We start from the raw sequence: 58,148 nt of genomic DNA, 5'->3' as shown, positions 1-58,148 counted from the left end.
GATTTGATTAGTCTTAATTTACTGTTTTGGTAATTGAGACCCCGTCCGTAATCTATGAAAACCCATAATTTGCATCCCATGGGTTCTATAACACAAGGTCTGAGATATTTTGCTTATTTCCGTGAAAAGCTTGTATATATGTATTTATTGTCATGTCTTCATGTACCCATGTTCATGTCAAGAATCAGAAATCATGACTTCAGTTATTTCATGTTCGGGAGTTGTATTAACACCGAGTAGGCTCAGATAGCCTGAAACTACATATGCCAACGTAGGATAAGGATCGCTCCGCCCAGTTAGGACGATTCCTTAATGTTTTCCCCATTAAGGGATTTTGGATACATTCATGTCATGTTCATGTCTCGTGCCCCGGCAAGGTACGAGATAGATTAGCTGATCGGGCAGAGATCAGACTCCACGTTTCCCCCGTGGTGGATCATGTCGGTATTACAGATTATTTCATGCTTACAGTACTCATGTTTATGTTCAGTTTCAGTATTTTGTTTCAGTTTCAATTTCATGTTTATGTATCATGTGTCTACTATTTCTCTCATGTGTTTACATACCAGTACATTCAATGTGCTGACGTCCCCTTTTTATTGCCCGGGGGCCTGCATTTCATGAGGCAGGTACTGATATACAGGACGACACATCTGCTCAGTAGGACAGCATTCGTATCAGCTTATTGGTGAGCCCCATCTCATTCGGGGTTTAGTCAACTTTTGTTTTATGGTTAGTTATGCATTTAAGGTATGCTGGGGGCCCTATCCCAGCAAGTATGTTTTCCAGATAGACTCATGATAGAGGTTTCATAGACTAGACAAGGCAGTTGGGTCATGTCAGACTTTCAAAATTGGTTAGCCATTTTGGCTCAGTGATTGTATTATCCGCGCTCTTGTTTTTAAACAAGTATTTTATAATTATCATGACTTCATATGTTTTCTTAAATCCCATCATGTTTCATAATATATTTCCGCTCATGTATGCCTCATGATGATTCAGCAAGCCATGTGGTTCGCTCGGTCACATGCAGTGAGGCACCGAGTGTCGTGTTACGCCCAGACCATGGTTCGGGGTGTGACATTGGGCGTTGCCCAAGGCGGAGCACTAGGCCTATATTATAGGCCCTGATAAAAATTATGCTTTCTGCAAATTTGGCTTGAGGCGGCGCCCTAGGCCATTCTGACAACGCTCGATAGAATGGGCATAACTCCTAGGACAAAACTCTGTTTTGGCTCCATAATATACCGTTAGAAAGATATTTCAAAGGGCTGCAATTTCATGTTTTACTTCTTCTCAAATTCCTAACATATTTTCACGAAATTGGGCTGGAAGGCAGACGTATCAAAAACTTGGCCGATTCTATCGAATCTGAGCACCCTTCTATTAGCCATTTGAGATGATCATATCTCCTTGATTCGGTCCCTAATTGGCCTGATCCTTATATTCTTGGAAAGGTATTTCTATGTACTACAACTTTAATTAAGAAATCTTTTCCAAATTCCCAATGAATCAACGTGTTATAGTTTCCCAAAGTAGGCCCCTCAGCCACTTTCGCAAAATGTTCAAACCTTCAAATTTCCTCTGAAACTCTAATGATACGAGTCTAACCTTTATTTTAAGATACGGGGTGTAACAATATCTCCCCCTTGGGATCATTTGTCCTCGAATGATGTGTTCTGGTTAACTAGGCTGACGGAAACACGTGTTCACTACTGTAATGAACACCTGAATAATAATAACTGCAAAGGATTGCTAAACTGAATAACTTACTAAACGGAATAGCTATTGAACTGGCTGAATGAGACTGACTGTGTGAATAATAAGCTAAGTAAATACTGGAAACATGGAACTATAGAGTGAAATCTAAATAGGAATATAAATTACCTTTGACCTTTTCTACTGGCTCTTCAAAGAGATAGGGATATCTGGAGTTCATGTCTTCTTCGGCTTCCCATGTGGCCTCTTTAACTTTCTAACTTCTCCACAAAACGTTTACTGAGGCTACCTTCTTATTCCTCGACTTGCAAACCTGACGATCAAGGATTTTCATTAGGACTTCTTCGTAAGTCAAATTATCATTGACTGTTATACTATCAGTCAGGATAACTAACGAGGGGTCTCCCATACACTTTTTTAACATGGACACATAAAACACTGGGTGTACGACAACCAAGTCTTGTGCCAATTCGAGCTCATAAGCTACTAGACCAATCTTTCGCAGAATTCTGTATGACCCAATATAGAGGGCCTATGCTTCCCCTTCTTACAAAACCCATAACCCCCTTCATAGGAAAAACTTTAAGAAACACTCAATCATCAACTTGAAACTCTAAGTCCCTCCGCCTCACATCTGTGTAAGACTTCTGGCGACTCTAAGCCGTCTTCAAACACTTTTGAATTAACTTGACTTTCTCTTCTCCATATCTTGATAGGCCAAGTTTGGTCCTAAAATTCTGCTTCACCAACTTTGAACCAACCAATCAGTGATCTACATCTGCGCCTATACAAAGCTTCATACGGTGCCATTCCAATACTAGCAATGGTAACTATTATTGTAAGTAGACTCGATAAGAGACAGGTGATTATCCAAATTACCATTGAAATCAAGGACACATGCTTACTAAACTAAATGAATACATGATTACTAAACTACTAAGATACTGAACTGAATATCTACTGAACTAACTGAATACTAAGCTGACTGAATACTGGATTAATTGAATACTAGACTAGCATGAATACATGAGTACTGGACTAATATCTGAGTACTAAGATGACATGAATACTATAACATGAGATCTGAAAAGCGTATTTGTCTGATCATCGGCCTGCGAATGAAAAGTTGTGTTGAGTTTAACCCTCGTACCCAATCCTTTCTAAAATGATCTCTAGAAGTTTGTTGTAAACTGGGCACCACGATATGAAATGATGGATGTTGGGTCCCATGAAGTCAAAAAAATTCTCGAATAACAACTTGGCATAGTCTGATGCTGAATCTATCGTCTTAACAAGCAAAAGGTGTACCGACTTCATAAGTTTGTCCATAATCACCAAAATTGGGATATGCCTCCTAACTGAATGAGGAAACCTGTTATAAAGTCCATATTTATCATCTCCCATTCTCAAACAGGAATATTTATATTTTGAGACAAGCTGCCGAGCCTCTAGTGTTTGGCTTTCACTTGCAAATAATTTGGACCACTTAGCCACAAACCTTGTCACATTCTTTTTCATATCGTTCCACAATAAATCTTCTTAAGATCATGATACATCTTCATGGAATCTGAGTGGATGAAATACCTAAAATTGTGAGCTTCTAACATAATCCGCTCTCTGAGCCCATCTACATCTAGAACGTATAATCTGCCTCGGTATCTCATGGTACCGCCATCTCCCCCTTGTTCAAAAGCTGACGCTTTATGTTTTTGAATCTCCTCTTTCATCTGCAACAAGTAGGAATCACCAAACTGCTTCTCTCTAATTTCAATGACTAAGGAGAAATAAGCCATGTTCTGGGCAACAACTCCACCCACTCCGGAGTCCGAAAGTCGAATTCCTAGCTTGAATAAGCGGTGAACTTCTTTCACCATATTTCTCTTATCCGCCTCAATCATAAGTTGTACTTCCCATACTTAATTTCTTTCTGAGATACTTCCTAAAATACTCATAGTACTGTTGTGCGCTAAGTCTTTTACTAGCGCCCTAAAGATCAGAGTGTTATGCAATGGCACTACCCTTATGAACATAACTAGGCATGATATTATAGCTTTTCTATGATCGCCTAATCGATAGTAATTGAACTTGACACAATTCGTTCGACGATCATTCTACTCACTTCGGGTTTCCTCTAAGTTGAGGCATATTCCTTATGGAGACTATCTTATTATGCCAACCTAACTGAACTGAGGTTCTTCATATCTTATACTAATCCTTCAGGTCTTCAATTATCTCACTGGACTTATTGGCGATTTATGCATCTCCCCCTTAGACCAAGGCTAATGTCTTATACTTATAAATTCTTCCCTTTTGATGGGATCCAATTAACGTTCCTTATCTTCTGTAATTCCTTTGTACTCTACAACACTGATGACTTTTTTTTTTACTTACTTCTGAGCAATTTCTTACTGGGAAAAAACTAAATTACTTGCATGAATGGGTTGCTATTGTATTCATAACTGGCATACTCTATCTTAACGACTTAACTCTGCTCACACTATAAATCTTAGGAACACCCCTTTTTGACAACTCTTAAAGGCTATTCTTCTGTAGTTTGCTCTTTTACGGCTTAGCTGATTTCTTCTTCCACTAATCACTCTACTCCGAATTTAACTTAAGCCCTTGGTTTCTAACACACATTCGGAAGTATCCGACCTGTCATCCATTTAAGGTGTTCATCTGACTATGGAAATCAAATCATACTTCTACTAGTTCTGCTGAAATTGCTAATGCATTGTATCTACCCAAAACTTACTTACTATTTTTCTGTTAATCACCTGTTAGCTTTATATTTTCTTATTCTGCTCTGAATAACCTAAGTTATTTCTAACTCTCCCTTATCATCTAACGCTATTCTATGGTTGTATACTATCTTTTCTGAACTATGGATCACACTTAAGAAACTTTCATCCATCTTATACGAAAGATTGGAACAACTAAACCCAAAATTTTCATACACTTCAAAATCGTATTAGACTATACATATCTGGGATAAACACTTACGCACATAACTTAAGCGAGAACTGTTACATCTTCTTATCTCATAATAATAATTACTTCTTATAGTAACTTACAACCATTGTACTCTCTAACTCTGATCTGACTAAACTTAAACAAACTAAAATCATTCTTGAAAACTTAATATCGTCTGCTCATGGTTCTTATTTCATACATATCTCTGTTATTAACAGGCATAGTTCATACGAAAATTTCATCTGTGGTGATAACTAGGGATGCCTCTTTGTCCTGATGACCTGCTGAAGCATCCAAGCAATCTTCACTGAGAACTGAAATACCAGGCTTAGTTGTATTACAACCTGACTAGGCTTGAGAATTAAAAGAAGCCACCGAAACACCCATCAAGGCGCAAACGGTACACCCCTTGGTGTCTCATATAACACTTGAAAACTTCTGTGGCTCACACTGGTATGTCACTGAGAGGCTGGTGCTCTTAAACTCTGTTTCTAGCTGAACTGACCTTTTTGATCATATCTAGAACTCGATACTAGTGTATTAGCTGCAGATGGAGTGGCTCCTGATGGTTTCCGGTAGAAAACTGTCTACCCCCACCTCCTTGAGATCCTCCATGATTTATGTTTCCTACAGACTTAGCTCCTTTTCTAATTTCTTTGATATCCTCTCCCTGTTGTATTCCATTTTCCTTTCTCAAAAACATCATTATTATTCAACTTCACATTCATTATCAGGAAACTTACACTTTATTCACCTTTTAATAGTACCTAGAGTCTTATTCGTTATCAGCAAGTAGTTCACAATCGTACCTGTCACACCCTAATCCCGATAGGGCGTGACGGGCACCCGACCCTTACTTAGAGCCGAGCGAACCCGCTGGATCTCATTGTACTCATAATCCTTAAGTCATGAACTAAAATGCATAGGGAGAACTTTTAACAAAAACATTCTTTTTATCTTTCTCGAATCAAATAAAATTTATAATCATATAAATCTGTAAAGTGATGCATAATGAATACATCGGCTTATATAGCCGCATACAAGACTGGCAGGCTAAATACGTGACTATGTCTGCAAAGTCTCTAACATAAATCATCATACCATGACATGGATACTATGACTCGGCAACACTCCGGAAAGAAATGGAGCTCGCCAATCCCGCTGGAACATCTTCTAGCAGTGTCTTCTACTCATCCGTATGCACCTGCGCGGCATGAAACGCAGCGCCTACAAGAAGGGGCGTCAGTACGAATAATGTACTGAGTATGTAAGGCATGAGTAACAATATAACATAGATATGAAAAGTAACAAGGAATAAAAGATATAACATGTACATCTGAATGCCTCGTAGGGCGGATGTCGTGCATGCTTAGCCTTTTTAAAAAAACATTTCAATACATATACTTAGTAACATGCCCGGCCATTAAGGCGCGGTGTGATATATAAATAGTAACATGCCCGGCCATTAAGGCTCGGTGTTATCATCATTAGCCTGCGTCTAGGCCTCCCGCGTTCGGGGCAATATCATAACATGCCCACTGCAGTGGTGTGCACATCTACGTGCCTGCCCGGACGACTATAGCGCGGCGCGGTGTGAGAAAATACATAATTATATATATAGCATGCATAAGAGCCCAATCAAAAGCCACAACTGTATCGGAGTGACGTAAGGTCGGTAGCCTCCGATTATATTATGGAATACTCATCGTCGCTTTGTCTCACCTTGAAGGAACAATTATTTTAAGGTGAGACTATCGATGAAGAATAGAATTAAGAGAAAACATAGAATAGGATCGTAAATCTCATAAGGCATCAAGTCATGTATTTTTGAAAGATTTAGAAATAAAGTCACCATCTATGAATAAGTTGAGAAATCAATAAATAGCTCGACATTCTTATATCGTCATTGAAATCATAAAATTGGAACCTTTGAACATAAAGTCGTTCTTATCATAGTCAACATAATAATGTAAAGCTCATGTACATGGAAATCTCTATGAATGAAAAATTATCTCATAATAGCATGAAATCCGTATGCCTTGGAGTTTGGATAGATAAATCTCTCATAATCATCATCATGGTTATCATAAGGAATTATTCATCTTTGCCATCATAAGGACTTTGAGAATCATGAATTTCTAACGTTCTTGTAAATGAAAATTTTTATGGGACTCATACATAGTTTGGTAGGAAAAGAATCATGCTTTTATAAATTCAAGAACCTCATAAGGATCACGAGATTCGCAGGCTTCTATAATTTGCGGGAACAACGATATTATGGATACGACACAGAGATTTATAACGGAAAGGTCATGCCTTTAGAAAGAAGGGGAGTAGCCTTAACATACCTGGAAGAAAATTCTCGACTTCTAACTTACTTCCCGTCTTGCACCACTCTTAAGAATTATTCGTAACCTCGTAATCTACATATATAACCATTCATAATATCATTAGAATCATCATCATACGCTCGACTCGAAACTTTAATTAAAATCCTTTTAAGGTTCTAGCGAAATTCGGGCAGCACCTCCCCTGTATATATGCCTAGCCCGAAATCATTATATCAACAACCAATCAACAACAACAATACCAGCATCATCAATACCATTATCCATGCCAATATATCCCCTAAAACGTCCCGCACGATGTTTTCTAAATTTCTCAATTAACCAACTTGGGGTACGACTAATTAATAACTTTATTTCCGTAAAGAAGCCGAAATTAATACTAACAACATCAATAATAACATCCTCAACATCCTACAAGATAAATATAGGTATTTCCATCCAAATTTCTCTTCAACCCTCAATCCATAAATTAGCAACATTAACACAACAACTATAACTTAATTCTTGCAATTATTCCTTAATTCATATTGATAGAGAAAGAGATTCAACAATTCATACCTTGTATTTCTCAAATTTTCATCGAGCTTATTTTCTTCAATTTGCTCGATCTCAAAATATTCCAAAACTCTCCATACATGATATTTATCACTTATTTTACTAATAATGGCCATGTTCTCGTGTTTCAAAACACTCTTTCCCGATTACGTCTTACGAGATCGTAATTCGTCTTTTTATTTCGTTGTTACATACTTCGCATGGCTTGTATCTTCCAAAACATCATGGGACATCTCCGATACTTCATTGCAACGGTGTTGTACATGTCATGCTCATGCTCTGAAAGTGCAGGGTGTAACAGTACCCCTATGGATAATCAACCCCAGTTGGGCCTTGAATTAACTGTTCGTCACCTGCGCATTCGAAACATACATATTCGATAGGAAGAGAAGGTTACTTATTGCTCTAAGCTTCATGGCACGATCTAGAGTAGAAACAAATGAGACAAATCTTGAATGTCTTGTTGGTCAATTGTTTATATGTTTGGGGCCCTCGCACATATAAAAGAGACCCTACTGGACACGGCTTCATAGACTCCCTAAGACACTTAAACCTAGTGCTCTGATACCAAAAACTGTCACGCCTCGAACCTGGGCCTGGACGTAACACGGCACCCGGTGCCTGACTGCATGTGACCGAGCGAACCAACTGGCTGGCTGAATCAACATGTGATACCAAAACATAACTAATTTATAAAATAAAACTAACACATGCTGATTAACTAAAAGTTTGACTGAAATATCATAATGCGGAAAATACTTAGACAATCTTAACATATCTGAAAGTAGCCAACATGGCTAAACCAAAACAACTGAACGACTGAGTATAACTGTCTACAAGGCTAACATACAAATATCTGACTGTCTGGACTGTGTCTATGAAGCCTCTAATGAATACTGAAAGGTAACTATCTAGAAAGTTGTAAGAACTGCATGACTGATATCGCCCCGAAGGAAACTGGGCTCACCACAGTAGTTGATACGAACACTCCTAAGTAGCTCGATCATCAACATGTATGTCGTTACCTGCATCGCGAGATGCAGGCCCCTAAGAAATAAAAAGGGACATCAACACATTTGAATTGTACTGGTATGTAAAGCAACTGAAGCAATAAAATACTGGAACTGAAAATGAAACTGAACTAAACAGGAAAGCAAGAAGCTGAAGTACTCCCTGTTCTGGATGAAGAACCACCTGTAAAACTGCAAATATAACTGTGGCCTAGGGCCTAAATAATGTGCACAAAAACTGTGGCCTCAGGACCAAGCAATACGTATGCATAAATTGTGGCCTAGGGCCCAAAAATACAGATACAAGTGTTCAACATTAACAATTTACAAGACTGAGACTGGCTATAGCTGATAGCATGATAACTGTTTTTTATTATGGGACTCATGATTGAGGCGGATAACTGTTTCTGATAGCATGATAACTTTTCCCACTTTCCATTCTATTACTTTTAAGTGATTCTATAATCTCAATTCGATAAAAGTAACCTCATTCTTCATCATTCATATGACAACAACAATCCTAAGTTAATAATCCAAAACCCTAGCATAGCTCATATGATACTCTTTATCAAAACCATTTACGATTCTCCTAAGAACTCATCAATTCACAACTATAAGTGAGTAGAGAGTAGAAGTATTACCTTTTGAAGTTCAATCCTCTTGAATTCGACTTCTAGGGTTCCTTTTTCCAAGACGAAGATTCAATCCATAATCTATGGAATAGATTAGGATTCTAGCATTAATCTTTGTTAGATTTATGTAATAATCAATGGGGTTTGAGTAAGAACTCACCTTGTATGCTTTGTGGAAGCCCTATAGTGTTTTCTCTCCAAAAAGATGGTTTAGAAAGAAGTGGGAAAAGTTTTTCGGAGTTGGATACATATAAAATTTAAAAGAGGACGTTTTAGGCATAATTTGGCATGGTGCGTTGCCCAAGACGGAGCACTAGGACTATATTACAGGCCCTGAAAAAAATTATGCTTTTTGCAAATTTGGCTTGGGGCGACGGCCTAGGCCATTCTAACAGCGTTCGGTAGAATGGCCATAACTCCTAGCACAAAACTCCGTTTTGGCTCCATAATATACCGTTGGAAAGATATTTCAAATGGCTACAACTTTAATGTTTTATGGTTTCTCAAATTCCTAACAGATTTTCATGAATTGGGCTGGAAGGCAGACATATCAAAAACTTAGCCGATTCTATCAAATCTGAGCACCCCTCTATTAGCCATTTTGAGATGATCATATCTCCTTGATCCGGACCCCAATTGGCCTGATATTTATATGCTTGGAAAGGTATTTCTATGTACTACAACTTTCATTACGAAACCTTTTCCAAATTCCCAATGAAGTAACGTGTTATAGTTTCCCAAAGTAGGCCCCTCAGCCACTCTCGCAAAACGTTCAAACCTTCAAATTTCCTCTGAAACTATAATGATACGAGTCTAACCTTTATTTTAAGATACGAGGTGTTACACAAACAATGCTGATATTGTGCCTTACGGTAGTGCTATGATTCAGAATATGGTAAAGGAGAATCTAGATACCTAGCAAACATTGGCTGAGCTTGCAACAAATATTTTCTTGCTAACAAAGAAGTTTGATGAGACCCAGATTCAGAAGGTGAATGCTTGTGAGGATGATACAGGTATGCCAAAAGGGATGTATCAAACCTAAGAAGGTTCGTTTCATGAGGGACCTCCTATGCAGGTTGAAGAAGCTAACTACGTGAATAACTCTCAAGGGGGTTATCAAAGACAGAACTACCATGGTGGTTACCAGAATCAGAATCAATGGAGACCTCAGCAAGGTCAAGGTGCTTATAACAACTCAGGGAACTACAATAATAATTATAGTGGTGCGAACTAAGGAAGCTATAACAACAACAACAATTTTTGGAACAAGAGTTCTAATCCTTATATACCACTGAAAAGGCAATCAATAGAGCAATGTAGTTTGAAGGTTAAGGCAATGCTTGAGAAGATTCTGGCAAATCAATCTAAGTCTGAGAGAACTTTATCTGGGCTGACAGAGATAGTGGTTTCCCATACAGCTTCTATTCAGACGCTCGAGTCACAGATGCGAGATATTTCTAGAGAGCAGTACCCTCCAAAAAAAGGAGGACTTCCGAGTGACACTGTTCTGAATCTGAAGAATGGGGGAGGCGGTGTAAACTATGTGTTTGCCATCACTACTAGGAGTGGTAAACACTTCAAGGGGCTGATAAGAAGGTTGTTGATCTTGAGCTGATAGATGAAGAGGAAGAGGTGCAATCTGAAGCACCAATGATTGTTGATGAGAATCTTACTGACACGAAGGTTGCTGATATTCCAGAGACTTTGAAGGAAGCTGATGACAAGAGCAATCAATTTGTAAAGGGGGCACTTCGCCCTTTGACTCAGCTTTTCAATCTAAACTGCCCTTTCCTCAGAGGTTGGTGAAGAAGAAGGAAGATGCAAAGTTTGAAAATTTTTATGATCAGCTGAAGCAGTTGTCTTTGAATTTTCCCTTCTTGGAAGCTGCCAAGGAGATGCCGGGTTTTGCTAAATATTTGAAGGACCTGCTAACCAAGAATAAAACAGTACAACATGAAATCGTTAATTTGACTCACACTGTGAGTTCCATCATCGCAACTACTACTGTTCAGAAAAAAGGAGATCCTGGGGCGTTCACCATTCCTTGTTCTATTAGGTACCATAATTTTGCTCGCGCTTTGTGTGATAACAGGGCGAGTATTAATTTGATACCACTCGCTATATACAAACAATCAGGTAGGGGCCGAACCTACAAACAATTAGGTTTGGGGACGCTAAGGCAGACTACTATGAGGTTACAGATGGCTGATAGGTCTATTAAAAGGCTTGTTGGCGTGGTAGATAATGTGCTTGGGTGGGTTGGTGAATTTATGTTGCCCATTAATTTTGTGATTCTAGACAGTGCAGTTGATCAGGACATTCCAATTATCCTGGGAAGATCTTTCCTTGCTACAGGGAGAGCTTTGATGGATTCGGAGAGAAATGAAACCAAGTTCTGAGTCAATGATGAAGAAGTTACTTTTTAGGCTAGCAAGGGGATGAAGTTACCAAGTGCTTATGAGAGCATTTAGGTAATTGATTCGTTTGATGTTGTTGATGAAGCGGTGGAGTTCAAGATGGAAGAAGAAAGTTTGGGTAAAGCTCTAGCCGGTATTCTTGTGAACTTTGATGCTGAGGACATAGAGGGTTATGTAGAGATAGCTAATTCTCTTGTTGGGTTGGGTTCATATTCTTACCACCTAAAGAAGCTAAATCTTGATCTGGAAAATAAAATAACTCCTCCAGCAAAGCCTTCGATCATTGAGCCACCTAAGTTAACTTAAGCAGCTCCCATCACATCTAAAGTACGAGTTCCTTGGTCTGAACAATACATTGACAGTGATTGTTTTAGCCCTACTGACCGAAAATAAAATTCTGCAGCTTTTGGAGGTGTTGCGTGACTATAGGCGTGCGATTGGTTGGACCATAGCAGACATTCGAGGAATTCCTTCTGGGATCTGCGAATATAAAATCCAGTTGGAGGAGGATAGCAAGCCGAGTGTAGAGCATCAAAGGAGATTGAACGAGAACATGTAATAGGTAGTCAAGAAAGAGATCATCAAATGGTTAAATGCTCTAGTGGTTTACCCAATTGCTGATAGTAAATGGGTAAGCCTAGTCCAATGTGTTCCTAAAAAGGGCGGCATCACAGTTGTGCCCAATGCAAAGAATGAGCTGATTCCGACAAGAACTGTCACCGGATAGAGAGTTTGCATGGACTATCGCAAGCTCAACACTGCCACATGAAAGGATCACTTCCCTATGCCTTTTATGGATCAAATGCTGGATCGGCTAGTGGGGCGTTCTTATTATTGCTTCCTTGATGGTTATTCGGCCTACAATTAGATCAACATTGCGTTGAAGGATCAAGAGAAGATGGCATTTACTTATCCTTATAAGACGTTTGCATTCAGCCGAATGCCTTTTCGGTTGTCCAATGCTCTAGCCACTTTTCAGAGGTGCATGATGTCGATCTTTTCTGACATGGAAGAGAACTACTTGGAAGTGTTCATGGATGACTTTTTTGTTATGGGTGATTCATTTGACGATTGTCTTGGCCATCTGGGTCAAGTGCTGAAAAGATGTGAGGAGACAAATCTCGTGCTAAATTGGGAGAAGTGCCATTTTATGGTGAAGGAAAGGATCATCCTTGGTCACAAAATCTCTGAAAAAGGAATTGAGGTCGATCAAGAAAAGATAGATGTAATTGGAAAACTTCCTCCACCTATCTCAGTCAAAGGTGTCCGAAGTTTCTTGAGACATGATAGGTTCTATAGGTGCTTCATCAAATATTTCTCCAAAATTGCTAACCTGTGCAAGCTTCTTGAAAAAGAAGCTAAGTTCGTGTTTGATGACAAGTGCTGGAAGGCATTTGATGAATTAAAGGAGCGCCTCACTACTGCTCCTATTATTGTTGCTCCAGATTGGTCCTTACCCTTTGAATTGATGTGTGATGCTAATGGTTTCGCGAAAGGTGTTTTGCTTGGCCAGAGGCACAATAAAATTATGCACCTGATCTATTATGCAAGCAGAACACTGAATGTTGCCCATATGAATTACACAATGACAGAGCAAGAGTTGCTTTCCATAGTTTTTGCTTTTGAGAACTTTCGGGCCTATGTGTTGGGGTCTAAAGTCATAGTATACATTGATCATGCAGCATTGAGATACCTTATGGCGAAGAAGGAAGCAAAGCCGCGACTGATCCGATGGGTGCTATTGCTGCAAGAGTTTGATTTTGAGGTAAAAGACCGCAAGGGTACTAAGAATTAGGTTGCTTACCATATCTCTCGGCTTGAAGAAGCTAGTAGACCTTCTGATGAGCTAGACATAGATGATACGTTTCCAGATGAGAGTGTGTTGGCTATGTCAATGGAAGTGGCGTCGTGGTATGCTGACATTGCTAATTATTTGGTGACAGGCATAGTTCCAGAAGATATCAAAACTTCCAAAAGAATAGGTTACTACGGGAGTCTCGTCAATACTATTGGGACGAGCCTTATTTGTTCCGAACATTTGCTGACAACATCATTCGGCATTGTGTTCCCGAAAGTGAAGTGATGGCGATTCTAAAGGCGTGCCATGACTCTTCTGTTGGGGGTTATAATAGTGGTAATTGGACTGCGGCTAAGGATCTTGAATGCGGTTATTACTAGCCGACTATCTTTCATGATGCAAATCTTTTGGTGAAGTCTTGTGATCAATGTCAGAGGCAAGGAAATATAGGCAGAAGATAAGAGATGCCTATGAATTTTGTGATGGAGGTAGAAGTGTTCGATGTCTGGAGGATTAACTTTATGGGACCCTTTGTGAGTTCCGGTGGCATGAAATATATCTTGGTTGTTATGGACTACGTATCAAAATGGGTAGAAGTTGTGGCTTTACCTAACAATGAGGCCAAGAGTGACATGGGGTTCCTCGAGAAGAACATATTTACTCGATTCGGCACTCCGAGGGCTATAATCAGCGATGGTGCTTCCCACTTTTACAATAGAGCCTTTGCGGGATTGATGGAGAAGTATGGCGTAAAACATAGGGTGGAAACACCTTATCATCCTCAGACAAGTGGAAAAGTTGAAGTATCCAATCGGTAGATCAAGAGTATTCTAGCTAAAACGGTGAATGCAAATAGAACTAATTGCCCCCGCAAGCTCGATGATGCTCTATGGGCATACTGGACTGCTTTCAAAACTCCGGTTGGGACTTCGCCCTTCAAGCTCGTTTTCTGAAAAGCTTGCCACTTGCCAGTTGAACTTAAACACAAGGCTATATGGGCTTTGTAGAAATTGAATATGGATTAGGAAGAAGCTACCAAGCTAAGATTGTTTCAACTCAATGAGATGGATGAGTTTCGGTACCAGGCATATGAGAGTGCAACACATTATAAAGAGAGGATGAAGCAATATCATGACAAGAAAATCTTGAAAAGAAAATTCTACAAGGGCGATCCGGTCTTGCTGTTTAACTCTCAGTTGAAGTTGCTACCGGGCAAGCAAAAATCAAGGTGGTCTGGTCCGTTTGAGGTGGTAGGTATTTCACCCCATGGGGCAATTGAGCTGAAGTCCAGAGATAGAACTCGTACATTTAAGGTGAATGGCCATAGGGTAAAGCACTACCACGGGATGGTTTCGAGAGATAGAATTGTTGACCGATACCGGTTGAAGCACCTCGGGATGAACACTGACCTGTTGTTCACCGATAAGGAGTGAATGGATACCATCGTCGTGCCGCGACGTTAACTCAAGCGCTTCTTGGGAGGCAACCCAAGTGTAATGTTTATTTTCTTTTGCTTGTTTTTTATTGCATAGAGGGTAATGGTTATTTTGGTGCAGGAATATATTGCAGAAAATATTGCTGAATAGCAGGTAAGTTAAGTAATAAGAGAGACTATTTTGTAACATGAAAAATTACGACCAAGGAATACCGATCGTATTCCAAAATACGGCCCGTAAACCTGGTTGTAATCCTTCATGACACAATACAGTGCACTGTCCAAAGAAACAACTCTAAATACGGGCCATAAATCACTTTACGGACCGTATTTAGAAGAGAAAAAAAAAAGGACAGTCAGTTAAATCGCGGGTAGAGAGAGAAAAAAGAATATATACCGCCTTTTCCATTATTTTGCACCACTTCAAACATAACCACCCACTCTAACTTCACAAAGCCACAACCATCTATTACCAAACTCATCATCTTCCACCTCTCATCTCCATAAATACACCATTGCACCATCTCAAATTCATCATCTTCACAAAAACATAACCCTAATCTCTCTGCCCTTGGTTTAACTGCTCTTGTTGATTTTAATCCCAAAGTTCTTCAAGGTTATCATCTAGTATTCATCATTATAAGTATGATTGACACTCTCCACTCTTAACTTACGCAATTAAGGTTTGCAATAGTTGATGGGTGTTGATTAAACTAGGGTTTTTGTGCAAATTTGTCTTGGTTAATGATCATGTGTTGGGATAATGATGTTGTGAGCTTTGAAATCTCTTGGGAAGTATGTTAATAGGACCCAAATGGGTCGGAGGGCATTCCACACCTTGAATTTCAAATTTGAAGTTTTGGTATGCTCACCAATAGCATGACTCATGAGTAATTGATGCGAATTCGGTAAAAAATTAGGTGAAGTCTGAGTAACCCGATCCCCAAAACAATGTGAAACCAAGATTTTCAATATACTTGAACAACCAAAGAATTCTCTGTTTTTGTGACTGTGTGATGCGAAATGCGACTCAGTTTACGGATCGTATTTCAGTTTGTGGTCCGTACTTAATCATAAGTTGACAAACAGTGAGGTCAATCAAAGAAATGGCACAATACGATCTCAGTTTATGGATCGTACTTCAGTTTACGGTCTGTCTTTCACCTTTACGGTCACAGACAGAACACAGTTTTTGTGTACAGTTATTTTATTTTTTTGTTTTGTTTGGTTGTTCCATTGAAGCTAATAAGATGTGTCTTTTGCAGGAATGGGTCAGAAAAAGAATGCAAGGAAAGTGGGAGCCCAACGCAAAGGCACAAGAAAGAAAGCGGCCCCGGAAAGTAAGTTGAGAGATGAGCCCACAAGTTCCGAAAAGGAAAATTACGGGTCCGAGCACCAAGAAGTTATACCTCCACCCAAAGTCAGAAGGGCCCTGACAAAAGGAAGATCCATGCCTCCAACCATGACACCATCAAAGTCCACGTCTGATGCCTCCCAGTCTGAAGAGGGGGATCCTGACGTGGAAGTATCAAGCAGGGGGGCAACCCAATGAATGGAGCAGTAGAGGGGCTCAGAGGAGCCAAGTGCTAGTAATGCTCCAGATGATAGTACACCACCAGAGGGCTGTAAATTAGCCGTCTGGACCAAACGGCTGGAGGAAGAAAAACTCTGATTCTCGGTCAAAGGGTTAAAGGAATTGTATGATCATGGATGGCAGGGACAGAAAATGAGGGAAATCTGTAGAGGAGCATATTTAAGGAGTGGCGGTTGGTTTTCGAGGATTATTCAGCACATCCACAGCTTGACGAGACCGTCAGGAGGTATCACTTGGATGCCTTCACTTATGAGCCAAGGGAGTATTGTCCGTATGTCGTGAGGGAATTCTATGCGGCATATGGGGCTGTGTTGATGTCTATGAAGAAGCCGAGTCGCTCTTGGCATCAAATACCTATATTGGAGAACGTGACAGTCCGAAACTCCCGTGTTGATATTTCCTCCAAGGACACCAATAGAGCTCTATTTGGAAATGATTATGTAAGACCTACCAATCTGAGCCTGTAGTTAAACAAGAGGGATAGGAAAGACAACAAATCTGTGAGGGAATGGACTACAACCATTATTGCATCCCAGCCACAGAAGCAGAAGTGGGTCACTGATGGGAAGGTGAGGATTATGAAAAGATGTTTAACGACGGAAGCCAAGTTTTGGTAGACGTTGCTTAGGTACAGGATCACTCCAACCCAGGCTGACAACACCCCTACAACCAGTCAGACAGTCACTATTGCCTTATTTATGTCGAAATACCCGATGGATATTGGAGAACTGATTGTTGATGAGCTGCACTTGAGGGCGCACAAACCTAAGAAAACTATGGTATTTCTGTGTCTTATCACGGAATTGTGTAGACAGGCAAGGATATTTCAGCTTTCGGACTGGGACGGCACCATCACAGCTGTCCATGTGGGAGATTAGAGGAAGAATAATGTGTCGAGCAAGAATGACCAGAAGGCAGATCAGTCTGATGATGACGACGACACTCAGTTAGAGTTGAGTCCGAGCCATGCTTATGGGACAGATCCAGTGGATCCCGTTATTGGTGTTGATGCTACTAAGACTATTGCCCCCACTACAGGTGTCCCAGATACTGTAGATACACTGGCCTCTGCAACCGAGATAGGTGTTTCTGAGGCAAGGCCTCCACCACCACCTCCGACCACATGCAAGGCCTTTTTACGAGAAGTTTTACTTGTTTTTAAGCAAGTCAGTGGCAATTTAATGTGTTTTTAGTGTTTTCAGGTAATGGAACAATTTTGAATTAAAACAGTTAAAGTGCATAAGTTGGTCGTAAACTCAATATATGGACCGTAATCTCAAACACGGGCCGTATTCCATGGGCGTATTTAAAGATAAGCAGAACCAGAAAGGCATGCTGAGAAGATGGTGAAATACGAACAACTTTTACGAACCATATTCCACTTTACGGTCCGTATTTCAAAGCATATTTAATCATTGAGATAGTTGACAGAAAGTTGAAATTTTGCAAGTTGAAAGACGATCATGTAGAAGACGGACCGTAAATCAAAATACGGTCCATATTTCAGGAGGCTGCAAGTGCTCATGTCTTGAAGGAAACCCTGGGCGTAAATTGGTTTACGGTCCGTATTGTGATTTATGGATCGTATTTTGTATCGACGGGGACCAAAGCATAATTCTGTAACTTTGATGTTTTCAGAACCTATAAATAGCCATTGTAGGGTTTTATTTGTTATCAGTTATTATATTTTGAATTTTGGCTTAGAACATCATATACTACCTTGGTTTTGAAGATTCATTACATCAATTCAAGTGTTACTAATTCCATTTTCCTTCCAAAGTAAGCAATTATGAATTCTTCAATTTCTTATTCTTTGTTCTTTGTCATGAGTAGCTAAATTCCCTTACTAGGATTGTGAACCCAATGATGGGTGTTTTATGATTGGGTTTGTGATTGATATATTCATAATGGATTGTTAGAGTTTATTTATTCTTCATTCTTCATATAATTAAGGGTTGCAAACATTGATTAAAGCCATAAACCCTAATTAGTTTGGAAAAATAATTAGGGTTGGTAAGAATAGATAACAAGAACTCAAAACTTTAAACTTTGTTTAATAAATTCACTTAGGAATAAGAAGAATTTACTTGGCATAGTTAACCGTTCTTTATATCACTTTCTTATATTTGGGAAAATCATAGAAAGAAATAATCTTTATTTATTGGGAAATAGTAGAGATTCGCATAGAGGTTAAGTGCATTCATATAGCAATCCATTAGAAGTATATCGAGATCAATACATATGATCATACACCTCATCTAAAAGGGACACAGCCTTGGTTTCTTTTATCCTAAATTACACATTCAAAGCAATTAGTTCACCATTAATTAGTCCTAAACAACCAACTTTTACCAAAATCATCGGATTAAGACATTAGACCTAAATTAAGCATCCTACGACTTTAGTAACATTTTCACACCATATTCCCTGTGGGATACGACCCCAACCTCGTTGGGTTACTATATTTGACAACATCTGCGTTATACCATTAATAGGTGTAATTTGAGCGTACCAGATTGCCCAAGTCCATATAAACATATCACTCACCCCTTTTTCAGCTAATGTGGGACTCTTCAACACCCATCTCATGTCCAGGGCTGAACATTTGGTGCGTGGCCAATTTAATATAGAGTCTCAACATAGGTACACAATAATTGTGATTAGTCCTGCTCTTATACCATGTCAAGAAATGGATCATGAGCCTAACTCGACTCAAAAGCTAATTCATGAAAGGAGGATTGCTCAAGTCCATATCAAAATATCACCCATCCCTTTTTTCATCCGATGTGGGACTCTTCAACACCCCACCACATGCCCAGCACTGACATGCATGACCAATTTAATAACGGGCCCAACATAGGTGCACAATAATTGGATGAGTCCTGCTTTGATACCATGAAAAGAAATGGATCGTGAGCCTAAATCAACGTAAAAGCTAGTTCATGAAAGGAGGATTGCCCAAGTCCGTATAAGAGGATCACCCATCCCTTTTTCATCCGATGTGGGACTCTTCAACACCACACCTTACGCCTAGGGCTGAATATTTGGTGCATGGACAATTTAATATGGGGGGCCAATATTAGTACAAAATAATTAGGATGGGTTTTTCTCTGACACAATTAAGTTTTTAGATGAGATGGTCACATACCTCAACATGGTATCAGAGCAGGCAAGGTCCTAGGACCGAATCGCATCAACCTGTTATCAAGAAAAACTTCCACGTGCTTGGTCCATGGAAAAAACTTAGGCCCACATGTAAAGAGACGTGTTGAGAATATAATTAAGCATTAAAAATGTGTTTTCGCTAACAACTTAAGCTTTTAAATAAGATGGTCACACACTTCGACCGTTAATTGCATAACCTACTTTTTTTCTACCCTCCCTTTTTACCCACGTTTAAGAGAGGCAAACAGATTACAACATCATTGCCTCTTTCTCATGTTATCATGGATATTCTTGGTCCATTATCCATTTCAAGAATTTCTAGGTTTACATTTTGCGAAGTGATGCCAATTAAACAACCTATATCACCGTATTTCTTTTATGTAGTAAAATCCATTCATAAACAAAAAATGAGCATTGCCCAAAAACAAGTTTAAAACATAATACTCATCAAAATGGTTCAAGTGAGTACTGACATATGAACTATGTACAAAGAGTAAGAGTGAGTCTAGAACTTGAAAATAACCACTTTTGACCATCGAACTGGGAATAATACAAGCAAGAGACGCATAAGCCAAGTAAGAGACCCAAAAATTCATATCCTTGTTTGACTTTGTCAACTAATTAAGATATTATTCCATCAACGAACTGCTTGACTTTGTCAAGCTCACTCAACATAAGGTATGACACATGTTGAAACTGCTGGGATTAGATGATAAAGGATAGCTATATAGTTATTCTCAAATTGTGTTTGCATTTTTAAATTGAGTCTCATAGTTGAGATAGGCTTCATAGTCAATGGCCGACCCACAATTTTAAAGTAATGAATGCTCGCTATATTTAGAATGGCATATTGTATCAAAGTATAGATATATAGGTAAAAAAATCACTATAACTTCAAAAATATAAATTTTGAATCATCATTTTAAAGCTTATATTTGACTAATAACATAATCACTGCCACTACAAAGTATAAGTGCAGAATTGTTTTTTAAACTGATAATAGAAATATTTTAATGTAAACTATAGTAATATTATTTATTAACAAAAAAAAAGATATAGATATTATTTTCATTTTTATTAACAAACAAAAAAAGATATCATTCAATACGCAATGATTCTCGATGTCTTATATTTTGGAAATGAATAAATACCAGAATCATTGCTTACACTAATTTTATTTGCAAAACAACTACATATTTAAAAGACATAAATTGTATAATGTTATTTATCTTCAAAAAGTAATAAACATTTTTTAAAAGAAAACAATGTTAAACTGTAGTTTACATGAGAAAGCGAAAAGGAAAGGGAAAGTTGCCTCAAAAGTCATACAAGCAGCAGATTCCAGTATTAAGAATGAAATTTAAATTAAAAAAAAAAAAAAAAAAAAAAAACTACAAAAGTAATCAAATAAAGAGGAGAAAAAAAGAAGGAAAGGGAAAGGAAAATCGCTGAAAATAGTACTATAATGCAAGTTATAGGAATTGATCTCCCATCAACTAGGCTAAACAGACTCATCTACTACCGTTCCAATCAAAGAACTCGGCACCTGTTTGTGCTTTTTGGATGCTTAACTCTTTATTTGTTACATTTTCTTTTATCAATTTGCTATATACATTTATGGGGTCTCACGTTGGAAGTATTAATGGGTGTTCAAGCGCCAACACACATGGGCCTACGTGGGTCAGTCAATGTTCATAGCTCATATACACTCCTGTACTTTTTAGGACTTAACCTCATCTCTTATGTACTAGCCTATTTAAACTACACAAGTGACAAGTGTATATCAAATGCATCATAGATCAATAGAGAACCAAATTACTCTAAATTCTTTGATGGTAGCCGAGCGCAGTAATGATTCGCTTCCTCTATCAACGGCAAACTTCAATCACCGCCCTTTTGTGTTCCTTCTCAGAACAGATCTACTAATTAACCATGATCCTTGTTGCATCCTCTTTTTCACTAGTTAAAACAGTACATAATTTATGGAACCAGACAAGGTTAATTAGAGTGGAGGATTCGCCGCCTCTCATTTAAGGTATATTAAGGTATCTATATATATGATCTGAAGCAATGTTTTGACACACTCCATGTGTGGCTTATAGAGCTGGTGCAGTTCTAGATAAAGCTTCAAATTATTCTAAAGGGAATGTATTAGCACCCTTCAATAACCACAAATACGGTTCCTGGTTGAACCTGATTTAATTACATGAAGGACTGTGCAACAAATTACTTGATTGTTATATACAAATGATATGAAGAAAAGAAACTCGGAAAAAAGTTAAAAAGAGTATCAAGAAAGTGAACGAGTCAAACAAGAATCAGATGTTGAGTTAAAAAGAATTTTGAATATTTTAGAATGCATGAGGATGTGACCATCACCAAGTATTCTGATAGAATTTGTTTGATTATTAATAAAATCAGGTGATTTTGTGAGGTTCTTTATACATACCTTATATCAACTCCTCTCGTAAGCGCCCAGGCTTAGCTTCCTCTTAAGCAAAATCTACAATCACAAGTATGATACTAACGTCACTATACTCTCAATGCCAACTAATGAACGTTAGACATATTCTAAACGAATTTGGACTGCATCTTCCCATAGTTTTCCCTACTTCCATGACTTCCAATCAACCAACAACACAAGAACAACATTCAACACAATATATACAAGCTAAACTAAACATTTCCAGCCACAAAATCCCATCAACACAACTTCAACCCAAGTCAGTACACAAAGACAATCTAACGTATGGTTTTCACCTTCTCCCTTGTGATTCTTCAACCAACTAGCTTATTCATGACTTCTAACACTCCAAATACATAGAGGAGAGGTTAAATCTTACCTTTGCTGAGCTTTCTTCACCTATAAAAATCCTCAAACTCAGCAACAACAACAAGAACTTAGACTTTAACTTGCACCCAAAACCTTTACTATGATCTTTCACCTTTGGAGAGTTGGATTTGGGCTTGGACCACTTAACTTATGTTCCTTAGGCTTGAGAGAGGGTTTGGGGGTCTCTAGGGAGTATTTTGGATTAGAGAGATATAGAAAAAATGATGTTAAATGAGGCTTTCAACGAAAATATATCAACCAAAGTAGGCCACCGACTTTGATCTGTGCTGGCATCTACGTCGCAAATACTCATCTGCGGCCGCAGATGACCTAGCAGATCATTTTCAGAAACTTCCTCTGCCTTGACCCCCATATGCGACCATGATCTGCGACGCAGATCACATCAAATGCTGTATCAACCAGCAAGTTGTTGAAGGCCAACGCGAACAATTCTCCCAAGATGGCAGCTAAGAGACGCCATTAAGAAGTAAGACAGGGACCCTTATTTTTCTCTTTACAACGTCTTACTACTACAGCTATTCCACTCTGGTAGATACGAATAGTCCAAACACGTATCTTCAGGCGAATAGCCTTTAATGCCTTACGCTTCCCGAACTTCGTCGAAACGTATCTTCTTTGATTCATTTATCCTCTAATCCTTCCAACACATGCCACTCTGGTAGATACGAATAGTCCAAACACGTATCTTCGGGCGAATAGCCTTTAATGCCTTACGCTTCCCGAACTTCGTCGAAACGTATCTTCTTTGATTCATTTATCCTCTAATCCTTCCAACACATGCCAAACGTGAACTTAAACCCTCGTATACTCAAGATGAACACGTCTAATCTTATATAACCTTGAAGATAATTCCACTCTCCAAAACTATAACAACAAATTCATGAAGATGCTTAACGTACAAAGGTACAGGGTGTAACAAAACTATTGTACTATTCATGTTGAAAATAAATTAGTTCTAAAATCTTGAGTTGTAAGCCACTTGGTATTTCAGCAATATTGAGTAACGAGCCACAAGGTATTATATATCTTTCCTATAGTAAATATCTTATCAGCTAATTAATCTGAGTATAATATCTTTTCACTCGTGTCGTTTAAGTTTTTTTGTCTTTGGTTAAAAAATAAATGCAGTATTGTGTAACAGTGATATGGATCTCTATTACTGTCATCTTTCGTGGTCGATTAATCATCTTTCAAATAGTACAAATGTCTATTGACTCTAACATGAAGATTTGAAAAAAAAAATGAAAATGGCGAAGAGAAATCGACATGATTGAAATGGTTTTGAAAAGTCTAATTTTAATTATACAAAATAAAATAATAAAAAAGTTGATATGGTATAAATTTTATAAAATAACCGGTCGTCCGAACCATTGACACTCTTACGTGAGACTCGAAGTTAAAACTAAAAAAGGGAGAAAAGAAAAAGAATAAAGAGAGTGATTGTAGTCGACAATTATAAATGAAAACAAAAAATAAGCTGAATTTTTTCCATGTTACGTTGATAATACGTGGTAGGATCCCTTTACCTTTGGTTACGTAAAGTGCGCTCTTTCTCTCATTTTGCCCCATTGAGTTTCAAGAAGATGACAAACTGTTGAACCAAACCAGAACAATCAAAAAGCAAATGCAAATGAACATATAAGTTTGAGGACCAAAGAGTGGGGTCTCTCAACTTCACTTCTTCTCTGAGACCCCCACGTTGGGGTTACATCCCTCTTCGGTAATTCAAAAATTTTATCTTTATTTTCTGATTCAGATTGTAATTTACCTCTTTTCTTTTGTTCTTTTTTTGCATGTTGTTTTGAATAGGGTTGTTTTTAGTTTTGTAAGAATTGTGAATTGTTTGCTTGTTGGCATGGATGTTTGGTTAATGTATAGAATTCAAAAGTATACCATGTGAAGAATTGATTGTGAAATTTCCTCCTTTTTGATCACTTGATTTATAAATGGTCGGTTTAGAAGAGGAGCCTTGACATAATCGGTAAAGTTACTGTCATGTGACCGAGAGGTCACGGATTCGAGTCATGGAAATAGGTTAAGACTGCACACAATAGACCCTTGTGGTCCGGCACTTTCTCGGACCCCCCTCAGCGGGAGCTTAGTGCATCAGGCTCTACCCATTTTTTGATTTGTAAATGGTTGCTTTGAATTCTCTCAAGCATTGTCCTTTCATCCTAAAGGTGAGGAAAAGTTGTGAGTTGAAGAGTGTATTTTTGAATTGCATTTTTTATTCAACCTATACTTTTTATTCACACACACTCACACACATATAGGGTTCGATACCAAAACTCTAGGTTGTACCGAATTTGCCAACATGCATTTGGATTTGCCGCTGCACAATTCTGTCTATATCAGCTTGTTTATCTTTTTTCTTTGATTGCCGATCTCTACTTTTTGGTATTCTACTTGTATACGGGGATCTCCACTGCATTAATAAAATTGTTTACCTTATAAATAAATTTTCCATGATGGAAAGAACCATGACCCTGACGTTGTTTGCTTTAGATTTAATCTTATTTTGGCTTCAAATTAGGATTGTTATTTAATTTTCTTTCAGCATCTCAAGATTTGCCTAGAGCAAAATTAATGTGCATGTAAAATAAAGGAAGATTTCGAGGCTAGTAGTTGTTATGCCAAAGGCATCTTTTTCTTTTCCCTATCCATGTAGCAAACAAATTGTTATATCTTATTATCATTTAGAAGGTATTCATAGCAAACCTTTTGTTTTCAATTAATCACTTCAAAACATTGATCCCTTTGCAGATTTTCCTTTGAAATGGAGAGTTTAAATGGTTCATCAAGCTTGAAAAAATTCTCCTTTTCGAACAAGCAGTCGATAATGGACTCGACTTCTCCCTTTCTCCAGTCCTATGCAGATCAAAATATGGACGGATCAAAGGGAAAAGCAAAGCCTAACGAGGGATTGAGTAGCCACCATCATCGGTGTAACTCGGAGAGCTTTCTTATAGAGGAGCAACCTTCTTGGCTTGATGACCTTTTGAATGAACCTCCAGAGACGACGACAGTTGTACACAAAGGTCATCATCGACGTTCAGCAAGTGACACTTTTGCATACTTAGGTGCAGCTGCAGAGAGGTTAAACACGAGGGAAGAAGCAAAAAATAAGAATGTAAATGTAGGAGCTTCCTGGGGTTCAGTTAACTATGTGAGTTACAAAGATTTGAGTGCAGTTTCCTATGATACAAAGCCAAGTTCTTCCCATGAGCAGAAATTTAATAAGGTAAATTAGCTACATTATTTAATGGTATAACTACATTTTTGGACCACTCAAAAGGACAATAGCCAACAAATGTTTAGGTTTTGTATATTAAGTATAAATACACATATAATATACATGTTGTATACACAAAATATATGCATATTAATATAAATATACATAATCAGTATATAGGTTTTGTATATTTTGACTAGCGCCCATAGTTAATTTCGGCCGACTGGACAAAAATGAAACAAGCCCTTAATACTATGTGAATACTCGATCAAGACATTTCGGAAATTAATCAGGGCCTTCTTCATAGGCTGCTCAGGAAGTGAATGGTGCGGCATCTGTATCCCATGAGAAGCATAACAGAGAGATGAATAATTCACAAAACCAAGAGGGCTCTAGTGAAAGATCAAACAATGTACAAGCCAAACATTCCATGTCCAAGGCAGATGCAAAACGTTCTAAACAGTAAGGTTTCCTTTGAATATTGACAAGTTTGTTGCAATAAAGGAAAAGATAAGTTATTTTCTTGAAAACCTTTCTTTAAAAGAAAAAGAAGAGTTTAAAATAAGAAGAGATCATTTTTCTTTCAGATTTCCTACAATATCTGCAAGTTTTAATTTATCAGGAAGGCCTTATGGAAATTTTTTTTAGTAACTATTTTTGTTACAATTTTTGTGTTAACCAATCATAGGAGAAGTGCAAAAAATAAAAAAATAAAAAATATAAAAAAATCTTTCTTTTCTTTTTCTTTTCTTTCAAGGTAACCAAACAGTGAGCATTTTGTTCAACTTTGTCTTCTTTTTTCCTTTAATGATCTCTGTATATCATACTTTCGGTGTAATACAGTGCTTCAACGTAATTCCAAGAAGTATTATTTCTTCCCTTCATGTACTACATGCATAACATACATCTTCTTCCAATTTCTTTTTCTAACTCAGAACAAAAAGTATAGTATTTGAATAGTTTAGACTTCTTTGTTTTCAAGGTAGTAACTTAGTTGATAGTGGAACAATGTAACGTCGTTAAATAACATGATTCTATATAAATCATAATCCATGCAGGCAATCTGCTCACCGATCGCGTGTCAGGAAACTTCAGCACATAGCTGAACTTGAAAGAACAGTTCAAGCTTTGCAGGTAATGCACTACTCCACTATTTGTGAAACATTGATATTGACAATCACAATAAAACTAGTGCTCCCATTATGGAATGAATACAAGACATCATTATTTCACTTTGTATTTGCACTTTCTCTTAATGTTTTTACTTTCAAAGAGAGAGGGCGGGGGAAGAAAAGAGGGGGCTACAGTTGTAACTTATTTGTATTTGGTGAGATTTCAGGCAGAAGGATCAGAGCTGTCTGCAGAGCTTGAATTTCTTGACCAACAGAATATTATACTGAGCATGGAGAATAGAGCCCTCAGGCAGCGTTTGGATAGCTTATCACAGGAGCAGCTCATCAAACATTGTATGAATGTTTCTTATCTTCTTTTTACGGTTTACAACCTTATAATTTACTCACCATTTCCTTCATATGTATGATAAGCGAGCAACAAGGACAAGGACAACAACAACATACCCAGTATAGTCCCACAAGTGGTCTGTGGGCAGTGGCGGATCTAGGATTTTCATTCAGGGTGTTTGGAAAAAACAACTGAATCACTTGAGCTAGTCTTTTGTATTTGTTCAGGGTGTTCAAAAGTTAATGTATGTACATAAACATAGAAAATTTACTCTAAATATACCCTATAATTTTTTGCCCAGGGTATTCCCTGGCTGTGGGGAGGGTGGGGTGTGTGCAGACCTTACCCCTACCTTTGTGGGGGTAGAAAGGTTGTTTCCGATATGTTAAGCAATCATATTTTTTAGTTGTTTTGATGCAAAACTTAAGAACATGTTTGATTTGATGCAGTGGAGCAAGAGATGTTGGAGAGGGAACTCACAAGGTTACAAACTCTGTATCAGATGCAGAGGCAACAACTGCAACAACAGCATCAGCAGCCGCCGCAGCAGCAGAACCACTCTAAACATCGTCGAAACAAAAGCAGAGATCTCGAAGCCCAATTTGCCAACCTCTCTATCAAGAACAATGAAGCCAGTTCCAGCAGGCAGGTCACTGGTTCAGTCAGGATGTAAAAAAGGAGACTCATTTTTTTACAACCACCAAGTGGAATGTCTCTAATCTTTTTTTCCCTTTTTCATCTTCAAATATCGCGATTTGGTATTACTACAGAAACTGACGGGGTCAGTAAGATGATTGAAAATTCTGCCCTGCATTGTAGTATATTTTTAGGCTTCTACTTCGTTAACAGCCTAGTCCTGACTGAACCATAGGCCTCTGGGGTTTTTTTTTAAAAAAACAATAATTGTGCAGATATAGCTGTGAGGTTTGTTGTAAACTGTGACTACGGTGACCATCCATTTTGCTTTCAGGTTTCTCACATGTGACATGATTAACATGCAGAGTAGAGATTAGGGGTGGGAATGGTATGATATATACCGATTACTATACCGAAATCGAAATTTTTTATGCCGTGATTTTGATATTATGGTACATGGTACGGTATTTGGTATGCATTTTTAAAAAGTTCGGTATTCGGTGTGGTATTCGGTATTTATAAATAATATACTGAAATACCGAATACCATACCGAAGTCATATGTATTAGTATTTTAATACTAACAAATATATAAACAAGTATTAGTACAAAATTAATTGTTTAAACGTTGAAATTTTGATTAATCTATGTTAATTGAAATGCCCTTTTGTGTAATTGATTTACGAAAGAGATTAATTGTGCTTCTTTTGAATATATTTACATGTGTAAGATGTTGGTACAATATAATTGAGACGTAGCTGAAGTCGTAATTATCTATTATATAAGTATATGTAGGTCGAAGTCGAACAAACTATAGTTACCGATTTACCGTACCGAAAAATACCAAAACCGAACTTAAAAATACCGAACCATGCCGAATTAATTTGGTATGGTAATGGTATAGTATTTTTAAAAACTGAAAACCGAAATTACCTTACCGAACTTTTCAATACCGTTCCATGCCCACCCCTAGTAGAGATGGTTCTTGTATTAATGCAAATTCCAATAAATTTCTTGCTTATTCCTCAAACTTGATATTGATGTTGTCACTATGGTGTTTCTAATTTATGTAATATTCACCTTCACACATTCATTCTCTTGCTTGGAGTCCCAACAGAAAACAAGGAGATCGTATTGTTCTCATCCTAAAAGGGGTGAAATATTAGTGAGACAAGAAGATGAATATTTGATAATTTTATCAACACGATACAATTAGTTAATTTCCGGGGCAAGAGCAAAATACACTTCCCCAATGTCCTCCTATCTTTTGTCAAAACAAACAAGGAAATTGAAACTCCTGCCAATTTATTTTATGCCCCTTCGTTTCCTAGCCTTCAGACAAGATTAAATCAGTTGACGCAATACATTTCCTACAAGATACACTTTGCAAACCAATATCAGGCTGAAAGTAGGATCAGCAAAATGAGCAAATGGTCCAAAGGTTTTGGCAGATTAGCATACAATTACAAGACATTTACTCATTTTACCAGGCCTAATTGAAAACTGCAGTGCCATTAAACTCAGTGTTCCAATGTTTTGCCATCTCTTTAACTTAACATGGCAGAATCAGTAGGAAAGAAAAAGGAATATTACTCTAAGGTAATCGAACCTCACCTTCCAAAATTATAGAAATTTTACATGAATGTACACAACAAAAGTACCAATGATGGTGGAATATTACAGAAGTTCTGCACCTTTCAAGCATGATCCTATAATACAAGCTCTTATGGTCAATTTAGAAGAGCCATACACATTCATAATTTCCTCAGTTTACCCTCTTGATGAAACAACCGAGAAAGGGAAATATAGAGATGAATTCAACATTCTCACAATGTTGCTTCTGCATTAGGAGGCAAGAACAGAGCAGGTTGAAGATCCTGTAAACACCTCCCAGCTCCTTTATCAGAACTTCGGGGTGCTCTAGAGAAAATGAAATATAAAAGAAGACATTAATAAAAGGGAAGCACAAAATCAGAATGAATTTATCAGTAAAAACGTCTAGTACCTTGATCCAAGTTAAAGTTCAGCAAGCTAAAACTCTGCTATACCTCAATCAAGACGTACTATCAACTTAATCATGTTGCAGAGGCAGTTTCCTGGATTCTATGGCCATTACATCGCCTTAATAAGGACAAAAAGAAGCTCCATTAACTTTTAGGATCCGACTTCCAAGCACATCAGTCTTCAGATTTCACCCTACTTAAATGAGGCCGCAGACATCAGATACCTTCTTTAAGCAATTTTCTTACATGCACTGAGAAAAGCCTTGTTAAAACATCATTCTACAGCCAATATCCAGCAGGCGATATCCTAACATATGTTCAGGTCAATGCAATGAAGCTCAACTCGCCAGTTCTCTTTCCGAGGAAAACTCTTCAAGTTAATTCAAGGTTTATTCCTTTTCATGACTTTCCAACATTTCTTCTTCTTTTTCCACCTTAACAGTGCAATCTTGTCACATTTCAACTTTCGATATTGTTGGCGATTCTTTAGCCAGGAAGAGTAGTCCTTTCCTTTCTTGCACTCAACAAAATCAGCTAAGTCATCAAAATCGGGGACTTGTCCAGCTTGCAATCTGCATTTAAGAAATATCTTCCCGTTGGTTGTTTCCTCCATCTCCTCTTCCATTGCTTCAACATCTTCTTTGTTATCAAGCTCAGAGGTGCTTATCGCTGAGCTGTCTCCCTTCCTTCTATGTTTATCAGTTAGAGAATAAGGTAAGAGGGAGGCTTAAAGGAGGAAGGAGACAGGTAAGCATGAATAAGATAACTACGAAGTACAAAACATAAAATGCAGCAGCCAGAACTTCAATTTTAAGAAAATAAAAATAAACAGTACTAGAAGTCCCATACAAATTTCCCAAAGGCTAAACATCTCCTAGAAAGCCACAGGAATAAAGTAAAAGTGATAACATGACTAACACATGTTCTCTATTACTAGGTATCTCCTATATAGATTTTTTCTTCCTTTGTGCCCTGTCTTTCGCTAAGCCTCCATGGATCCCAAGAAATTATAGGTTCTTCGAGACAACTTTCTTCCAAGTGATTTTTTGTAGGTATTTCCAAGTGATCTTAGGTCTACCTCATCCCTCTTAACACCTTCACTCACAAAGAATTCACATCTACGAACTGGTGCATCTACGATCGGTTCAGGGCATGACTATACCATCGGTTTTCCACAGAGAACAACAGAAAATAATGCTAGAGAAAATAAGGAATTGCTTTGTTTTATAGGTGTCAGAGAAAATAAGGAATATGATCAACACACAAGTTAGATATCAAAAGGCAGGATTTGAACGGAGTTCTCTACATCAGGAGATCTACCTAATGCATAAATCTAATGGCATTACAGGTACGGCAGATTGTGGGACAGAAAGCGCGTATAATATGTCCATAAACCTTAGGTCTTATAGAGGGACGTAAATGTTAATTTAACTTAAATAGCAGAAGTCAAGAAGAACGTTCCAAAGCTGGTCAGTCCACATGGAAGCTTGAGAGTACATTTAAAGTATGTTCTTCAAAATGCAAGGTACCTACATGGGTCTTTACTCAAAGTTAGCCAGATTTCATGCAAATGCAGATTTAGTACAAGAAAAGTGGAAGCAGGCAAACATATGGCCGCAAGCTCATAAATGAAACATGGTGATGGTACTATATCAGTACCTTGAACTTGAACGCAGGGTCCTTGCCTTCTGAAACTTTGATGCAACCACAAGGCTAGATCTCTTGTCCACTACAGCCTGTATTATGAACTAACAGCTTGTTATTAAGTAATATAAGCCATATATTCTTTCAAGAGCAAAAAAGAATTAAGTCTGACCTCCTGGATTCTAACAGCAGATAATCCAGATGAAAAGGAGTCTGGAGTTGGATCAACTAGTGACTGCAGTATATCCAAATTACCTTCTTCAAAGATGAATAAATTCAGCAGAGCTATAATATTAAACAAGCAGCCTTTTGCTAAACAATCAAGCCTCTTAAAGAAACTGAATGAGAGCAATCCTGAAAAATGCAGAAACATCATCTTGGAAACTTTGTGCTTCTCAGAGTCTATTTCCATCATTTGGCGTGATAAATTTTGGACTGAACTGTATATGCTGAGCTCTCTAAAACAGTCAATTATTCCCAAGATAGAATTGTATTCCCTACAGGATGAAAAATCTTTCAAGGTTTTTGGACAATCGGAATTCAAGTCGCATCTGAGGCACCAGACAACTTGCAACAAGGAAGAGCTCATTAACTTCAGTGTAGAAACCAGAAGACAAATATCTTCCAGACTTGCATCCACAATTGCATTCTCCTCGAAACTGTCCGAAGCTCTTAGAATTAGGCAGCTTAAGGTGGATATAATCTCATCTTGGCAGGATTTGTCTAGAAGATACCGACTCTCTTTCAAATATGTTATACAGGAACTTATCAGGTCAGATTTCATTTCAAAAAAAAGTTTAAGAAAGTGAGATTGTGATGAATCCTCAAACTTCAAAATTAAATTATTGATCTCCTTTCTTGTGCTTGCTAATATACACGATCCAAAAAGGGAATGAATGCCCTTCACTTCTGCACTTTTGGTAGAAGAATTACTAACAAATGAAGATCGACAGTCAAATTGAAACAGGGACATATGCTTCATGTATAAAGCTACTGATTTTTCAAACAGTGAGAGAAAGAAGTTGAGAGGTCTGTGATTTGTCTTACGATTTCGCATATCCACCCACAAAAAGGTGGCCTCATAAATCATTGAAATCAATTGTGCTTGCATTAGTTTTGGGGCAGAAAGAATGATGGGGTTGAGAAGCAACGATATGGCTGCAGTCAGACTCAATTCATGAGCTTTTAATGAAGATTTGAAATATTCATTGTTTACCAATAATAATCTGTTAAGATGATCTCCAGACCTATGCTCATCAGACCACGATATTAAGAAGTACCTAGACAAAACTTCCAGTACTATTCCTATATCTCCCTGACCGGACTGAGGTGTGAATATAATTTCAGCAGAAGAAGCTAGAGAATCAATAAGCTTAAAGTACTGTCTCAACTGTCCATGCACCAGAAGCTCATCCACAAAAACCTGCATACACATTTTCCGCAGTAAGGGGGTAACTTAAAGCAGATGTCCTAAGTACAGAACATATGAGGCAAGGACAACAACAACAACAGCCCAGTGAAATCCCACATCTTGGGGTCTGGGGAGGGTATAATGTACGCAGACCTTACTCCTACCAAGGTAGGATGGTTGTTTCCGAGAGACTCTCGGCTCAATAGAAGCATAAAAAGGGGGTCAGATAAGGTTAAAAGATTTAAAACGATATTGCAATGAAATAATGCAAGCGACACAGTAAAACAGGATAATCAAGGAATTCAAAGCGATATGGAAATGCAAATCACGAAAGCGGCACAGATAAAATAGAGTAATCAAAGTACAGAAAGTAGCAAATAATAACATAAATCAAAGCACAAGAAATTATAATGCGCTAATGCGCCTACTAATAAGGAAAGATAACGAGACTTATATACTAGCCTTCTACCCTAATGTGGGTCCTCCACACCTTCCTATCTAAGGTCATGTCCTCGGTAAGCTGTAACTGCGTCATGTCCTGTCTAATCACCTCTCCCCAATATTTCTTTGGCCTACCCCTACCTCTTCTGAAACCATCCATGGCTAACCCCTCACACCTCCGCACTGGGGCATCTATGTCTCTCCTCTTCACATGCCCAAACCATCTCAGTCGCATTTCCCGCATCTTGTCTTCCACCGAGGCCACTCCCACCTTATCCCGAATAGCCTCATTTCTAATCCTGTCGCTCCTAGTGTGCCCACACATCCATCTCAACATTCTCATCTCGGCAACTTTCATCTTTTGAACGTGAGAGATCTTAACTGGCCAACACTCCGCCCCATACAACATAGCCGGTCTAACCACCACACTGTAGAACTTGCCCTTCAGTTGTGGTGGCACCTTCTTGTCACATAGCACTCCTGAAGCTAGCCTCCATTTCATCCACCCTACCCCAATACGATGTGTGACATCATCGTCAATCTCCCCGCTGCCTTGCATGATAGACCCAAGGTACTTGAAACTACTTTTCTGAGGCAAGGACAACAGTAAACCCAAAAAAAAAAGACTGATGGATGTATCGCTGATAATGAAACAAGATGTTTTATAGATCAAATGAAGGTGCTGGCAATACTTGTACCTCATACACTCCAACAAGAAACAGATATAGAGCACTGAAAGAACTTCTCTTAAGAAACAGTGAGAAAGTCTGACCGTTTAAGAAGAATTTGTGTATCATAATTCATATGCATGCTGACTTGTGTTATAGATTCAACTGAAAGATAGTGACCTACCCTTTTTTCTCTTTCGATTCCTCTCTCTCCCAAATGAATGAACATGGCAAGAAACTTATTAAATATGGAAGTGTTAAGTAATTTCGTCACTGTACACTAACAATTTTAACATTGCATGGGGATAAAAGTTGTGCACTTCTATCCAATATCTAGACACTCATTCAGTTTTCAACAATATTATGCATATACAAGCTTTGTGAGAAAACAGTGCTCACGATACTTCTTTGAGATGTAATATAGTATATCCATGGCCAAAAAAAAATATAGTATATCCAGTATCGTAAAATGCAGCCTGCATTATCAACATTTTAGCTTAGACATGCCACTGACTTAACTAAAAACACCCTACAACACCTATGTTAACCTTACACTCTCGTTTGCTCATGAGGGATTTAATCAGCCTTTATTCCTTTACCTCCCTATTGTAGTGCTAGCGATATAAGTGAAGACACACTGAGTCAGTCACTCACTCAGACCTTATTAATGGTGAATCATATTATATTTTGACAGACAAGGAAGCATAAGATTTATCTCATCACAAACGAGATGCACAAATCGAGATCCTTCTACCAACCAACAAGAGATAAATAAGCAAATTACCTCAAATGTCCCACACAAGAAAGAAGTGTGAACATCAGATGGCTCAATGATTTGGAGTGATGCAACAATGTCCTCTGTGGAAGTCGTTCTGCAATCATTATCCTCAGATGTGCATGCACGTGAAACTGATTTTTGAAAAGTAATTTCCTTCCTACTTCCTGCCCCAAATGTGTTTATTGAACATAACTTCCGGAGCAACATCAAAAGGACCTTCCCTTTTTCTAAAAGAAAATTGTGTTGGGACACAAGCAAGGTTAAGGTGACCATACAACACCTCAGCAGCAAATAAAACGTTTCAGCATCTTTGGACATATTCTGCTGCAAAATACCTTGTCTCTGATTGTTCACAGAAGTATCATGGGGAGCAGAGAATAAATGGTCAAACCTCTCAAACATTTCTTCAAATAAAATCCCAGAGAGGGTCTCTATATCTTTTGATGATGCCTTAAACCCATTGTGATCAATTTCCATATCCAAATCATCAAAATCAAGTTTGTATGTTGGATTTTGTAGTGAGTTCAAGGAGAAATGGATAAGCAGACCATACAAACTTTTCAAGACAGGTAAGTTCACACCCTGCAAGATGGATGAATGGGACACACTAAATTAAAGCCAAAAGAGAAAAGTAAAATATATATCAACTGCAGACTAGTTTAGTCAAAACATCTTTCAATCAACAAGCATTTTAAAGAATACATTAAGAAAAACACTTAACAAGGCAGTAGTGTACATTTAATTCAGTAAATTTGAAGAGTCCCAGTTGTACCAAAGATAAGTAGTACTTGGAAGTTAACTGAAGACTTGACTTTCACATTGTTTCACCTTTAATTCCAATTTTACCAGTTTATTCTTTCTTTTTTTTTCTTTTGATAGGCTTTTCGCACAATGCACGAGTTTTTCTTCTTTTCTTTTTTTTTCCATATAATGTATGTAATGTCTGTGTATATTCACACTCATTCCATATTCCTGAGAGCTTTTCCATTTTCCTCTCCAATTTTTCTTGGGAGTAGAACATTGCCACTGAATCTACTAGATTTGTAGTTTGCCACTAAAAATAGTTAAGATGGAGATAACCGACAATGCTAAGGGGTCCAACATTCGTTCATAGCACTAAAGTAAGAAAACGAGTTTGTGTCCAGTTTCCATCTTAAGCCAAAAAATACATAAACTGAAGTAGAAAAAGATACAAACTTTTCTTGAACCATCAAAGCATCCAAAAACTTAAATTTTGAACTTCACATAGAAAATTCAATACTTGCTTTCTACAAAATCCGAATATAAAGTGTTCCTAATGCTTCTACCGACAAACAAGTAAATCTACGGCCAAGCTAGCAAATTATGAATGAGTTCACCATGCAATCCACAACCATTTCAAACATATTACATCTCAATTAAACCCACAAAATTGACCATTTTCTCAACAAAGGAATGAAGATAAAAGAATACAAACGTATGCTGCAAAGAAGCTAAATAACCAAGTCTCAAGTACATTGAAGCCCATTGAACGAGATATTATTAGAAAACCAAACAAAGAGATATAAAAACAGAAGTAGATTGAAAAATAGAAAACAAATAAACACTTACATGTGCAAGCTTCAAATGAACTATAATAAATATTCCCTCCGTCTCAAATTATATGTCGTGGTTTAGAAGTTCAAGGCACAATTAATTATTTTGTTCCCATTTTACCCTTAGTAAAAGATGACACATAAATAGATTATATATTTAATGGAGAGAGATTATAACAAAAAAAGCAAGGCAGTAATGCGTAAGTACAACTAATACACAATATGTGATCTCCCCACCCCACTTCTAGATAACCCCCAAGAGGGAAATTTAAAAAAAAAAAAAAAAAAAAAAAAAAAAACCCCTTTAAGCAGAAATTAGGGAAAAGGGCAAACAAAGGACAAATGAAATGAAAGTGTAAAAGCACCTGTGGAAGTTGAAGGACCGAGATAAGATGCTGGAAAATGCAAGAATCATCACAGCTTTGAAAATGGTTGCAGCTCTTTGATTTTCTCTTTGAACCCATCACAACTGAGTAGACACAAAAATGTCACCCTAGAAGAGAGGATTTTGCGACTTGCGACTTTTGGCGCCCAAAATGATGCTTTGGGAGATGGTGTTACAGGGATTAGCCTTATGGGTTATATATTATATACCACTGTTTTAATTTATATGGACCTATTTTGTTATTAATGTGTGTTAAAAAGAATGACTTCTTTTTATAATTCAAAATAATTTACGTTTATGAAATAATTTATAGCCGCACAAATCACATGTGACTCATTTAACACCACAAATTTAAAAGTCTTCTCTTCTTTCTTAAATTTCGTGCACAATCAAATGGATTTACGTAAATTGAAACGAAGGGAGTATCATTTATAAGTAAACCCACGTCTCATAGCCGTATAAAATTATTTGGTTTGCAATTTAGAAATCTATGTAACTAATACATATATAAGTTAAGAGGGAATTGATGTATTATTTTATGCAGAATAAAAGGTAAAATAATTAATACATGAATAAACCCATAATAATTACTTTATGCATAAAATATATTACCTCATAACTAATACATATATTATTAATACCTATCTAACGCTAACCCTCAACCAAATGACCCATGAATGAATTGCTAGGATAGGCCCTGCATAATTAGTGTTTCTCAATTTTATCCTAAAAATAAGATTTTTTTTAATGATAACCCACGTGTGGTATGGCATTCACGTATCTATTAATTCAGATTTCTACTGCATAAGCGCATAAGATAAAAGGTTTCTACAGCGCTGAGCTGATCGTGTACCTAAAATTTGATTTTAATTCCTGTTGTGATTAGGAATTTTGGGGGATTTGATAATAGAGAGTTTAGGGGTACCGGATAAGGGGACTTTTCAGAGGGACCAAACCAACCCTTAGGGATAGTTTGGTACACGATATTAGCTGGGATATCTCAGTACTAATTGTGGGATTAATTTTATACCATATTTGATCGAAGGTATAAATTTATCCTGAAATAAATTTATACCTTATACCAAACAAAGTATAAAGTGCATCACAAACTTAAAGATGAGATATCCCATCTTATCCCATAAATCTTGGAATTATTTTATCCTATCTGATAGATGCGATAAATTAATCCTAAGAGATGAAATAAATTAATCCCAGAATTATAATCCTGGGATAATTTTATCTACAAACCAAACGACCCCTTAGCCTTATTCTACTGGATCGGCCCTTGGGGACTGGCTTAGGGATTTTGATGGGTAATTCCAACATTTTTAAGAGGAACACAAAGCACTATAGTTTGTAAGTTATTTACGTTGCCTAGCTACAATGTGTATAATTATATTTCGTAGCTATTGTTCAGTTGTTTTCCGGTTATATGACATGTATTCATTCACGCCATATGGCTGTATCAATGAATACAACTTGTATTTGTTCGTTGGAGTGTATATGTTCGCTTGTATTTTCTAAAATTAAATTAAAATGACGGTTGAAAAATCTTATACAGTCAAACGAGGATATACCAACAAGAATACAATCAAATAAGGATACAAATAACAAAAATACAACTCTTACATGAAAAAATAATACATACATGATATAGCCAAGGCGAAATACAAATTACAGGGTGTACAAAAGGATTAAAAAAACACACACACACAAAGGTGTATACATGGGTACATAACCACAAAAATATAGTGAAACAAGAATACATCTGTAAGAATACAGTCAAACAAGGACACAAACTACAAAATACATTCCATACGTGAAAAAAACCAAATATATATAGTACAATCAAGGCGAAATATAGGGGGTATATACATGGAGATAATTCTTCTTAAACACAACAATTCACCGAGGTATATTAAACAGTATCACCACCAGCTGCAATTCACAGCACTCTACTACAACAAAACATGTCCTCTATTGCTTAGTTCACTTGAAAATGCTAAATTTTCAACAAGGAGAAAGTACCCACATTAGTTGATGCTAAATTTCAACAATGTTTTCGCCGTCGAAGAGTGGGAATCATAACATCGGCGATGGAGAGAGAAAGAGGGGCAACGATTTTGATTCGTGTTTTCCCCACAAATCTCGCCGGAGAAGAGGATAAATCGAAGCGCAACGATTTTTATCCGTCTGTTTTCTCCACATATCTCGCCGGAGAAGAGGATGAACCTAAACGCCAGCGATGGAGAGAGAGAAAGAGCTGCAGTGATGAATAAGAGCAAACTACACACAAATTTAGGAGTTTGAAAATGGAAAGATAAAAATCAGAGCAAGTTATACACATATTCCTGGAAACTAATATGTTGCAAGCACAACTGCATTACTATGTTAACTTGACATGAAGTTTCTTCTTTTGGAATGAGCCTAAGTTTTTCTTTTCCTTGAATTGGCTATGTCTTGAACTAATACCTCTTTGATCCGGAATTTGTTTCTCGTTTTTATGAACCATGACAATTTTGATCTGACATGAAACAACTACCCTATTTTTTATTTTTTTTTGTCCTGATGCATTGAAATCAAATGCAAGTCCCACATGCGAGAGTTTGCATAGATATCCTTAAGCAACAAAGTTGGGAAAACACATTATATTTAATAAGAATCTTCTACCAGATTTTTGTTGTGATTTTTGCTTTTTCCCTCAGTAGATCGAAAGCACCTTCTTCGTCACATCAATGAAGGTGGCGAATGCCTACCTGATCATTGTTTTGAGAGAGAATTCTTCTCCTTGCACCGAGCACTTGAAGAACATTGGTGCTGAAACTGATGATGATATGATGAAGCTACTTCTGTCAGAAGTCAAGGGTGAGGATCTAACTGAGTTAATTGCTACTGGATGTGAAACTGGCATTTGTACTCATTGGAGGAGGTGCTATTCTCATGGCTGCTCCCGCAGGCGGTAGTGGTGGTGTTTCTACTGCTCCTCTCATAGCTGAATCCAGGAAAGATGAGAATTTGGAAGAGAAAGAGGAATCAGATCAGGATGAACTTCAGTCTTTTTTATTAGGGTGTGTTGTAAGAGTTTGTTTAGATGCTCAAAATTTCTTTGTCTATGGATAGAAACATCTTGTTTTGCGTTTTGATTAGTAGATGAAATGTAGGACAGAGCTAGAATTGTTGTTGTTAGACTGAAATCTTTTAGAAGAATGCAAACAAATTTTGTTCTCTTGGGAAGAAAAAAATACGTTATGTATAAAATAGTGCTCGGTTAAATCCATGGATTAAGGAGAATAATCTATGGTCAATTTTAGCTTTCATAATAATAATTTCTTCTAAGCCATATTCCTTTGCTAGCAATTATTGTATTTTTACCGGGAATAACAAAAGCCACAAAATATGTTGCTTTCGAAGGTAACTTTAGTGGCTATAGTAATTGCCGCTAAAAGTAATTATTTTTAGTGGTAATAATATGGGTCTTTTTTAGCATTTAAAATGAATGTCACTAGAGACTTTAGCGACCTTGGATGCAATTGTAACGGTTCGCATTTTTCGCGGGCAGGGTTAACGCTTGGAAAAAGCTACTTCGAAATCGTTGGTGCTCTTTCGGACTTTGTTTTAAAAGAGTCGCCACCTAATTTTTAGGAAATTAGGAAAACCGGTTTTGAAGGGTTTATTCATCGCCGTGAAAAATCCTTCTTAATACAAAGTTCTAGGTAAGGGTTCTAGTGATCCCCTAGGGAAGGTGTTAGGCACCCTAGGATCTGTACTATATGGTTGACCTTCGAATTCCAATGTGAGTATTTGCATGAACTGTTTGTTTTGTGTAAGATTACCGCAAAATCTGTCCTTTTATTGCATATCAAGTTTTGTGGAAGAATTGGGTGTAGTTCCCTTATATATGGGCTTATTTAGGTTGGACTTATCATATCCAAATGAAGATATTTCCCCTTATATATGAGGATAAGTAAGTTTTTGTTAAAAAAAAAAAAAAAAGGAGTTATCTTGTTATAGTAAAAAGTGTATATATATACATATTTCTCGTTCATGCCTTAATCCACACTTGGTTCGGGTTAATCATATATATATACGTCAAAACGCCTTACTTATTATTCTGTGATTACGAATATGTTTCCGGGTTAATCATATATATACGCAAAACGCTTTACTTATTATTCTGTGATTACGAATATGTTTCCAATTTTATTAGGGAAAAACGTTTTTAGCACTTTGTCTTAAAAGTCCAGCTTGGTTCGACCTTGGGACCGTAAAAGAATGGATTTGCAAAGGATAACAGACGACAACACATTTGTTGAGAGCAAAGGATTAAAACAATATAAACTTGTGTCCGTTTAAAAGGGTTGTCAATTTTTTTAATAAATATGTAATGGGCTCTGGCCAGAAAATGCATTTTTTGTTCATACAGTTTCTGAAAAGAAAAGAGCGTTCAGTACTGGTTTTCGATCAAAAATCTTGACTTATAGCAATTTAGGTGGGCTCTGGCCCAAAACTCAGTTTTTTGTTTACGTGGACTTAGTCCAAAAAAACGCCCGCTTCTTCCAAATAAATTGCAGCATTTTGGTTGAGAAAAATTAATCGTGACTTGCACAAAATCTCTATATTTTAACAACTGGTTTTATAATGAAAACAACAATGTGTTCTTTTTACTTCTGAAAAAAACTGTATGGCAACTAATTTTGGTGAAAAAACGTGACATACCAACATCTACCATTTTCCTAAAAAAGCTTAGTTTATTTTATGAAAACCCAGTTGATTTACCCCTTTAAAATCCCTTTTAAAAATAAGAAAACGAGACAGGTTCTGAAAATTCGCGAAAGGAGCCTAAGGTCAAACTAAACGGCCTAAGTACCGTTTGCCTAAAACGTCTAGTTTCAACCATTTGATTTCCAATAATGTTGTGAGTTTTAGAAATACAAATTGTGAAAACTAAACATAGCATATCGCAAAATAAAGCAAGTAAAGCTTGGGGTGTACCAAGCCCCTTAACCATTTTCAACCATGGTTGGGCCTTCACAGACATATATATATATATTAGCTTCCCTATATTCGGCAGATTTTGAAAGGATTGTCCTTAGGCCCAATAGGGAGGCTGTTTCCCCGGCCCAAGTGGCCATGCGAAGAGTAAGAGAGGAGGGGGAAAAAGAAAAAGGACATAGGTTAGACATGAATCTTATGAAAATTCACATAATTTACACTGAAAATATACACACACACCGATAATATTGAGATAGGAATAGCCAATCTATCCTAGCATAATATTTTTTCATGATGCATTATAGTGATATAGGGGCTGGGTGTATTGGAGCGGTATTAGGGTGGTTGCCACCCTCCTTGTTCCCAGCGTCGCACAAGATCCAAGGGGTTTCATCGAACCCCAGGCATGGCAAGCACTGGGGGAAGGTTTGGCCAACCCCAAGTGATCCTCGACCTTACCACAATCAAGAACATATGCCCCCATTAGAATCAAATATCATTGAATAGTTTAGCCTTCAACCCAGGATACAAAAGGAAAGTGCAAAAACAAATCTCCTAAGAATCAAAGATAATATATCACTGCACATTATTACTAACACTTAATCACACCAAGGGATAGGAATATGTTTATCATACTATGCATTACTTTAAGCCAAGTGTGGTCTATGCCAAATAAGCTTATTAGTTTCTTTGTGAAAAATGTACAATCATAGCAGATTCCAATGTAGAATTCAGTCACACACACTGCACATATATAGGGAACCAAACAGACCCAAACAAAGGGAAAATATACTCCAAGTCACAGTTTACAAAGGCCACGTGTAAAATAAGCAGATAGATATAACATGAGAAAAGGAATCAGTTTCAATTCAGCTAAACACATAAACATGGCAGGTAGGTGGATTTTCAAGTCCCAGTTAGACTCAACAAGATGAAAACAATCAAGTAGAAGCATGCAAGCTACACTCATAGCAGAGATAAGATGCATAAAACCATTCATGTCCTATTGATGGAATTTAAAAAAAAAAAAAAAAAGGACCCACATGAACTCAACAGTTCTTATAACTCTGTTTCAGTTTCAATCCCTCACTTATTCAAGTTTCCTATTTCCCTTTAAGTTCTTCCCTTTGTATTCCAATTCAGTCATGTATAGATGCTCCTAGGTTCACCAGTGAGCTTTCACTAAGCCACTTATCAATGCATGTCTAATTTTAGCCAAGTCCTTTAGGTCCTAGCAACAAGATCCACATGATTTTGAAAGATTATACAATCAGCATGCACCACCATGGGCTTATGAAAGTGCTATGGTGCCTTTTATACAAAGGGCAAGTGGGGTTGGTTAATCTAACAGTGCCATGATCACCCTTTTTAGATCCCCTCTCAAGGCACCTTTTTGAAAAGAGTCTTCCAAGCCATGTGGTTTTTAGCTCATCCTCAATCTTTTCTAATCACAAAGAACAGTTGCTACCAGGGATTTACTTACAAACAAATGTCTTAACAAGTTCAAATGCATGGACATATAAATAGGCAGGATCATTTAGGCCAGGATTAGGATCATTTTCACCACTAAAAGCCAGCAAATCCATATAGAATCATAATTTGAATCAAGTTGTCATCAATAAGTTCATTAAACTACTTCACAGGACTAACTTTGATCAGTTTAAGAATTCAACAGGTTATGTCATAGTGCAAACTTCATCTGGCCAAACCATAGGAAATGTGCATGAGGCATGTCAAGGAGATAAGGATAATAGAATATCTAGGTAGATTATTAGAGATCAAGCCCAAACAGAGATTATTCAAATAATGGACAGTAGGCCAATTTCCATCTTTTGTCTTAAGCTAGTTATATTTCAACAAAAACTCATGTAAGAAATCTCATGATTTAACAACACAGACTAGATTGGCAGTTTGATCTTAGATATGGTATAGTTACTTTCTTTTTAAAACATTCAGAACCTTCCAATAGAATACAAGAGGGGATTCAAGTAAGTAAACTGCCAAATGGCCATGAACCAACACTCATTTTAATAAAGATACTTTATTATCTAAGCAACATCAAACCTTTAAGTCTTTGACGCAACAAGGTTCACTGAAAAAAGAAGAGAAGAGGAAAAAGGAAAGATAGACCTCAACTAGAAAATGAAACAAGTCCCTGAACTATCATGTAGGTAAAAAGAAAAAATATGGCGTCTTCATAAATAAGTCACATGGCAAGCATTTTAGATTTCTATTCCAGTTCTAAAAGGACTAGTTACTTAGCAAAAGATTGGCTCAAATCCCTGACTAATCTAGTCTTTAGACAGAGGTCTTCTCATGAATAAGTATAAGGTTTAGGATAGTTTAGGCAGTTTCATCCCCCCCCCCCCCCCCCCCCTCTATTCATGTTTTAAGAGACTGAATTAGCAGAGTAATGTCATTTTAACAAACTAAGGGTTCATCATATTATCCTAACCTCTTTTTCCTCAAATAGTCTTGTTTCAATGCCTCCCTAGACTTAGTCTCATTATGGTTCTATCCCTGGTTTGCCTATTCAAACCTCTAACTTGAATGATTAGCTATTAAGGCTAAGTCCACTCTATACCTTTTAACTCTGAACTTACACTATCAACAACAAGCTGGTTATTTTCATTAGTCAGGTTTAATCAAGAGTTCATAATCAAATAAAAACTCCAAGCATATTAGTCTCCCAACAAAAAACATATCTTAAGCTGTTAGCCTTGTTTTAATTTAACTTTCTTTCAAAAGTGAAACAATAAGCCAGACAGATTCTCAGAAAGAGCAGGGTGGTTCCTTATTTAGGGAAGTATTGAATTCTTAATCTGCCTGTGTCTTTAATCCTTTTTCATCATATTTACCAAAGTCAAAACAGTTACTACACACTTATAGAGTTTAACAAACTAATAGAGAATAATAACAAATCACATAGAGGGTCAACTTAAGGCAGTTGTATAGCAATGTAACATCAACCATGGATGACATAACACATTTGCACACACACTCTTTAGGCACAGTTTTAAAATGGTTCTCACTTAAGCATGGTAAGATAGAAGTAGGGTAGTCTTATTTTAAAAGGAGAATATCACAAATCAACTGATGGCAATCTCAGATATATTCAATAAGGCAAGTTAAGGAGTCTTCAAACAGAACCAAAGATACTAAAGTCATGAATTCCCTCTTTGAGAATAGGTATTATCATGCCATGATACAAACACTACACTGCTAATCCCACAAATATGTCATAATGGTTTTCTAATCCTAAACAATGTCTATTAAACAGTCATGCAAACCAATTAGTATCCTAAACAACCTTACAACAATCTAGGTGTTTCCTAATTAAACTAGACCTTCTTGTTTCAATAAACACATATTGATAGTATACTGAGATCCTTATCAAAATTCAAGAACACACAAGCCATTTCTAGATTCAAACAACCTTAAATACCTTTGCCAAGTTGCAGTACTGATTTAAGACATCCCTTCTTAAACCAAAAAATCATATACCAGATTAAACATATAAATGTAGCATCATGTTTTGTAAGGATTTTGCTCTAGAGCTTACTAAACAATGCTTAAATCAACAATCATACTACAAAAGTCATCACCCAAGGACATTCTACAAATTAACTACTAACTTATAAAATGACAAGGAATATAAAAGGGAGTAGGGAATTACCTTTTTTCGATGCAGCCTTTGTCAAGAATGGATTCAAAGAAGCTCCTTGTGCTTCCACCCTCAAACTCAACCACAAAGAAGACAAAAATAAATAAATTTTTGACTAAGAGACTCAGACCTGACAAAGAGGTTTTTAATGAGTCTAAAATTATACTTTTTGCTTAAATTTCAAGTTCTTGACTCAAAATTCTAGCCTATCAATTTTTTAAGCTTCTTCCAACTTCTGAAACTTGTTTTATGTTGAAGGTTGGGGTTCTATTTAGAACCCCAAGACTGTGAGAAAACTCAAGAACCACGATGTGGGATAGACGGGTTTCGTCCAAAACTACCTTTGCAAAATGAAGATCTACGGTGGAAATTGACAGATTCAAAAACGTATGGCCAGATCTGAGCACGATTCTACTCGATCTGGCCCATTCGTACTCAACCATTTAGAATCGAACAAGAATACAACAATATAAATAGTGAAAATAAAGAACAGATGCAGAAAACGTGTAACAAATTCAAAACTAAAAGAAAAATTCGAAGGTGAAAGTGACCTATACCATGTTTGGAACGATTTTTGAGTGAGAAATTTATGAACCATTGATTGTTGCATGCATTTGAATAAGCAAAAGTTGTTGAGGTCTAAGGCCTCTGCATTGTTTGCCATTTTTGGCAATGAGAGCAAGGGACGAGCATAGGCGGCGCTAGGGTTAATCGTGGAAGAGGAAAGAGAAAAGGGAAGGGGTGTTTGACCCCTTTCTATTTTTCTAAAAAATGGGAAGTGAAGGGGTAATAACCAACCCCTCCCCCCGATTATCTTACTTGGGCCGGGTCAACCTCTACTGGGCTGGGCTCGGTCCACTGATTCCTAAGGAGTAGATGGGCCACTCATATATCATATACACCAAGTGTATACACATATATATCATGTATATGTGTGTATACTTGGTGTATATGTTGGGTATATCTAGTTATTAATTATTTATAATTAAAGAAGATTAAAACCATGGAAGAGGGAAAAAAAGGCTGCCACGTATTTTACAATAATAAAGAAAAGACAAATAAATTCAAACGTCGGTTTAATTAATTGATGGGCCTGAAACTTTAATAAATTGGCCCAACGTATTTATTTTAATTATGGCCTTTTAATCTAATTTTGAACATATTATTTTAAATTAAATACCAACCGGCTAATTTTTTAAAAATATAAGCTAATTCTTTTAAATGAAAGAATAATTAAACTAGTTATGACCAGGGCAAAATCAAGAAGGAAAAAGGAAAATACATATAATAAGGGGCTCAATTTTTGCAATAATTATTATTAAATTAATTATCTAGCCTAATCAAATTATTAAAGGGCGATTATACTTTTTTTTTTTTGTAAAAATAAGAAGTAGTAAATAAAGGATAAATAATTAATTACCTAAACTATTTAAATTATCCAAATTTAAGAGGTGGGAAAATAAAAGGGAAATGTTAAACAAAATAATATTAAATGATTAAATAAGGATTCCTCTTCTATCTCTTTTCCTCTTTTAAAATAATTCAACCAAATATCTTGAAAATCATTTATCGTTCTCTAAACAAAACATGATGCATGAAAAAATCTTTTTACTAATTTAAAAGGAGGAAATACTGATTCGGGCATTTTGTAAAATAATTTAAGGCTATTAGAGATATTCAGCTTATTCCCTCATTTCCCAGGGACTCCGAGTGATTGGAATGGCTTAGGGGAGGTCAAAAATTAGGTGTCAACAGCTACCCTTTCGGTGTTTGGGGATGGCGGGACCATCCCTGAGCAACAAAATTTGACTAATCCTAATTTTTTACTAACCCGGCTTATTGTACCCTTCACCTCTATGCAATTCTACATACGTGGCAGGACCTTGGTTTTCGGGTTTCCTCCATATCTCATGTTGTATGAGAATTCAGGCCATTTGTAGTTCGACTCGACTAGAACTTTTAAGTGTTTTGCGAGAAACTCCCCGGGCATTCCAACATAGTGGTTAGGTATCCCAAGGAGTCTTGCTAGGATTTGACCGACTCTCGGGGCTTGTGTTTGCCTATATATCCCTAGTTCCTGAGAATCAGGTCACGTGTAGTTCAACATCCTGGAGAGAAGTAAGTCCCTTATGTGACAGTACTTTCAGACTTCCTGGTGTGTATCCGACCGGTTGCATTTTTTTTTTGAAACAAAATAAAAAAAAAACATAACAAGCAGTGGCTGAGTCTGAGGTTGGATGGATTCCGAATCCCGGCCGGAGAGCTTGACTCTCATAGGCACCCTCTCTTGACCGGCTACGTAAGGAAAATTTCTACATTTGCTCCGCAAGTTGTCTGGATCTGACTCAGCAACTGACTCTTTTCGGGCGGCTGCACGTCCTTTTTTCCTGATTTTGATAATATGCGGATATTCTTGTGGAAATTTAGATGTATGGCCCTCTTGGCTGTTCGTATGAATGGCCCTCTTGGCGTGTTTGTATGAATGGCCCTCTTGGCTGTTTTTATGAAAGGCCCTCTTGGTTGTTTGTATGAATGGCCCTCTTGGCTTGTTTGTATGAATGACCCTCTTAGCTTGTTTGTATGAATGACCCTCTTGGCTGTTTGTACAAATGGCCCTCTTGGCTGTTTGTACAAATGGCCCTCTTGGCTGTTTGTACTGGCTTGTTTGTATGAATGGCCCGCTTGGCTGTTTGTACGAATGGCCCTCTTGGCTGTTTGTACGAATGGCCCTCTTAGCTGTTTGTATGAATGACCCTCTTGGCTGTTTGTATGAATGGCCCTCTTGGGTTATTTGTATTAATGACCCTCTTGGTTGTTTGTATGAATGGCCCTCTTGGCTGCTTGTATGAATGGCCCTCTTGGCAACTTTAAAATGAAGAATTTAAAAGTAACAGATATGGCCCTTGTGGCTGGATGATCTATCCTTCATCTGTATTGTGGGTTGTGACCCTCGTGGTCGGATATGCCCTCTTTGTTTTTGTCCTGACCCTTTTGGTCGAGTATGTCTTTATGCTCATTCACTGTGACCCTTTGGTCTGATGTGTCTTTGTTGTTTCCTCTTTGTGACCCTTTGTTCTGATGTGTTTTTACTACATGTTTCAGTTGTGATTCTTTCGATCTTTCTCCTCCGTTTGGGCTCTTGCCTTTGCTCTGTTGTTGTCCTGTAAAGAGGAAAAAACCTGCATCCACGGAAAATTGTGAGTTTCCTACGAAGCCGATTAACGTGGTCGCCTTCCTGCCCGGTGTCTCCTTTTTTATTCCACTTTGAACCCTCTTGGGCTTGGTATTTCGAAAGGTGTTTTTTTTGGGATGTATTTGTACTAAGATTTTTCAAAAAAATAAAATTTATAAAATACGCATTGTTTTCCTTTTTTAGCAGTGTTTATTTCATTTTGTGTCATGACGTGTGTCCCATTTGAACGAAAATCCGCTGATCCTCCTTGATAATGCGGTTGCCGACTCGGAATTTTTGAGATCCTCTCTCAAATATTCTGCCCCAGTTTCAAGACTCGCCCTAGTCGTCCCTTATGTTGTTTTGCTGAGTAGTGATTTTTGAGGTCCCATAAAAATTTTTGCCTCAGTGTATGGTTCTATTCCGGCTTTTCCTTTGTTGACCACCTCTGATAGGAATTTTTGAGGTACCCTAAAAAATTCTGCCCCACTGTAGGGTTCTGTTTTTCGATTCTCATACCGACCCTCGTGTCCCCAATTTCGTTGACTTTTTCGCTTTTATTATCTCTGAGGTTTCCTAGGGATTTTTTGGTTTTCTTTTATGACGATCGAGCTCGAGAGCGCCTATGTATCCTGTCGCAGCAGGAATTCAGGTCGAATGTAGTTCATAATAAAGTAATTGAGTTTTGGTTTTACTAATAAAGCGACCGGGTCTGGTATGGACTGCCTACGTATCCCATCGTAGGGAATTCAGGTCATTGCGTAGTTCATTACATAGATGATTTGTTTTGCCCTTATTTTAGTACGATTATAAGCGAAAGGGTGCGATTACAAAGAAATTAGAAATGCGAATACAAGCAAAATGGGATCCTAAACATAGTATCTTTTGAGTGCATCTGCATTGATGGCTTGGGCCACTCTTGCCCGTCCATCTCGGCAAAAACCACAGCTCCTCCTGAAAGTACTTTCTTGACCATGTAGGGTCCCTGCCAGTTTGGCGCGAATTTCCCTTTATACTCCGCTTGGTGGGGGAAGACTCGCTTGAGCACGAGTTGTCCGATCTGGAAAAGGCGAGTTCTGATTGGCTTGTTGAAGGCTTTAGACATTCTCTGTCTGTACAGCTATCCGTGGCACACTGCTACCATTCGTTTTTCCTCTATCATGGCCAATTGTTCAATACGGTTCTTGACCCACTCCGCATCTTTCAGTTCTGCCTCTTGGATAATTCTGAGTGAAGGGATTTCTACCTCTGCAGGTATGACTGCTTCTGTACCATAAATGAGGAGGTATGGAGTTGCCCCGGTGGAAGTTCTGGTTGTTGTTCTGTATCCCAATAGAGCGCAAGGCAAATGTTCGTGCCAATTTTTGTAGTTGTCAATCATTTTCCTCAAAATCTTTTTGATGTTCTTGTTGGCTGCTTCTACAGCTCCGTTCATCTGAGGCTGGTAGGCGGTAGAGTTTCTATGAGTGATTTTGAATTGCTCACTGATGTCCTTCATCAAATGACTGTTTAGATTGGCGCCATTATCCGTGATGATAGATTCCGGTATACCGAAACGACATATCAAATTGTTTTTGATAAAGTCCGCTACCACCTTCTTGGTCACTGATTTGTGAGAAGTGGCCTTCACCCATTTGGTAAAGTAGTCTATGGCGACTAAGATGAAATATGTCTGTTGGAGGCCGGTGGTTCAATGGGTCCTATGACGTCCATTCCCCATACCACGAAAGGCCAAGGAGAGCTCATCGCATTCAATTTTGAGGGTGGAACTTTGATTAGATCCCCGTGTACCTGACATTGATGTCATTTTTGCACGAAGTTACAAGCATCACGCTCCATGGTCATCCAATAATACCCCGTCCTCAGGATTTTCTTAGCGAGGATGAATCCGTTCATGTGGGGTCCACATGCTCCTGCGTGCATGTCTTTTAGCAGCTTCGTGGCCTCTTTGGCATCCACGTATCTGAGCAAACCGAGATCAGGGGTTCTTTTGTACAGTACTTCCTTGTTCAAGAAAAAACCATTAGCCATCCTCCTGATGGTTTTCCTCTGGTTTGCCGAACTTTCTGGCGGATACTCTCCTTTTTCCAAGTAGGTCTTGATGCTGACGTACCATGGTCGGCCATCTGGTTCCGCCTCTACACAGGTGCAGTGGGCCTGCTCTTCCTTTAGTGTAATCTCTAACAGATCAATATGGGCTCTCTCAGGATGTTGGATCATAGACGCTATCGTGGCTAACGCGTCTGCGAACTAGTTTTGAGCTCTTGGCGTATGCCTGAAGTCAGTATTCTTGAATCTCCCACACAACCTTTGTGCCAAATTCACGTATGGGAGTATTTTATCGTTTTTGGTCGCCCAATATCCCTTCACTTGGTTGATGAGCAGGTCAGAATCTCCGATTACTAATAATTCTTGTATGTTCATATCCAATGCCATTCTGAGGCCTAAGATGCATGCTTCGTATTCTGCCATATTGTTGGTGCATCTGAAGTTGAGCTTTTCGACCATTGGATAATGTTGTCCTGTCTCTGATATCAATACGGATCCAATGCCCAATCCTTTGTAGTCGACCGCTCCGTCAAAAAACAGTCTCCAGCCTGAGTATGGTTCCAACACCTCTTCTTCTATGGTCAGCACCTCCTCGTCCGGGATGAAATTCCGTAATGGCTCTAATTCATCATCTACGAGACTTTCCGCAAAGAGGTCTGCCATGGCTTGTCCATTGATCATTTTTTGCGCCACGTACACGATGTTGAACTCGCTTAGCAACATTTGCCATTTGTCTAATTTTCCTATGGCCATTGGCTGCCGGAAAATGTATCTCAGCGGATCCATTCGGGAGATGAGGTGAGTGGTGAACACTGACAAGTAGTGCCTCAGCTTTTGGGCGATCCAAGTCAAAGCGCAGCAGGTCTTTTCCACCAGTGTGTACCGGGCTTCTCAAGAGGTAAAATTCTTACTCAAGTAGTAGATGGCATGTTCCCTTTTTCCCTCTTCATTATGCTGGGCAACCATGCACCCGGAGGCTTTTTTCGATACCGACCGGTACAGTAACAGAGGACTCCCTGGCCTGGACGGTACCAAGATCGAAGGGTTGGAAAGGTATCTCTTAATCCTGTTGAAGGCCTCTTGGCTCTCTTCTGTCCAATTTGTGGGAGCATCCTTCTTGAGCAATTTGAGGATTGGCTCTATAATCACAGTTGACTGAGCTATGAACCATCCAATGTAGTTCAACCTCCCAGGAAGCTCATAACCACTTTCTTGGTCTTGGGGGGCGGCAGTTCTTGAATTGCTTTAATCTTGGTAGGATCTAGCTCGATGCCCCTACGACTGACTATGAATCCTAGCAATTTTTCCACGGGCACTCCAAATGTGCACTTTGAGGGATTCAATTTTAAACTGAATTTGCGAAGTCTGTCGAAGAACATACGCAAGTGCGCATTATGCTCTGCACTTTCTCTTGGTTTTATGATGACATTGTCCACATAAACTTCGATTTCTCGATGCATCATATCATGGAATAGGGTGGTCATGGCTCTCATATACGTGGCACCGGCATTATTGAGGCCGAATGGCATCAACCTGTAGTGGTAGACTCCCCAAGGGATAATGAAAGCTATTTTTTCAGCATCTTCTTCGCTCATAAGTATCTGATGATATTCGGCGAAACAATCCACGAACGACTGCAGCTCATGCTTGGTGCAGTTATCTATAAGGATGTGAATGTTTGGAAGTGGGAAGTTGTCCTTTGGACTGGCTCGATTGAGATCTCGATAGTCTATGCATATTCAGATCTTCCCGTCTTTCGTGGGAACTGGCACTATGTTGGCCACCCAAGTTGGGTAGGATGTTACTTCCACTATTCCAAACTAAATCTGCTTTTCCACCTCATCTTTTATCCTGATGCTCAAGTCAGGCTTAAATGTCCCAGTCTTTCACTTGACTAGTGCGAAACCTTCCTTGATAGGTAATTTGTGGGCTACGACTTCGGTGCTTAGACCTGGCATATCTGTGTATGACCAGCTGAAGACGTCCACATATTCCTTTAACAGAGCTACAAGCTCTTCTTTCTGCGAAACCCCTAGATGGGCACTGATTCGTATTTCCTTGACATCTTCTTCATTACCGAGGTTGATTATCTCAGTCTCATCCATATTTGGTTTTCTCTTTTCTTTTAGCTCTTCCAATTATTCTACAAGTCCCTCTGGCATCATTGTTGATTCATCATATTCCTCATATTCCTGTGGCCCATCCTCCTCGTTCGTTTCATGACCTGTCATGACGTTTTCGGTTGTTTTATTATTGTTATCACTGAAAAAGTGAGGCAGAGTAATGTTAGGCTTATTATTACCTATTATGCTCGTTTAGTTAGCAAACTTTTATTATTGTTATTATTATGATTATCTGATAAAGATAGCGGTTTTATGAAAATCGAGGCTTCCATTCATTCAAAAGCAGATGTTTACAACTATGGTCTTGGTTAGGAACAATATCAGACCATTTCCATATTTGCTCATTACGACTTAGTTTTAGGAAAAGGTGATCACTCAGGCCTAGGCCGATGTCATTGTTTTTTAGCAAAAGGGTTTTAAGAAAATCCATCTCTTTACCGAGGAACCAAAAAGGGAGTGGATGTCCAATTGTTGAGGTGCTCTCCTGGCCTTAGATTATGAATGTCGGGCCCCTCTTGATCATCTTCAATGACTGCATAGCATCCCTCTTCCTGAAATAGCGTCTCGAGACCCTCGTCCATTTCTTCGTTGTTCAGCATCAACACTTTTCTGGGAAATGACTGGTACAAACCCGGGATTGGATGAGGCACGCTCTTCATTTTGGGCTCTCTCTATGTTTCCCTTGTGATTTCTTCTTCATTAGGAGTATACCCTAAGTCGAAGTGGTAGTTTTCTTTTGAGATTGGGACAGGCTCCGTTATCCCTTCAAGGTCTCTTCCCAGACCTTTGACTATTTCGAAACCATTTTTCAGTATAGTGGAAGCGATCATCGTGTATACCGCTGGCATAACCTTACCAACCTTTTCCTCTGCATAAGTGGCCCCCACATATTCTACCACATGAAAGTTGGGCGAGTGAGGGCTTCTTTCGATCACAGGGACAATGTCGTAGGGATATCTATGATCCTCTTTTTCAGCTGCCACAACGATTTCCTGTCCTTGCCATTCGAATTTCATGGCTTGGTGTAGAGTTAACGGAACTGCACTGGCAGAGTGTATCCAGGGTCTTCCCAAGATAATATTATAGTTTGCAGTGATTGCCATGACCTGGAATTTTGTTGTGAAGGATACGATCCCAACCTGGATCTGCAGATCTATCTCTCCAAGGGAATTGCGGAGAGATCCGTCAAATCCCCTGACGTTCGTTCCACTTTGACAGATCTTGCTTGTGCTGCAGCCGAGTTGGGTCAATGTGGTGACAGGGCAAATATTAAGGCCTGATCCATTATACACTAGTACTTTTCCTACCGCTTTGCCGTGAAATTCCACGGTGATGTTAAGGGCTATGTTGTGGGTTGTTCCTTTTGTCAGCAGATCCTCTTTGGAGAAGCAGATCTTGTGTTCTCCGATGATATGGGCTACCAGCCCAGCCAGATCTTCACTGCTAGTACCGGTCGGTATGTGTGCTTCATCTAATACCCTCATGATGGCTTGCCTGTGTGATGGGGAGCTGGCTAGCAACAACAGTACTGATGTGGCATGATTTTACGCCACAATCGACGCTTTTCGGCTATAAGTTTTACTTGTTTTTAAGCAAGTCTATGTGATTTTATGTGTTTTTATTGTGTTTCAGGTAATACGAGGTCCCTAGAGCCTAAGTGTGGAAAATAAGTGAAAATGAGGAAAAAGAGTTGATCGCTGGGAAGACTAGAGATTCTGGAAATTTAGCCTGCGCGTTCGCGTAGATATGTCACGCGTTCGCCCCCACGCGCGTCAGTGACTCTACGCGTTCGCGCTGAATAAGAGAAGTCTTGCTGACGTCATCCACGCATTCGCGCTGCCACGTGGCGCGTTTGCGCTGAAGGTCTTCAGGCCCAGTCCGAGCAGAACTTGGATTTTGACGATTTTTTCTATTCCAGTTCATTTAAAAAGCCAACAGGGAGCATTGTAAAATTATCTTTGGCATAAAACACAAGTTTGGAGGCTAGGGTTCCTACGTATATTTTCTTTCTTTTATTCAAACCTTGTTAATGGGAATTTGGTGGTGACAATTGAGATTGAAAGTCTTGTTGTGCTTATTTATTGATCAACATTATTTTTAATCAAGTAAGTTATTGATATTTTATTTATTCTTGTTCTTTAACGTTTCTCAAGGGATTAGCTAACCCTAGGACTCGCCCATTTACTTTGTTTGAAACTCGAAAGAGGAAGAACGGGGTTGGGATAGAACAATTAACATAAATTTGGAGCATTAACTCTCATCTAATGAAAATTGACCTAGGAATAGGCGATACTACTTGTAGCCATATTCGGGTGTTCTTAATTCTCCTAATTGCTTGAGGGATCTTCAATTGGGTAGTCTAGTTAATTTTCGGGAGAAGTTAATTTAGAGTCATTATCCGAGGCTAAATAAAATAAACTTGCTATTATTTATAATTCGTGAAATAGATTGGATCGTTACTTGAGAAATAGATTCCTTAATTCCTTACTTATGGCCATTGATCAATTTGCTTGCTTTCTAGATTAGAATTTATATTTCCGTATTTTATCAAAGCCTTATCAAAAACCACCATTGATGTGTTTGGTCTAGCTATTGTTAGTGATAATTCCTAATCTGCTTAAATTGCCTACATATTGTTCTCTATGAGATTCGACCCCAGCCTTGTTGGGTTACTATTTTTGACAACGTCCACGTTATGACATTACTAGGTGTAATTTGAGCATATTAAGTACTGATATTTGCGCGGGTGTTGTCTTCAAGTGTTCAACAATGGAGTAGTCTTTTGGCTGCATGCGCCGCCAGAAATCCTTAGCTTGCCCCTCAGTTATCACTCTCTTTTGGGTGTTTTCCTTTTTTACGGCATTATGTGCTAATTCCTCAGGTGTGTAACATATCCCGGAGCGGGTCATACCATCGGCCATAGCCTCTTGCGCAGCAACAAATTTTATAAAAGTGTCTGGCCATGCCACTTGGGCCACCACGGGTGCCGGGACCAAGGCCTTAAATCTGGGTGTCGTGGCCGCGGTCTCAAATGTTGGGACCAGAGCCTTGAAATTTGGACGCTCCATGATCGTAAGAGAAGCCACTGTGCAGTCCAAGGATTCAGCCGCTTTTGGGATTAATGCTCTGCAAGCTTCCCAATGTTCATTGTTCTCGATCATGTGTACTCTATTTTTCCCGTGGTTGGCCAACAGGTTTATGTTCACATTAGGGGTTGCAGTTTCTAGGACGATTTCCCTTTTGTCAATCAAATCCTGGATCTTGTGCTTGAGATTTATACAATTTTTAGTGTTATGCCCATTCCCGCCTGAATGATAGGCGCAGGTTTAATCGGCCCAGTAGACTTGTGGCGGGTTATTTGGGCGATAGTTCTGTTGCGGTGATGTTTGGTAGGTGGGAACGGGCGCATGGACACTAGGAGCAACCGCGTAAGCCGGGAAAGTTGTAGTAAAGTTCGGATGTGCATAGTACACAGCCGTTGGATAATTTATGAGGGGAGTATTTATGAGGGTAGATAGGGGTTCTTTTGGGCTGGGATTCGGTGTGTGGGACATGCTGGTCACGTCCTCTTTCTTCTTGAGGAAGGCTCCTGCGGCGGCTTACCCCGACGCTTTGTTGAATAATCTAATCGTCTTTCCAGATTTGAGGCCATCTTCTATAGCCTCCCCATTTTAACCAATTCGGCAAACAACCTTCTGGCCATGGACAACATTCTGTCGTAAAAATCGGGTTCTTGTGACCGGATGAACAAATAGACCAGTTCTCCTTCACATCGGGAGTTGGACGCTTGCTGCCTCGGCCCTCCACCTGCTGGCGAATTCCCTGTAGTTTTCTGTTGATTTTTCCCTGACCTTTTCTCGGTAATAGCGATCTGCCACAGTTTTGACGTTGAAACAAAATCGTTCCATGAAGGATTCCGCCATTACTTCCAAAATATGCCATTGTCGCATATCTTGAGTCGCGAACCATTCAGCAGCTTCCCTAGTCAGGCTACGACTAAACAGTCGCATGATCAGGGGTTCATTTTTCTTTACTCCAAACAGTTGGTCACAGTAGGATCGGAGGTGTGCCTTGGGGTTACCCGCTCCATTGAACATTTTGAATTTCAGGATTTTGAATCCCTCGGGTAGGTGCAAATCTAGATGCATGCAAAGGTCATCGTATCTTAGGCCCGTAGCCTTTCTTGCAGATCTGTTGGACTTCTCCACTAATTCTTCTATCTTTTTCTCCATATCTTTTTCCCGCTTGTCTTGTTCGGCCCTCTAAGCCCTTTCTATTTCTTCGTAATGGTCCAATTCTTTGTTCCCAAGGGAGCACTCGCTGGGGATGTTGGAAGTGAAGAATGAAACCTAATGGGCCTTGTGGTTGAGCAGAGCAGTGGTGGTTTGCCCAACAGGAGGAGCTGGGGCACCCATTTGGCTTATCGTACCGATAAAATGGTGAGCTTGGTAAGAGGGGACTAAGTGGGTAGTCCTTAGGATTTGAGTGTGTTTTGCTTGGTCAGGGGTGCGGTAAGAGGTTCCCACATGATTTGGGTGGGTGGAGCTTAGTGGAGGTGGGAAGGTTCCTAGTGGGTATATGGGGAAATGATCGGGTATTGGCGAGCTCGGGGAAGGAAAGGGAGGAGGAGGCCTCATTTCTTCCGCCGAGGCGTCCTTACCTGTTTTTGTGGCCTCGTTCCTGGCTACCTTTTCTTGGAGTTCCGTTATGGCAGTTAGTAACATTGCTATCACATCTTCCTGAGTTGAGACCTCCTGTGGGTCTTGGGTAACTTCTTCGTGGAGAGCGAGCTCAGTCCTATTCTCGGGAGTACCAGTCATTTTCTCCTTGCCTTTATCTGATAGGGATGCTAAAGCGGCTTTTGATCTTGTGAAGTATGCCAGCTTTCAATACTACGCTAATCGACCTCGTTCTATAAGACAAGAATAACTCAACGGTGGATAATGTTAGTTGTCAGTTGTAAAGTACAAAATAATATATCACGCATTGGTATTTAAAGCGCACATAGAATAGAAAATCACATATTAAGCTCGAATGCTTTTGATCCTCTTGCCTTAAAGGCTCGGAAGTTTGTGGGCTTATGATTGTTTGGGTGGATCTTGGTTAAATGGGCTTTTGACTGACTTGCCACGGCAAACTCTCTCTCTTGCTTTGAAAGGTTAATCAAATTGGGGGGGGGGGGGGGGGGGGGAGGGGGAATTATAATTTATATTATGTAGGGGTCGAGTCTTACGTAGACTGCCTACGTATCCCTCCAGGGGAAATCAGGCCCTATCGTAGTTCGTTTTACAAAGGAGGATACATATATCTATGGTATCCTTTTAAGCTAACCCTAGCTAGAGACATCCCCGGACCAGGCCTGATTAGGGCTTCCCGCATATCCATCCATAGGGACGTCAGGTCGGCGCGGTTC

At 38.5% G+C, this 58,148-nt stretch overlaps 2 protein-coding genes, 1 long non-coding RNA gene and 1 pseudogene across 6 annotated transcripts; 2 read left to right on the top strand and 2 right to left on the bottom strand.

Moving 5' to 3' along the window:
• The first annotated feature begins 23,981 nt into the window (after positions 1-23,981).
• Positions 23,982-28,491, top strand: LOC132621638 (uncharacterized protein At4g06598-like). 2 transcript variants are annotated; one of them, XR_009575627.1, is made up of 7 exons: positions 23,982-24,223; positions 25,267-25,744; positions 26,043-26,197; positions 26,794-26,869; positions 27,075-27,201; positions 27,280-27,440; positions 27,646-27,784. XR_009575627.1 is itself a non-coding variant. In XM_060335977.1 (6 exons), the coding sequence occupies exons 2-6, from the start codon at positions 25,280-25,282 to the stop codon at positions 27,867-27,869; spliced, it is 1,047 nt and encodes a 348-aa protein (XP_060191960.1). In that variant the 5' UTR covers positions 24,000-24,223; positions 25,267-25,279; the 3' UTR covers positions 27,870-28,491. The 2 variants fall into 2 exon arrangements, 1 of the variants encoding a protein (XP_060191960.1); XM_060335977.1 differs by lacking the exon at positions 27,280-27,440 and having other exon boundaries at positions 24,000-24,223; positions 27,646-28,491.
• An 821-nt stretch (positions 28,492-29,312) lies between these two features.
• LOC132626925 (uncharacterized) lies at positions 29,313-37,012 on the bottom strand. 3 transcript variants are annotated; one of them, XM_060341967.1, is made up of 6 exons: positions 36,716-37,012; positions 34,783-35,358; positions 31,651-32,901; positions 31,494-31,570; positions 29,837-30,520; positions 29,313-29,751 (listed from the first exon to the last, which is right to left on the bottom strand). In XM_060341967.1, exons 1-5 carry the CDS (start codon positions 36,812-36,814, stop codon positions 30,217-30,219), a joined length of 2,307 nt encoding a protein of 768 aa, XP_060197950.1. In that variant the 5' UTR covers positions 36,815-37,012; the 3' UTR covers positions 29,313-29,751; positions 29,837-30,216. The 3 variants fall into 3 exon arrangements, with proteins under 3 accessions (XP_060197950.1, XP_060197948.1, XP_060197949.1); XM_060341965.1 differs by having other exon boundaries at positions 29,837-30,523; positions 36,716-37,008; XM_060341966.1 differs by having other exon boundaries at positions 29,880-30,523; positions 36,716-37,008.
• A 1,407-nt stretch (positions 37,013-38,419) lies between these two features.
• Positions 38,420-39,941, top strand: LOC132626923 (large ribosomal subunit protein P2y-like; annotated as a pseudogene).
• Positions 39,942-40,091: 150 nt separating this feature from the next.
• Positions 40,092-46,142, bottom strand: LOC132626924 (uncharacterized). The gene is made up of 3 exons (XR_009577700.1): positions 45,949-46,142; positions 45,404-45,468; positions 40,092-41,842 (listed from the first exon to the last, which is right to left on the bottom strand). It is a non-coding gene; the product is annotated as an uncharacterized LOC132626924 (long non-coding RNA).
• Between the last annotated feature and the right edge of the window lie 12,006 nt (positions 46,143-58,148).

This window comes from Lycium barbarum, chromosome 2, assembly GCF_019175385.1.
Source record: "Lycium barbarum isolate Lr01 chromosome 2, ASM1917538v2, whole genome shotgun sequence".
Lineage (NCBI taxonomy): Eukaryota > Viridiplantae > Streptophyta > Magnoliopsida > Solanales > Solanaceae > Lycium > Lycium barbarum.
The sequence above is the reverse complement of the archived record's forward strand: the minus strand, read 5'-3'. Positions and strand labels throughout refer to the sequence as shown.

Bases quoted from the DNA above. Each gene is read 5' to 3' on its own strand.
- LOC132626925 (XM_060341965.1), bottom strand. From the start codon at position 36,814: ATGGGTTCAAAGAGAAAATCAAAGAGCTGCAACCATTTTCAAAGCTGT. The intron at 35,359-36,715 runs GTGCTTTTACAC...TCCATCTTGCAG, and splicing joins CGGTCCTTCAACTTCCACAG to GGTGTGAACTTACCTGTCTT. The intron at 30,524-31,493 runs GTACTGATATAG...TGATAAACATAG, and splicing joins ACCCTGCGTTCAAGTTCAAG to AAGGAAGGGAGACAGCTCAG.
- LOC132621638 (XM_060335977.1), top strand. From the start codon at position 25,280: ATGGAGAGTTTAAATGGTTCATCAAGCTTGAAAAAATTCTCCTTTTCG. The intron at 26,198-26,793 runs GTAAGGTTTCCT...TAATCCATGCAG, and splicing joins GATGCAAAACGTTCTAAACA to GCAATCTGCTCACCGATCGC. The intron at 26,870-27,074 runs GTAATGCACTAC...GTGAGATTTCAG, and splicing joins GAACAGTTCAAGCTTTGCAG to GCAGAAGGATCAGAGCTGTC.